The sequence below is a fragment of the Pinus tabuliformis genome, chromosome 1_2 (genome assembly GCF_031772625.1).
Source record: "Pinus tabuliformis cultivar Carrire ecotype Pingquan chromosome 1_2, CPIR1, whole genome shotgun sequence".
NCBI lineage: Eukaryota > Viridiplantae > Streptophyta > Pinopsida > Pinales > Pinaceae > Pinus > Pinus tabuliformis.
In genome coordinates, this window is record NC_142298.1 from 407759163 (window position 1) to 407831251 (window position 72089).

The following is a 72089-nucleotide window of genomic DNA, read 5'->3' on the forward strand; positions in this document are numbered from 1 at the left end:
TCACACATTAGACGATGAATTTGTTTCCTCCGACACTTTATATATTCTTTATTGATTTCTTTATATCACAACCATTTACAAATGAAGCAATCAAATCACATGTTTCAACAAAAAAGTATATAATACATGATGACAAGTAAAACACATGCAGTCAAAAATATGCGACACAACAACTTACTGAAAAAATACCACTTTGCACACAAATCTCCATTTACCTCATGTATTTCCCAATATCATGTATAACTTGTTTGACATTGTTGTCAATTTTTTCTAGGAGAGATAAAGGTAGAACATATTGTAACAAAAATAATGATCGACCATTATTTTTTCCCAAATTAGTAGAAAAAAAAACACTAATTAGAAATATGTTTCACCATTGTATAAAATATATATACACCAAAATAATTACCTTATTGAACATATGCCAATCATGACTTTTTACCCCACCTAATTCACCTTTCTTTGTTAAGATATTCTTTATGTTTGAAGAAAATCCAGTTGGAAATTTAATTTTTTTCAATAACATCTTTAACATCCTTGCTTTGTTTCTCTGTCAATAACCATGGAAGTGTGCTTATATTTTGGCCATCTCCATCGCTATTTGAATGAGTCATAGTTTGAATGCATGGTTGGCCTCCTTACTGTCATTACGAATCTTGACATTTTTTTCTTTATCACTCCTTCCATCTAAGATTCTACATAAGGTCTCTATTACATTCTTCTTTATGTGCATTGTATCAAAAAAATGAACAATTTATAGGTGTTCATATTAGGGGAGTCTATTTAATTGCTCGGGATAACTTTTCATTCCTCGTGGAAGTGCCCTGTTATTAATGCCTTGACAACCTACAATGTGAATCATAGTTGAAGATATTATAACAAAAATATAACCTGTCAATTAGTATAGTGAAGAAAGTGCCATAAAAATATAAAATAATCCAAACATATCATGTATATTGATAATGTTGACGGTTTTCAACCCACCAACATTCAAGGAGATCTCCCCAGTAAGAAGTCGCAACTATACCTCAAACTGTTTGGAGTAGGAGTCCCAGTAGTGGGTGGTAATGTAGTGCCTTGACCGCAGTAACGCGCATAGATAAGTATGATGACTTTATTTGAAAGCAAGTGTCTGACCTTGCAAAGAGTCAAGTGATATGCATGGGGGTTCTAACACATGGATGGGAAAAGGATGTAGGTCCCTTAGAATCCTATAATATTACGCAGCCTTAAATGAACACATGAGAAGAGTGACATCACAAGATGGAAAGTGGAATAGTCCACAAACCAAAGTGACAGGTTAATCCGATAACACGCCTTCAACCAGATTCATACAATTGCATACAAATTATTTCATAATAAAATGTGTAAGTTAAACAACATACATTTCTAAAGAAACCACAATAATCCAACTATAATAACAACATATGCATGAAAATGTGTTGGCTCAGTTATTATTATTATTATAAGTGAAAGTTCCATCCATACATGAACCATTAATAGCTACTAGCCCCAATAATGGAACATTACAATCACGAACACTTTGTCCTCCAAAGAAGTATACTCGCTCTATGTTGTGGAGAAGCCGAGGCTCGTTACAATACTCCCAAACCTTCTCTAAGCCTAAGCCTAGCAAAAATCTTGGCTCCCAAAAGCCTGTTCTATGAGTTATGAGGTTCTATTTATAATAAAGGGTGGGGTGACCCTTGACATTCCCATTTGTGACTCTTTGACTACCCTCATGAATCTTCAACTTATTTACAAATAACTCATTACATTACATAGTGACTATTCACATTCCACTAATGACACTTGGAATTTCACTTACAACATATTTACAAATAATATACATTTTCCACATGTACCCATGTGAGACAAAATAGGCTAGAGACAACCTAACAATACAAAACACTATGACTCAGAAGTTTGGGGAAAGACCAACTCGGCAACCTCCACTTGATGATTCTTAGTGACGTACTGGTACCAAGCCCAGTACTATGCTATGGTGTCCCCAAACTACTTGATAGCATATTTTTGATAGCGAAGTCTTGCATCCATAGCTTCTGGGTATATGGTACTGGAACCCTTGTCCAACTTGTCCTAAAGCATGCATGACATGGTCTTGACTACGACAAGACCACCAATTTACTTCTACATGTTTTCTGCGCTTAGCTCAAAGTCATCGATGGTGGCCTTTCCCCTTAGCTGCTCCAATTACCTGTCGACCTCTAGCCAGACTTGGTTCTTCTCGTTAGATTTGGTGAGGGAACTGATTGACAGGATCATGTGCATTCTTACCATGACCTCCATACTCTTATAAAACCATGCATATGAAGCATGTATGTTGGTGAAAAACAGGGCGAGCTTCTCATAGTTCTGATCAACATCCGGATTTGTGCTTTGTCTAGCTCTACCTACAACTTCATTGTCTTATGCGAGTAAAATGGGGCTCCCTTTTACCTCATCGTCCATTCCTACACATAGGAAATAGTAGCATGTATGTCCTTGAGAGTTTGGAAATGCTTTATGCTCCACTGTTGAAATCCATATAGATGGACAACCACCTTATGCATGGTGACAAATCCGGCATAGAGTTTCCACATGGTGTCCTCAAGAGTTGATACTTCAACAAGTATCACTTTCCTCATCTTTTCCATTGCAGATCCTATGGATTGTTCTGCCTTCTGCTTGGTCCCTTGCAAGTTCTTTGTAATCTGATCATCCTCTGCTAACAGGAACTTGACATTTGAGCTTGTGGCTTCTGCATAAGCCATAATGGCATCAGTTATGGAGACCGAAAGCTTTCTGGCATCTGACACTATCACCCTTTTCTTCATAAATACAAGTGATGCGTGATCATCTGGGAAATGATTTTTCCATGCCTGTACAATATTTTGTTGCAACTCGTCAAATGATAGATTGTACACATCCATCATTGAATCATCATCAAGGAGAACAACCTCTCGTTTCTCGCTCAGGACCAGTTCTGATACTGGAGGTGGTGGATATTGAGGTCCGACCTCGGGTTCTCTCGTCATGAGGTCCATATCTTGATCTTGTGGCTCATGTCCCAACTCCATGTCTGTTACTTCAACCATTTGTTCAATCTACTGAGCAAGATCATGATCCTACATTTGCTCAACCTCTTCTTCATTTGCTAGTTGTTTTGAAACCTCAACCTGTATGAGCGGAGTTTTCTCTGTCATCACTCCTTGCCCTTCTTCTTGTTCCTGTTTCTAATTCTATTCCCTCTCTCTCCTTCTTAGTTCTTGTTCATCTTCCAGATTCTTCTCCATTTCCTGCAACTTCCTTTCTACTTCCTCCAACCTTTTTTTTCCTCTCTTCCTTCACTCTACTCTCTTTATGCGTTATTGCCTCTTTTAGTCTGCTACCAAAGTTGATTTCTCAATGAGAGAATTTTCTTTGAACTTGTAGCTTTTCTCAGCCTCTGGGTTCTCAACAATTTTCCTCTTACCCTTGTCCTGCGCCAGTTTGTTGCTTATTATTGTTGTTGTCGTTGTTGCTTCATGCAGAGCATATTTCCATGTTGTGGCTATATTGATTGGTTCATTGAGCTTAGATTAGTTGTAACAATACCTCCAAAGGTCCTCCTCTACCCAATGACATGTCCCATGGATCAATGGCTAGTACACCTTCGTACAATTCTTCTTGCAAATACCGTGGGGATCATATGGATTGAAGTATTTGGTGCCGAACTCAAACATCGCTATCTCCTTAGGTTCGGCATCTGCATATTTCAAGCTCTTAATCTCGTATAATCTAATCTGCAAAGGAAGAGCAGGACATGGTTCCCTCTTCCTCCTATGCAGCCCTACAGATAACCCTGTGGAGATGTGATATGTGACCTCTTCCATGACCAACTTGTCTATGGCATACCTCATGCATAGTTCCTTGTCTTGTGTCAAGCTCATTAAAAAATGAAACAAGGTCCCCTGGAGAAAAGTTCCAATTCGAGTCTTTGATTAGATCTCGTAAAATCCCACTCGAGTCTTTCACTTGATCTCATAAACGAACCTTCATTCCATCCACCTGATAGCCATGAGTAGTCTACTCAGGTGAATGTAATGAAGCTTTGGGGGCATGCACCTAGTGGTAAAGTTAAGTTTCCCTGTAGGTTATGTGAAGGGAATCACCCCATTCACCGTTGTCCCTATCTAAACGAAGCCAAAAAGGTGTTGGATAACCAACCTGCTTCACCGCAACAACTTCCATATGGTTATAGGAGACTATCCCTTTCATCATGTTGGGGGCATGTAACCAATCTCAAGCATAGTTCTTCATTTCAAGCTTGTGTAAAAATGAAATTGAATCCCAGCATAGTTTTTCGTTTCAAGCTTGCGTAAACATGAAACTGAATTCAAGCATAGTTTGTTATGGTTCAAGCTCGTGTAAAAATGAACCCATCTCCATTTTAACCCTCGTGATTTCCATTCTATCATCCTCTTCCATCCGATGAGCCTTGGTTTTTCTCCTTCCATAGTCACTATCTGTTTAGCTGATCATATGCTTTCACTTGGTTGTTTTTTTCCTGAGGGACCACAACGATGAGTGGTTTTATTAGCCAACCTCTTGACCATTACATGTTTTGAGCAGTTCCACCATTTCCAGAACCAGTTTCTACCCTTTATACCACTCATTCCTCTAGGACGAGTCACCTTTAAGCCCTTTTCTGACTCGTAAAAGATGAAAAGATTTCCGAGTATTTTTCCCTTTTTGACTCATTAAAGAGAATAAAAATGGGGGGTCCGTGTTTAGCTCTTTTCCGACCCTTTAAAAATGAAAAGATGGTCGAGCCCTTATCGTTTTAGACTCGTTAATGGATGAAAAACGTCGTGTGCCCAATATAAATTTGCCCCTTTTTCGGGCTAGGAAGCACTATTTACGAAAAAGGTACTCCTTAGCTGAAATGGTCAAGCGGTTCTCTCAAATATTGTTTTCTACCTTTTCGAGCTCGAGAGACACAAACATATGAAAAGGGACCATATGGAGTTTTATTTTACATGTCTTTTTCAAAATCACTAAACATGAAATAGATACTGAGTTACACCTTTGTCAGACTTGTTAAACTATTAAACGACATCAGATTCGTCACCATGACGAACCGAGCTTCTCCTTCCTAGGGCTCGTTAAAATTTACTAGGTTGGATTTGTCCGAAGGACAATATTATATTACAAGCATATGCTATCCCCTTCAAGCTTGTGTTTCAAAAATAATTGGGGTACTCACCAGAAATGGTGGGGGAAAATTTGGAAGTATTCCGTCGGTTGTATTAATTATTACGGTAGCTTGTCGCTCTTGAACATCAACACTCTTTCTGCTTCGTGTCGGGTTGGGATATCCTCACTTTATCGTTGGCCTTCTGGGTTTTGGGTTATCCATTTTTCCTCATTCCATCTTATCCTTGCTACATTATCATGACCTTTGATCCCTTGGTACCAAAATGTTGCCAAACTCCGGAGTCGTGTCACCAATATGTTCAAGAGATTAATCCTTCTGCAGTTTGTATCCTTACACACCTTCCTCAGATTCTCTATCTCATCCACATTCATCTTGTTCCTTTGTCTCGCATCAATGATGTGGAAAACATTATGCCCCTCCTTTGACTGATCACTTCCTTTCGACTTCCGCTCATTATCCGGGAAGTTGATCTAGAGATTCCTTTCTGGTACCTTAGAGCTTTCATGCTTTAATGGCAAGTTCTTCGCATTTGATGACAGGCTTTCATTATTGGCCTTCGATCGAGTGATTTCATGGGTGTTCGACTTTAGATAATTCTTCACACTTCATGGATTATACTAGCAGTACCTTGAGAACCATTGACATTACTGGTGGTCTCTCTCGTGCTTGTTAACGGTTTACATCATTGACCGGTAGTCAAACAATTTTATAGTATTCTCTACTTCAACACATCTATTCTCATATTATAATTTGTACCTTGATCGTGTTGGGATTCAAGACCCTGGGCTTAGATTACACAGGTCTATGTTGTGCGAATTGGTTCATAATTGTATACATGACTCTTTTGATTGGATGGTTGCGTCCATACCACAGATCATTTATGTTTATCTTCTGGATGGTTGCACCCATGCCTTATGCACACATAATTCCTTCACTATGTACTTATGTATCAGAGATATCAGTTGTACTTGCATTTGCAGGTTCTCCACTATGGTGTTTTGTTTCAGTTATGGATTCGTAAAGCATTTCACCCCTCCCACTCTCTCGGCCTTCATGCTTTAGGGGGCATCTGTTACACAGTATTTTGTCACCGACCCTGCATTCCCTGATCCCGAACACTGTTGGTCTGTGTTATTGACATCTGCTTTGTGTCATGTTGCAAAATATGTGTCAGTGTCTTCCTTGTCATATCAGGAAGAATACCTCAGTTCATTACTCTTGGAGCAGGCCCTTTTTAACCTCTATTTTAGGTTGTCACGGGTCATCAGTTATTCCACCCACGAAGATGGCCAAGATTGAACTAAGCCTAGCGACGTCGTTGCCTTGTCCCTGTGTTTCACTCGCGACGAGATACTTTTGGCGAGTTTGTTTTTAACAAATTGCCAAAGCTTCTGAGTGGCGGTCCTAGGGTTGGTTTTTGGATCAGATGAGCTAGCTCTCTCCTTTGGGATGGTTATTACACCCTTTGTGCAACCTCCCAAAGGGATAAACTCTCTCTCCCATCTTTTATGGAGGCTCCTCCTCCTATAAATACCTCCTTCATAGTTGAGATCTGCTAGAGAGAGTGAAGAGAGGGAGAGAGTTTGAGTAGAGTTTGGAAGTAACTTGTAATGTAACTTAGCCTGGGATAGTTTTGTGTGGATTTGGCCTGATTGTATGAGTGTTCTAGCATCATAATTTTGAATTTTAGGTAGAAGAGAGAGTTATTCATTCTCTTGGGAGACAATTCATGAGTGAATGCTTGTGGAGACATGTTGACAAGACCCTTCAAGGAGACCTACAATGTCAAGGCATGGTTGTAAGTTTTACTTCAGTTCATATTAATACAAATCAATGGTTTATTTCCTATATATTATGTCAGATTGCATATTGATAGATTGAAGTTCCTTGACCCTTTAATTAGATTGTTTTTATTGTATTCTATTATGTTTGTTGTTGTTCTCTTTATGTTGTTTCAAGTACAAAAGTGATTAGAACGAAAGCTGGAGCAACACAATGAGAACTTTATCAAACGAGGATTTGAAGGTAGGCCTTCATGACATTAACTATCTAAGGCAATTTTCTTTGATAATGTTCTTGCTGTGATTAGACCCACTCTAGGGCTAGAGCAGTTGCCTCTGTCCACAGAGGGAACTTACCTACTTCACAAGTTGGTGACCATACTAGGGATCTGTGTCTTTTGTCTCTTTATTTGATTTTGCTTTGCTTGTTTATTGTCTCCTTTACTTTTTGGGAAGAATTATCCATATTGTGGGTTGTTTGACTACTCCTGGTAGCCTTCCCTCTATCATAAGTGATAGGCCTTTCCTCAGCTGAATTTTTAAAATTTTCCTTTGATTTGGGGTTGTCACATTTTATTTTATGACAGTCGCGACGATAGTCGCGTCTGCTCTATTTAATTAGTTGCGCTTTCTACTATTTGGCACGATTAAATCGCCTCACAGTCACGACAGGATTTGAGTTACACTTGGTATTGTTTCCTGGTGTACTTCTGCGATGACATCGCAAGTTGCTAGTTAAGGGGGTGTGACTCATCATTTTCGGTGCAGGTTGTCAGTTTGATGCTCGCGAAGATTCCTATAGGTTTTCATTTTGAATTTTTGTTTGTTGATTGGCCAGTGTGTCCTATCCTCCTGAGCTTGTCTTCTACCTATTTATTGTGTGTCAAATTGTTGTTTTCTAGAATATTTGACTCTTGGTTTCATTCCCTTGAGATTTCTCCTTTTGAACTATGTGACCTGTTCACTTTAGGGTTTCTTCAAGCATTAGCTTTTTCTTGGGTTGCTTGTTCATTTGGACCTTTAAGCTGTGTTTGAAGCGATCCCTTGCTTTGTTAGAGGCTTTTCCTTATTGACTGTTCTTTCATCTTCCTGATTGGTATGTGACGTTTGGTTATCAAAACTTTCAAGTCTTGTTTATTTGGTTTCCTTCCATCACTTTGGCATAGATCACATTGCTTCCCGGTTAGTTAGAAAGCTTTCAAGTTTTTGCAAAAAGAAACATATTCTTTGTTTTAAGTCTTTGATTAGTTTCTGAGTGGAATGTTTCTCTTTACTTATTGAATGATTTCATTTGAAAAGGACTTAAAACTAGCATTTTTTTGAGTTTTTCATTTGGTTGCTTGTCATCTATTTGAAAAAAACAAAATATCACATTCATTTTGCATTAGGAAATGAGAACAATATTTTGCATTAGTAAATTCTTGACATTTAGAAGTTGAAAAGCAAATGATGTATTTTTCATTTTCTTAATTAGACTGCATGCAAGTTAGTGAAAGATAGAAACATTTCTCTTTCCTCTTGATTGGTTTTCTTATGAAATAACGAAAAGTACCATTCTTGCATTTGCTTGCTTGTTGCTTTGATTGCTTTGAAGTGAACCTCTCACTTTTATTTAGTTATTTCTTCATTGAAAAGAAATGGTTTCTTTACTCATTTAGTTGCATTCTAGGAGTTTTTGAAGATACATTCGGTAGGGCCTTGAAACTGAGATCTAATTCAAGATAAACTGCTAAAATTTATCGAATTAATCTAAAAATATATTGGAACTTAATGCTCATCTTTCTAGAGGTATAGGCTAGAGACATGTTCCGGCATATTTAAACCTAGTGGCTATTGTTTTCACTAAGGTTGGGTGATTCCTCCTTTTGTGATTCGATAAGTGTTAGTACAGACTTGTGCTCCTTATACCGTCGCGTATATGATGGGAGACCCCACTAGGTTAAAAACATGTTATCCATAGGAAGCCAAGTTTGCCACCTTATGAATTGTAACACATCGAAAACAACATTCGGGGAGATTAGCTATCATACGGGAAGTCCTTGGTCATTTCTCTTTCATTTTACTACCAAGGTGTATATGCAGTTTTACGATTTGTCTAGTAAACCTTTTGCCTAGAGTTCCAGAGTAGTCATTTGATCTTTTTGACTCATTAAACTTAAAATATCATTTGAGCACTTGTCCTTTTGAGCTCATTTCCAATAGGAAGTGATAGAGTCACATTTCATCCTTTTCTCGACTCTTAAAACATGAAAAGGCAAAGTTTTGTTTTAGTGTCCTAAAATTAACTTCCCACGAAATATTCCTGGTAAAAGTTATCTTCCTTCTTTAGAGTCGATTCCAATGGAAACATTTCTGGAGTCCACCCGTCAAGGGTTCCCCTCGGAAGGGAATCCTAGTCCTTTTGCTTCTTTTGGAAATGCTGGTTCTCCTTAGATGGCAACGTTGTCCCTCCCTGGGTTAACCATTGGTTTACCTGTCTGGTTATTTTCGACCTCAGTGATCTCGAGTGTCCCAACTCCTGCCTCGCCATCTCCTTCATTCGAATCATGTCACAATGATTCTAAGGTTGACCTCTTGCCTTCTTCTCCTATTTCTTCACCTTCATCTTCTACTTCACCTAGTGAAAGTTTCAAATCTAGTAACCAGGAGGCTACGAAGAAGAAGAAGAAGAAAAAAAAGAAGAAGTCAGCTAAGAAAGAGGGTGATCGTGCGGTTGTTATGCCAAATGCACCTCCTATAGGCAAACCTTTTGTTCCTCCACGGAAGGTCAGATTCCTTTGCAAGATGTGTAAGGGTGACCATCTCCTCCGAGACTATCTTGCCATTCCCAGAGTCTTAAAGGTATGGTCTCAAAATTTGGATTGACCATCCCCATCAACCTCTGGAGATCATGTCAATGCTACACTCTTGGCTAGCAATGGTAAGAAGAAAGGGAAGATTAGATTCCCCTATAGGCTATGTGAAGGAGAGCATCTTCTTCACCTTTGTCCTCTTATGGATAAAGCTTCCAAAGTTTTGGAAAACCTTATAGCTCCTCAACCCCAACTCCCTGTTGGTTATCAGAGGCTTTCTTCTAACCCTCTCCCAATTGGTAAAGAGATTGACTTGGGTTCATCTCTTGCCCATCCTACTCTTCTTGAGTGAGACTCTTTTGTGTCTATTCCCAACTAAACATTGGTTGAAAAGAGTGTCAACTTGGCTCTGCCACCAGTTGCTCACTCTGTTCCGAAAAAGCATATTGATCTTACTGCTCATGTTCTTCTTGTCTCCTCATATTCTAATGAATCAAAGAGTGACCCTCCCATCCCAGTTGTTCAGGAGAGTCCTTCTTCTATTCCTACAAAGCATGGGGGCAATCATTTGATACCCCCACCAAGTAGTTATGTCGTCTCTTACGATTGGGTTCCATTGACTTCTTTCCGCCTCCCATCTTATGTGCCTTTCCAAATCACAGTACAAGCCTATAATATGGTAGTACTTGGAATTATATTAGATGAAGGTGCGTCTATTAGCATCATGTCTACTACTACATGGAAAGCTTTGGGTTCCCCATAGCTTGTGCCTGTCACTCAAAATTTGTTGGCTTTCAACAAAGGAACCAGTCAACCCTTATGGATCCTTCCTAAGTTCCATATTACTTTGGGAGGAAAGATCATCTATATAGATGTGATGGTAGTCCAAGGTCCGTTAGATTTAAATCTCCTCCTTGGACGCAGCTATGTGTATGTCATGGGAGCTCTTGTTTCTTCACTTTTCCATGTCGATTGTTTTCCGCATGAAGGAAGAATTGTGACTATTGATCAACTATCGTTCATTGGTCACCAGGTATCTCCTTTGCAACCATCGTCCCCTATCAGCTCTTGTTTGCAAGCAATACCTTCCCCGCCACAGGTCAATTATGTGGCTACCCATTCTGTCTCCGCATCTGCTGATGATTACACAGATGAGATTGTACATTATGTACTGGGATAATTGGAACCTAATTTGTCTATGGTACGAAATGACATGTATTCCTCCCAGAGCGTGGTTCTTCCATCTAGTAAGGATCTCTTGGGAGCCATGTTCTCATATGGTCCATGAACAGATGTTATGGGGATAGTTCTTGGTCTTGTGTCAACCTCATTAAAAAATGAAACAAGAGATGAGGAGAGTTTTTGGGCTTGTGTCAACCTCGTTAAAAATGAAACAAGGGGTGATCACGACAGTTCTTTTCTTGTGTCAACCTTGTTAAAAAATGAAACAATGGGTGATGAGGATAGTTCTTGGTCTTGTGTCAACCTCATTAAAAAATGAAACAAGAGATGATGAGAGTTCCTTGTCTTGTGTCAACCTCGTTAAAAAATGAAACAAGGGGTCATGAGGATAGTTCCTGGTCTTCTGTCAACCTCGTTACAAAATGAAACAAGGGGTGATGAGTACAGTTCTTTTCTTGTGTCAACCTCATTAAAAACATGAAACAAAGGCTATTAGCATAGTTCCTTGTCTTGTGTCAAGCTCGTTAAAAAATGAAACAAGGAATCTAAGCAAAGTTCCTTGTCTTGTGTCAATCTCATTAAAAAATGAAACAAGGTCCCCTGGAGCAAAGTTCCAATTTGAGTCTTTGATTAGATCTCGTAAAATCCCAGTAGAGTCTTTCACTTGATATCATAAACGAACCTTCATTCCATCCACCTGATAGCCACGAGTAGTCTACTTAGGTGAATGTAATGAATCTTGGGGACATGCACCTAGTGGTAAAGTTAAGTTTCCCTGTAGGTTATGTGAAAAGAATCACCTTGTTAGTGTTAGTCTTTGAAACCTTCCACTAGTGATCAAATATGCTCTTGCAAAGTGGTTTTAGGATGTCAAACTCAAATTTTGTCATTTTAGTGAGTTTTCAAGTAAAATTTGGTCACTAGGTATTAGGTCTAGGGTTTGTGTTCACTCCTTCTAATGTTTTCCAAATGTTGGTCCATGTCACCATTCAGCTGAGTGTACCATCATCCAAAGATTTTTCATCATCATTTCAGGTTCCAACAGGTCATTTTACACCTTTTTCGTGCTTCAGTTGTACTTGGGCAAGCCTCATTTCCCTCTCCTAGAGTTTTGAAGGTAATTTCTCTTGTATGGTCAAATCATCAACAAAGATTGCATCATGATGCTCATACACCTTCCCATATCCTTAATGTAACTTATTAAACACTTCCCATCACTAAGATCCCTCAAATTCCTCATTTTCCCACAAACCCTAGTTTCTTGCTACAATTTGACAATTTTCTAGGCTAGGCCTGTGTTTTGCCCTTTTGGACCCCTTCCCCTCACTCAATTTTTGAAATTCCACTTTTCCCTATTTCATAACATCCCTTCCTACTTCCAAAAATTTTCTCAAGAATTTAGAAGCCCCTTATCCCCTTCATTTCCCTTCATTTCTACAAAACCCTTGTTCCACACATCGGGGTGTGTTTTACTCAAATGATGTTTTTGAGCAAGAAAAAATGTATTTGGAAACACTGAGAGAGGTTTCTATCCAAAATAGTCCAAAGAAGAAAAACATCCTTCATTTTTTACATAGGTGTCATGGCTTAAGAGAAATGTAAAAAATACAGTTGCCTCAGGAGAATTGATGTACTTCTGGAGTGGCCTTGGAAAAATCAATATTTCTCCTAGCTTGGTTGGCCAAATGACTTGCTTGATGAGTCAAATGATAACTAGACACAAAGATATTTATAATGAGCTATCATGAGCTCAATTTGGAGTTGAGGAAGACCTTCAAAAGTTGACTATAACAACACTCTGCATTTAGGCAGCTTCATTTTGCACATTTTTACCAGTCTTGGGAGATTTGACTTTTGAAAGCCAAAATTACCTCAAAATTGGAAAATTCAATATGTTCTGGAAAGTAGACTCGATAAGCTTTCCAATGAGCTATCACATGATCAATTTGGACACCGGAAAGGCCTCCAAAAATGTCCTGCAAAAAGTGTTATGCACCTGTTAGCTGGTGCTACGCATAGAGCCGACGCTATGCACCTGGCACAGGTTTTACACTGAGTTTTGTTATGGCGCTACGCATACAAAGTGCGCTACACACCTGGGTGAGTGCACTACGCACCTGGAAGTTTGGCTACAAATTGTTGCAAATTTCACCATTTTGCCTCAAAACTTCAATTTCTCCCTCTAAACAAGTAAGTACATGAATCCTATCTTGTGTGTTAGGATTTGTTTACTAAGATTGGTGTTTTGTGTTCTTCAAACTGAAACCCTAGCTTCTAGGGTGAAACCCTAGTTTTCTTCATTGCACTATTGGTTTTATACCCTATCCCCTTAACCCTAATTCCCACATTATACATTTTCACTAAGCGCACTTCATTACAAACCCTATTCACATCACTAAAAACCTACCCACTCTCCCAAACCCTACACTACTTCCCAAACCCTACAAGCCCTACTCACATCATCAAACTCTACCCACTCTCCCTAAAACCCTACTCATCCCTAAACTCTGTTCAACATACATTTTCACACAAACCCTGCCCATTTCATTCCTTCACCTTATTTCTACACTATTATCCATAAAATATCCATATACAACCACATTTTTCAAAACCAAGGGAAAACAATGGAGATGGACAGTGAGTATGAAATGGAGGAAGAAACCCTTAGTGACAGTTCCATGGAAGGCCTTAAGGAGAAAAGAAAGAGCATGATAAACTCAAAATCTTGGCTAACGCCTCATTGGCTCATCAAAGCACCTAAAAAGGATCACTCATGCCAAATTTCAAGAAATTTGGAGCTTTTTTTGTCATTTTTGAATTTTTGAAGCAAAAAATAGGTTTTTTGCTTTTGTTGGGGGCATCCATTTGCAAAAAGGTTTGAATTTTTGGAATCAACATGAAAAGTTATGCATGCTTAGAAATGGCTGAGAAATTTTGACAATTTCTAGACCTCCAAAAGGGTCAAAAACACCCAAAAAGTGCCCTCTCTGCCACATTTTTGCCACACAGGAAGAAGTCTTGGGAGATTTCATTTTTGGAGGGGAAAATGGACTCCAAATCCAAAAATTCAAGTTGTCCCAGAAAGTAGACTCACCAAGCTTTCCAATGAGCTATTCTGCACCTGATTTGGACTTCGGGAAGCCTTCCAAAATTGGCTGGAAAAAGCGCTACACATAGGATCAGTGGCGCTACGCGTAGGAGAAAAATTTGCCAGTTTTGTCTGTTTGCTCATAATTTCGCCTAATTTTCCACCAGTTTGACTTTTTCTTCTCTCTTTGGTAAATTCATGATGTAATATGATGTAATTTGATGTACTATGATGTAAATATGATGAAATATGACTTGAGGAGGTAGATACATCAATTTAGAGTTGGTTTAAGGATGAATGAATCAGTTTCCATAGTTTTAGAGGCAAGTTGTTCCTGCCTATTTTCGAGTTCCTAGTTTAGATCTTGTTGAAACAACTCCTTGACTGATGGATTTGACCCCTGATGGCTAGCATAGGTGGTTTGATGCCTATATCTTTTACTTTCAGTCATTTGTCAAGGTTGGACTCTTGTGGATGCATTAAGCACTATTGTAAATCACTTTTGCAGTTTGGCAAGGAAATAAACCAGGGTTTTGCAGCATTTTGTGGGATTCTTGTGGCAAGGTGAATTGTATGATTTTCTCCTGTGCTATTTAGTTTATCATATGTTTATATGTACCATCATCTCTCTCTTTTTCTGCATAACTAAATGAATCAAGATTAAAGGGTGGAATTCAATGATGTTTCAGTGCTCTACCTTGGGGTTTATTTAGTTTTAAATGTTTTATATTGTTTGAAGAGGACTAATGACATTTGCATGTCCTCTCCAACTCCTCACCCATCTTTATAATCACCATTACACCTAATTCAAAGTGCTAAAACACTTGCCTACCTCGCCCCATAGAAACCTCTGCAAATCTATGTTGATTTCCCAGACCCAAAGCTGCCTTCCTCATCTGATCTCGCAAACAAACTTTAAAATAATTCAAAATTCCTCTGAGCAAAAAAATTAGTATTCATATCAGTCATCTCAAGCCTTACTTGCCATATTTTCTTTGAGATTTACAAGGAGAGAGCCCTCTCCCGACCTGGTAGGGATAACTACCAGGTTAAGCGTGGTTTGATGTTACCCTAGACCTTCCTTTCTTAGCCTGAGGTAGATTTAGGCCCTAACACACCCCATTCACCTTTGTCCCTATCTGGACGAAGCCAAAAATATGTTGGATAACCATCCCGATTCACCGTAGCGACTTCTGATGAGCCCCAAAAATGGACAATTATTTGGGCTCATTCAACCTCCTAATTTGACTTAATCCACCATTCTCATTAGTTTATTGCATGTTTTTGATTATATTTATGTTAATAGAGTGAATTTGGTTAGTCATTATGCCAACAAGTCTAATGGGTGCTTTGTGTAGCCTTTTTGGTCAATTTGGAGACAAAATTGAAGGTCTTAATGAGCACTTGGCAGCCAAATTCGTGGGAAGACAAGGGAGAGGATTTGTAGGAAGGTGTCCCCTTCATTTATGGGCCCTTACCTCGAATTCTCCACCATCAGCTCAGAGTTCAAGGGCCACCGAATCAATCAGCACAAGGGCAGCCAAGCAAGTCAAGTAGGACTGCTGTTAACTCCAAGTTTTGGGCAGCCGAGTCCCTAAAGTTTAGGAGGACTGTTGGGTCCTCAATTTGTATAAATAAGAAGGCTTAGGGCCTCATTTGGGTTAGCCAGTGGATGTTAGCTAGTTAGCCAGTAGATAGTAGCTAGTGGTTAGTCATTTTGCAGCCATTAGTTACCTAGTTTGTAGTTCGTTTTTTATGCAATAGATTAGCTTTGCTTTCAGCTCATTTTCAAGTCCTTCTTGTGGACAGTTTTGATGTAACTCTTCATTTCTTGATCAATAAAGATGAATCCAGCTGTGCACCAGCTCTAAATCTCTCTTGGGAGGCTGTAGCTCTTGGGGTTGGGCCCATCTCAAGCGCCCAGTACCTCCTTCGTTTATCTTTATGTGTTTGCTGCGTTCTTAAAATAAAATGTGCTATTTAGATTTAGATCTTGCTTCGTTATTTAGATTTCTTTTGATGGTTAAAGTAGTTGTTTATGTTTATAATATATTGGTAGGATAATAACAGGAAAAAGCTCCAAAAAAGGGTCAGCAAACACTTTTGGTTTCACTTCTTCCTTATTGGATCAAGGGATGGAGTTGAAGTAACCATGCTGTCCCAAACAAAAACACTTTCTTTGCTTCACCATGCAATCATTAGTGTTTGAATCTCGTTCGTAGAACTTGATATCAGTTTGGATGCATGCTTAGGTTTATGATCACTTAGTTTCATAGTTGTTTCACATGGTTTCAGTGCAAATAAACTTCTGTTCATTTCCTTTTGCTGTTAGGTCAGATTAGAGTGAAATAACTAGGTCATAGGTTTTATAACTAGATCTTTGTTTTCTTGCATGTCTTTGTTTGTTCAGTTTGAAAAACCACTTGCAGAGTACCTGTTATCCTTCCTTACCTGCCCATACTCCATCCAACCTACCTGCTTCATCCTTCACTTATAAACCTTACCTTACATTTGCCTCATCCGCTTACTTTGCCATGATTCTCATCTTCTTGTGCAACATCGCTTCATCCATCCTTGAACAAATCCAATCGCTCCTTAGCCTCATCAACCAAGTCCTAGACCTCTTCACACCCCTATTTCACCTCCATACTCATTCCTCCATCTTTTTCCCTCCATCCATGCTCCAAAATCCCATTTTGAAACATCCTGTAGAAGAATTACAGAACATCCTGTAGAAACCCCTTCAGACTTCCTGTAGAAGTTCATAAACACGGTTGCATGGCATCCAAACTTTGTGAAACTCTCGGAAAGAATGTTAGGGATCCCTTAGACCCTCTCTGTACCTTCCTGACCTCTTCCATGCATTTCTCCTCCTTGATCCACCTCTGCATAGTGAAAAGCCAGTTAAAAGCACATGCATGATAATTCTAATAACTTAATCAAAAATACAAAAAGACGTTTTCTTCAGATGGTGATAACTTAGACACATGCATTTTACCTTCCTAGAAGTAATGGCATCTCTTTTCGTAGTTTGCATTCTCTCCTTTGCATCAGTAGGACTAGCTGGTAGAATTAGGGTTTGCTAGGGTTTGCGTTTCTTTTTGGCTTTCAGTTTCTTTTCGCAATTAGATTAGCTTCTTTCGAGTTAGCTTTCATCCATCAATTAAAAAGCTTCTTCTAAGAGCTCATAGAAGTTGGCTTAAGCTCCTAGCGGACTTGTGCCAGCTGATCAAGTGACAGCTGCGGCAAGAGCTAGTACTTGTGCATACAACACCGTCGCTTCCAAGTTTGTTACGAACTACCGGGTTGATAAAATTAAAGAAGGGAGTTCCAGGAGTTGTAGCATTATTGCTACAATACTGGAGCCCACCATCTTTTTGGCGCCGTTGCCGGGGAAGCGTCAGAGTATTGGTGATTGTCGCTTTTCTTCTATTTTCCACTACGATCTTCTGCTAAGTAGTTTATTTCGTTTCCATTATGCAATTTCGTTTATGCAAAAGTAGATTAGCATTTCCCGCTTTCATAGATTAGCATTTCTCGCTTTCATAGATTAGCATTTCAATTCTGCAATTTCATTTCTGCAAGCGTAGATTAGCATTTCAATTATGCAAGCGTAGCCTAGCATTTCATTCCTGCAATTTCATTTGAGCAAAATAGATTAGTCCTTTCCTGCTTTCATTTCAATTCTGCATTTTTATTTTAGCAAGATAGTTAGTTGCAGTTCAATCTATTTCAGTTTTGCAGGTAGAAGTAGAAAAAAGCAAAAATCAACCAAAAATATTTCATTTCATGCATTGTAGGAGTAGAGGTAAGTTAGAAAAATGATTGCACAACAACCCCACTGCTTCACACAACCAACATTCTCTCTTCTTCGATGGCTATGATTGAAGAACCCCTGGGTGGACATCAAGACATATTTTAAGAACCTCTAGGGGAGAAGAAGAAGAAACCATTCCTCTGGAGCAAATGGCTACAAGCAGAAACGTTGGGAGCAGTCCCTTGTCCAAAGACGAATTTGAAGATCAGATAGAAGATTTCAAGAGTGATATGAGGCAGTTTCTTGCCATGCAATTGGATACCCTGTGGATCCAAAAGAAGCAAGAGGAAGCCAAGAGGGCTTTGGTCATTTTTTGTCCTAGGTGCACTAGAAAGAATCCTAGGAACAGATGTCCATTGTACTCCATAGAAGTGTGTTTTGTCTGTGAAGAATACCATCCTACAGATCAGTGCCCTTCCTTACCCAGAATCAAAGCTGCATATCAGAGAGCCAAAGGAGCCACTGGACCACTCTATCATATGAACCAAAGGAAGCTGCCTGGACCTAAATCTTACCAGCAGGAACTGCAAGGGACACCTGAGACCTATTATGACCCCTACCAAGCCACTTTCATGCCTTATTGGGGTCCCCCTGCTCATCCTTCCTGGTTTACACCTCCTCCTTGGTCATATTCTCCTTGTTCCTTCACAGATCCATATTATGCCCTACCAGTTGCTCATTCATTTCACTCTTATGCTCAACCACAGCCTCAGTGGAATGCACCTTATCAGGAGTGGAGGCCCCAGTACAACTCTCATCCTGCTCATTTTCCTCCACCACCTGCTCATCCACAACCATCGCCTCCTCCTCCACCAAGGCAACCCCAAATTCCTACCCAACCACAATGCCATCCATCTCCATCTCAATTTCACACCTCCACTGAACTACCCGTACCATTTCCAAAGCCATACAATGGAGTAGCTCAACCCAATTGCAAAGCTGAGGCACAACATGTGCAAATGACTCCTTTTGAGCTCAATGATGTTCACCAAAGCTCAGGAAGAGTGTTGCAAAACAGAGATTATATTGACAACATTGAAGGACCAAAGGAAAAAGAAGATTCCAAAGAGGAGATCAAAGAACCATGGGCTGCACTTGATGAAGAGAAGAGATCAGAATCAGAGATCGAGAGAGTTCCTTCATGGTTACCATCAAATCTTCCATGTATTCAAGAGAAAGATCAGCAAAAAGAGGAAGATGATAAAGTCATGTTAGAAGGTGACATGAAACATGATCCAGATCAGCAAAAGAACCAAGGATATCAGAGCTATATGGAGATATGGTTTCAGAAGGTGACTAAGTTGCAGCGGTACTCTCTTCCTCAGCTATGTTTGATCCCTTCAAAGTCAGATCATTTGGTCTCTAAAGTCCGGATAGTTGTCCAAGAATGAATTTCGAGCCTTCACATCATTTCTTCTCTAATCTCAATGTGCACATGGCTCCATTGGAAGTATTCTTATACTTGAAAATGATTTTGTTTTTCAAGTAGGGTAGGGTAGAAGAAAAGAAAAAAAAAAGAGAAAAAATGAAAATTAGAAGAAAATAAAAATATAAGTTGAAAACCTCCTCAGAGGCGCCTTAGATTGGCTCATTGATTGAAAACCTCCATGAGGCGGTCAATGGGTTGGAAAGAAGAGAAAATAAAAAGGCAATAAGATCTTTGGGTGAAAACCTCCCTGGGAGGCACCCAAGGCAGGCAATTAGGGTGAAAACCTCCATGAGGCGCCCTAGTTGTTTTTCAAAAAAAAAAAAGAGAAAAAGAAAAAGAAAAATAAAACTAATTCCATTGGCTAATTGCAGGTTGCAAGAAAGACGTTTCATGACAGGAGGAGCACTCAAATCAAGGTTAAAGGAATTTTTCTTGTGCCTTCTACAGGAAGCTCTGTATTTCTACAGGAAACATCATGTAGAACCTTTGGACGAACCAAATTCAAGTCTAAAATGGAATCTGATGGTGGGAATCTGTTGATTAGGCCTACAAGCAATTGTGTGTCCATCCCTTGCCTTTCTCCATCATATTTTTCACCTCATTGTGCTTCTCATTGTGCTTCTACAGGAACTTCCTGTAGAAATTGTGGGAAACTAGACATGGATTTCAAAAAGTGGTTTGGCGAACATTGTAGCTTCCTCAAGGGTTCAGAAGTCCTCATGCAATCTTCCAACTCCTCCTCCATCATCTCCATACCTGCATCACAGCGCAAGCTCAGTTTTTCCTTCCATGCAAACATTTGCAAAAAGGCTTGAGGCAAAAATCCATAGAACAAAATTTGTTTTTGCCATAACTTGAAAACCATGCATCCATTTGACAAACCGTTTTATGGGGAATTGTACAAGGGTGATGGCAACATGCTTGAGCAGTTTCAGCCAATTCCGTTGCACGGTTTCCAAGAAATCAACCTCCATCACCATTAGCGATTTTTGCATTTCCTCCATAACCGTGCATCCGTTTCAAAACCTGTTTCATGAGGATGTGCATATGAGTGATGGTAACCTACCCAAGCAGTTTCAGCCGATTCCGATGCACAGTTTCTGAGAAATCGATCTCTGAAATCTTCAGCCATTTTCCATTTTTCTCGAAATCCGTGCATCCATTGATCACGATTTTTCTATGGGAGATGCATCATGATGATAGAAACATGCTCAGAAAGTTTCAGATCAATCCGGTTTACCGTTTTGGAGCAATGGCGAAAACGAGTTCTGGTTCTGTGACATTGCAGCAGCAGCAACTTGAACGTGCAGATTTGAACGTGGAAACAAATGCATGCAGCTTAGATCTGGTCAGAGGACACCTGCACAAGGAAAATCAATCAAAAATCATTATCCAAGCCCTCATGCAACCAAAGGATCCAAGCATGAAGCAGCAGAACATGAGCATGCAGCAGCAAAAAGCTTCACAAGCAGCCGTTTGACTTCAGGTACGTGACTAAACCTTGTTCATCTATTGCATGAATCTAGTCTAAGCATTGCATGAACAAATGGAATGGTGAAATTAAGCCATGAATGTAGCAAGACACCCAGTTCTCTAGCACTCACGAGAAAGTCACGCAGCATGCATGGGTCAGTCATGCACGTGAAATTTAAAAAAACACGGATAGTGTGGGTAGTCTAAACTCTAGTGCAACTGATGGATGAGATTACAGGCAGAGAACACACAGTTAACCACTGCAGTTCATGATAGCACAACAGTTGCATGGGCCAGCACACGTCTTTGCCACCTCACTCCAAAACAATCACGCAGAAATTAATGAGCGCTCAGCTGAAATTCATAAACTGTTAGTCAACTTGCACTTGCATCATGTTAAACTGAAGTATACATCCTCTGCTTCCACAATCAGCTTAACCTATCATCCTTCGCTGATTTTTTTTGGCCTGTTCAAAATTCTTCCGCATACCAAGATCGTGCAGAGGCGCAGAGACATCCTATGGCATCCGGCTAGCATTCTACAGGAAGACGTTTTACAGGAAAATACAGCAGAGTCTTCCAGAGCAGAGAAGCCTGAGTTTTTCTTCATCAAGTTTGGAGCTTGAAGAAAGGTGAAAATAGCTGAGGTGGATCATGCTATTGATTTTATTGTTCGTTCACTTGCACGTGATATTGCAGAGGGTATGAAAGCCGTGGAATTGCTTTTAGAGCTTTCAAAGGATATGGCTGTGTGTGAACAGATTGGCAAGGTACAAGGTTGTATCCTCCTCCTTGTAACAATGTCAAATAGTGACAATCCCAAAGCTGCTAAGGATGCAAACAAAGTTCTGGAGAATCTCCCATACAGTGAGCATAATGTAGTGCAAATGGCACAGGCGAACTATTTCAAGCCTTTGATACAGAACCTGAGAGAAGGGTCTGACACAATGAAAATTGTTATGGCAAGTAAGTTGTCAGAGATAGGTTTAACAGATCAAAACAACGCTGCATTGCTCAAAGAGGGAGTTTTATTTCCACTTCTTGAAATGATTTCAAATGCTAATTTGAAGTCAAAATTAGCAGCCATTGGGGCACTTCAGAATCTTTCAAGTTTACCTGAGAATGCTTTACAAATGATCAAAGATGGGGTGGTCCGACCCATCTTGGACCTTCTATGCACACCACTGTCAACTGTATTGGATTTGAGAGAAAAAGCTGCTAATACCTATGCAAACCTTGCTATGTCTACAACATTGCCCCAAAGAACAAATGACACAACAACTGCATTATTGGAATCTGATGAGATCATATACCAGCTATTATCTTTAATAAATTTGACACCACCTTCAATACATGGAAGCATTGTTCGAGCATTCCATGCCATTTTTTGTGTACCAGTGGTTGTTGAGGGAAGGACAAATTTAAGAGAGGGAGGAGCAATTCAAGTATTGCTTCCCTTTTTGTGAAGCTACATACTCTGAAATGCGAGCTTATGTTGTGAAACTGTTGTTTATCTTGTCTCAAGATGGAGATAAAAGAAAATTAGCAGAACATCTTGGAGAAAAAATATATGAAATGTTTAGCAAAACTTTTTTCAACATCTTCAAATGAAGAAGAGAAAGCTGCCGCAGTCGGAAAGTATTGTCATGTTAGGAACATAAATTTGAATTAAAGTTAACTAATGGAAAAACAATGATTTTGCATGAAGTGAATCTACCATGAAACAAACTGGAAAGTTCTGGTGTTGTTCTGGTTAGATTTGTTTATTTCAATACTTTCCAAGGGGTTCACAAGGTCTTTTGCAATAGCCAGATTATTCCATGTGAAAGAATTCTTAAAAGTGTGATTCGGTATGAAGTTTTGCTCTACTCCTGGTTATACAGCAGCTTGAAACAAAACTTGGGAATTCTCATTTTTGGCCTGTTTTGAAGCAATTTCAGATTGAAGGGAAATGCTGATTCATAGCAGTGATATGTGAGCAAGTCATATTTTCTCTGCCCTTGATCTATCTTATGTTCTGTTCTGCTTCTGTTATCAATTCTTAGCAGAGTTCAAATCCAAGATTAAGAATGCCATTGGATTCAGTTAAAGGTCTGGAAACACTTTTTCCCATCCAGCTTTGGCATGCAATATCTATTCTCGGGCAGTTCATTGTACTTGTGTGCTTTTATAATACATTAGACTTGCCATTTGTGTTGGATTCGTCAGCTTTCAGGCAGCAGCACAGTTCAAGGAGAAGGCACCCCCAGCCAAGCAAGCAAAGTCAGAGAAAATTGGTTCTACAGGAAGTTAGCAGACTGTTTCTACAGGAAGCCAGCGAACTGTTTCTACAGGAAGTTTGAAAAGAGGGAAGCCAAAGGAGGAATCGGCCGAGATGTTAGCCAAAGAAGCCACCAGGGCCATCAAAGATGAGGAGAGAGATTGGTTGCTCAGAGGATGAGCAACACTTTCAGTAGGGGGTGATGATGAGCCCCAAAAATGGACAATTATTTGGGCTCATTCAACCTCCTAATTTGACTTAATCCACCATTCTCATTAGTTTATTGCATTTTTTTGATTATATTTATGTTAATAGAGTGAATTTGGTTAGTCATTATGCCAACAAGTCTAATGGGTGCTTTGTGTAGCCTTTTTGGTCAATTTGGAGACAAAATTGAAGGTCTTAATGAGCACTTGGCAGCCAAATTCGTGGGAAGACAAGGGAGAGGATTTGTAGGAAGGTGTCCCCTTCATTTATGGGCCCTTACCTCGAATTCTCCACCATCAGCTCGGAGTTCAAGGGCCACCGAATCAATCAGCACAAGGGCAGCCAAGCAAGTCAAGTAGGACTGCTGTTAACTCCAAGTTTTGGGCAGCCGAGTCCCTAAAGTTTAGGAGGACTGTTGGGTCCTCAATTTGTATAAATAAGAAGGCTTAGGGCCTCATTTGGGTTAGCCAGTGGATGTTAGCTAGTTAGCCAGTAGATAGTATCTAGTGGTTAGTCATTTTGCAGCCATTAGTTAGCTAGTTTGTAGTTCGATTTTTATGCAATAGATTAGCTTTGCTTTCAGCTCATTTTCAAGTCCTTCTTGTGGACAATTTTGATGTAAGTCTTCATTTCTTGATCAATAAAGATGAATCCAGCTTTGCACCAGCTCTAAATCTCTCTTGGGAGGCTGTAGCTCTTGGGGTTGGGCCCATCTCAAGCGCCCAGTACCTCCTTCGTTTATCTTTATGTGTTTGTTGCGTTCTTAAAATAAAATCTGCTATTTAGATTTAGATCTTGCTTCGTTATTTAGATTTCTTTTGATGGTTAAAGTAGCTGTTTATGTTTAGAATATATTGGTAGGATAATAATAGGAAAAATCTCCAAAAAAGGGTTAGCAAACGCTTTTGGTTTCACCTCTTCCTTATTGGATCAGGGGCTGGAGTTGAAGTAACCATGCTGTCCCAAACAAAAACACTTTCTTTGCTTCACCATGCAATCATTAGTGTTTGAATCTTGTTCGTAGAACTTGATATCAGTTTGGATGCATGCTTAGGTTTATGATCACTTAGTTTCATAGTTGTTTCACATGGTTTCACTGCAAATAAAATTCTGTTCATTTCCTTTTGTTGTTAGGTCAGATTAGAGTGAAATAACTAGGTCATAGGTTTTATAACTAGATCTTTGTTTTCTTGCATGTCTTTGTTTGTTCAGTTTGAAAAACCACTTGCAGAGTACCTGTTATCCTTCCTTACCTGCCCATACTCCATCCAACCTACCTGCTTCATCCTTCACTTATAAACCTTACCTTACATTTTCCTCATCCGCTTACTTTGCCATGATTCTCATCTTCTTGTGCAACATCGCTTCATCCATCCTTGAACAAATCCAATCGCTCCTTAGCCTCATCCACCAAGTCCTAGACCTCTTCACACCCCTATTTCACCTCCATACTCATTCCTCCATCTTTTTCCCTCCATCCATGCTCCAAAATCCCATTTCGAAACATCCTGTAGAAGAATTACAGAACATCATGTAGAAACCCCTGCAGACTTCCTGTAGAAGTTCATAAACACGGTTGCATGGCATCCAGACTTTGTGAAACTCTTGGAAAGAATGTTAGGGATCCCTTAGACCCTCTTTGTACCTTCCTGACCTCTTCCATGCATTTCTCCTCCTTGATCCACCTCTGCACAGTGAAAAGCCAGTTAAAAGCACATGCATGATAATTCTAATAACTTAATCAAAAATACAAAAAGACGTTTTCTTCAGATGGTGATAACTTAGACACATGCATTTTACCTTCCTAGAAGTAATGGCATCTCTTTTCGTAGTTTGCATTCTCTCCTTTGCATCAGTAGGACTAGCTGGTAGAATTAGGGTTTGCTAGGGTTTGCGTTTCTTTTTGGCTTTTAGTTTCTTTTCGCAATTAGATTAGCTTCTTTCGAGTTAGCTTTCATCCATCAATTAAAAAGCTTCTTCTAAGAGCTCATAGAAGTTGGCTTAAGCTCCTAGCGGACTTGTGCCAGCTGACCAAGTGACAGCTGCGGCAAGAGCTAGTACTTGTGCATACAGCACCGTCACTTCCAAGTTTGTTACGAACTACCGGGTTGATAAAATTAAAGAAGGGAGTTCCAGGAGTTGTAGCATTATTGCTACAATACTGGAGCCCACCAACTTCCATCTGGTTACAGGAGACTCTCCCTTTGATCATGTTGGGGGCATGTAAACCAATCTCAAGCATAGTTCTTCATTTCAAGCTTATGTAAAAATGAAACTGAATCCCAGAATAGTTTTTCATTTCAAGCTTGTGTAAACATGAAACTGAATTCAAGCATAGTTTGTTATGGTTCAAGATTGTGTAAAAATGAACCCATCTCCATTTTAACCCTCACGATTACCATTCTATTAACCTCTTCCATCCGATGAGCCTTGGTTTTTCTCCTTCCATCATCGCTATCTATTTGGCCGATCATATGCTTTCACTTGATTGTTTTTCCTTTGTTGAGGGACCGCAGTGATGAGAGGTTTTATTAGCCAGCCCCTTGACAATTACATGTTTTGAGCAGTTCCACCATTGCCGGAACCAGTTGCTACCCTTTATACCACTAGTTCCTCCCAGACGAGTCACCTTTAAGCCCTTTTTTGACTCGTAAAATATGAAAATATTTCCAAGTATTTTTCCCTTTTTGACTCGTTAAAGAGAATAAAAATGGGGGGTCCGCTTTCAACTCTTTTCTAACCCTTTAAAAACAAAAATATGGCCGAGCCCTTGTCATTTCGAACTCGTTAACGGATGTGAAACATCGTGCGCCCAGTATAAATTTACCCCTTTTTCGGGCTAGGAGGCACTATTTACAAAAAAGGTACTCCTTGGCTGAAATGGTCAAGTGGTTCTCTCAAGTATTGTTTTCTACCTTTTCGGGCTCGAGAGACACAAACGTACGAAAAGGGACCATGTGGAGTTTTCTTTTACGTGTCTTTTTCAAACTCTCTAAACATGAAACAGATACCGAGTTAAACCTTTGTCGGACTCGTTAAACTATTAAACGATATCGGATTCGTCAAAATGATGAACCGAGATTCTCCTTCCTAGGGCTCGTTAAAATTTACTAGGTCGTATTTGTCCAAAGGACAAACTTGTATTACAAGCATATGTTATTCCCTTCAAGCTTGCATTTCAAAAATAATTGGGGTACTTTCCAGAAATGGTGTAGGAAAATTTGGAAGTATTATGTCAGTTGTATTAATTATTACGGCAGCTTCTCGCTCTTAAACATCGACACTGTTTCTGCTTCGTGTCGGGTTGGGATATCCTCACTTTATTGTTGGCCTTCCAGGTTTTGGGTTATCCATTTTGCCTCATTCCATTTGATCCTTGCTGCATCATCATGACCTTTGATCCCTTGGTACCAAAATGTTGCCAAACTCCGAAGTCGTGTCACCGATATGTTCAAGAGCTTAATCCTTCTGTAGTTTGTATCCTTACACACCTTCCTCAGATTCTCTGTCTCATCCACATTCATCTTGTTCCTTTGTCTCATGTCGATGATGTGGGAAACATTATGGCCCTCCTTCGACCGATCGCTTCCTGTTGACTTCAGCTCATTATCCGGGAAGTTGATCTAGAGACTCCTTTCTAGTACCTTGGAGCTTGCATGATTTAATGGAAATTTCTTTGCATTCAACGATGGGATTTCATTATTGGCCTTCAATCGGGTGATTTCACAGGTGTTCGACTTTATATCATTCTTCACACTTCGTGGATTGTACTAGCAGTACCTTGAGAACCATTAACATTACTGGTGGTCTCTCTCGCGCTTGTTAACGGTTTACATCATTGACCGGTAATCAAGTTATTTTCTAGTATGCTCGACTTCAACACATCTATTTGCAAATTAGAATTTTTACCTTGATCAGGTTGGGATTCAAGACCCTAGGCTCAGATTACACAAGTCTAGGTTGCGCGGATTGGTTCATGATTGTATACATGACTCTTTTGATTGGATGGTTGCAACCATACCTGAGTATTTTATATGGTCCTTTTGATTGGATGGCTACATCCACACCACAGATCATTTATGTTTATCTTCTGGATGGTTGCGCCCATGACTTATGCACACATAATTCCTTTCACTATGTACTTATGTATTAGATATATCAGTTGCACTTGCATTTGCAGGTTCTCCGCGATGGTGTTTTGTTTTAGTTATGAATTTGTAAAGAATTTCACCCCTCCCACTCTCTCAGCCTTCATTCTTTAGGGGACATCTGTTACACAATATTTTGTCACTAACCCCGCATTCCCTGATCACAGACACTTTCGGTCCATATTATTGACATGCTTTGTGTCATGTTGCAAAATATGTGTCAGTGTCCTCCTTGTCATATCAGGAAGAATACCTCAATTCATTACTCTGGGAGTAGACCCATTTTAACCTCTGTTTTGGGTTGTCGCGGGTCATCAGTTATTCCACCCGTGAAGATGGCAAAGATTGAACTAATCCTAGAGATGTCGTCACCCTATCCCTATGTTTCACTTGCGATGAGCTACTTTTGGCGAGTTTGTTTTTTTAACAAATTGTCGAAGCTTCTGAGTGGCGGTCCTAGGGTTTGTTGTTGGATCAGATGAGCTCAACTCTCTCCTATGGGATGGTTGTTCAAACCTTTGTGCAACCTCCCAAAGGGATAAGCTCTTTCTCCCATCTTTTATGGAGGCTCCTCCTCCTATAAATACCTCCTTCATAACTGAGATCTGCTAGAGGGAGTGAAGAGAGGGAGAGAGTTTGAGTAGAGTTTGGAAGTAGCTTCTAATGTAACTTAGCCTGGGATATTTTTGTGTGGATTTGACCTGATTGTATGAGTGTTCTAGCATCATAATTTTGTCTTTTAGGTAAGAGAGAGAGTTATTCATCCTCTTGGAAGACAATTCATGAGTGAATGCTTGCGGAGACATGGTGACAGGACCCTTCAAGGAGACCTACAACATCAAGGTATGATTGTAAGTTTTACTTCAGTTCATATTAATACAAATCAACAGTTTATTTCCTATATCTTATTTCAAATTGCATATTGATAGCTTGAAGTTCCTTGACCCTTTAAGTAGATCATTTTTGTTGTATTCTATTATGCTTGTTGTTGTTTTCTCTATGTTGTTTCAAGTACAAAAGTGATTAGAACGAGAGCTCAAGTAACACAACGAGTACTTCATCAAATGAGGATTTGAAGGTAGGCATTCATGACATTAAATATCTAAGGGAATTTACTTTGATATTGTTCTTGCTGTGATTAGACCCACTCTAGGGCTAGAGGGGTTGCCTCTGTCCGCAGAGGGAACTTACCTGCTTCACAATGTTGTTCATTGATTGCACAAATTGCGAGGACAGAGAAGAATCCAAAATTGGCTAAGTGTGAGATCCATAAGATAAGAGGGTAAGAGTAAAAGAAAATACAAATCTTGAACATGATAACACACATGTATATGATCAATCATATGGAAAGAAGATAAACAAAACCTAAAATCAAAATGTATTCATTGAAATGATGATAAAACACTTGTCTCCAAATGTGACATTTAAGATATACCTTTACGAAACAAGTGTCTACTGCAAAGAGAAAGTGTGCAATGCCCCTGGGAATGTATCCAATGCATGACCCTATGATAGATAATACGCACTAATGCAAGAGAATGCATTATGAAGATATGCTAGAACTACCTTTCGCAAAGGACGACACTTCCCCTAACAAGAGACAACACTTTGGATTTCATCAAAAAGGAACTTGAAAACTTAGAGAACAAGTGCAAGATCACTAACAAATCAAAATGATAGTTCACATGATCAAAGGGAGGCTCCAAAATTTGAACGTAGGAAAAAATTGGAGGGTGTTGTAGCAGCGACAACAACTGGGTAGCAAGTACAATTCCTCAACATAATTTTATTCAACGCCCTGCACCTGGGTAGGAAGTACCTATTCCTAAACATAATTTTGTTCAATGCCCTATAATCAATAGACATCCACCAAGTCCCGTCTTTCTTGGGAACAATGATGATGGGTCACCCACATAGTGAGGTACTTGGTTGAATGACACCTTATTCTAGTAGTTGTTGCAATTGTTTCTTCACCTTTATTTCTTTTATAATGGAATGCCTATAGAGCCAAATGTTTCACAATGGGTAGTCCAACAATAGCTAGATCTTCAGCTCCACTTCTGTCTTGGATAATAATGCTTTTGTCTCTTGGAATACATCTAATATGCATGTAGTAACTCTTCCAATTTTTGTCTTTGTTTCTTAGTACATGCCTCTAGGGATGATTTTTCCCTCATTGACTCTTCTACAGATTGATTTTCTCTTAAAAAGAGTAAAACATACTTCTTACTAGAACTAATCAATTTCTTGACTTAGTTCGCACTTACAAGCGAATTTTGGACTTTCCCTTGTGTGCATTGATGGTGAAGTATTTTCCATACTTGATGAGGCAATATTGGTTGTTTATCTACATAAATATAACATCTTGCATGTATATATAGGGATTTCCAAATTCGACTCCACATACATCAAGGGTAACTGCATCTAGTTCTACTTCAACAATAAAATCAACACTAATAAAAAAACAAATTTTGCACTATTTGGTTACCTTTACTTCCATGTCATTATTACCCATCCTAATGGATATCAGCTTGGATGATCATGAAATTCCAATCCCAATTTTTTGAATAGCCCTGCTACCATGATATTTATTTGTGTTCCTGAGTTGAATAGAGCAATAATCTTTGTCTTCTTAACATGTATCTTTATATGGAAAAGTATAGTCTTTTGTTGTTTTCCTATTGTTGAAGGTTACTCAAATTCACCTCCTTCTACACTAATTTATAGGTAATATTCACATCCACGCCTGAGCTACTTTCAACCTAGTTGCTCGAAATAGTGGCCATAAGGTTCTTCTTCTTTACATCGTTTTTTTCTTCGGGTTAGGTTCTAGATGCAACTTTCATCACTTATCCTTTGTATGACCATGAATGTTAGAGTGGTTGTATTAGTTGTAGGGATATTTTCACTAGTGCGTTATGGCTATTGTCTTTTTAAATTTTCCCCTTTTCAATTTCTTCTTCCCCTCCTTAAAAGCATCTTGGTGCTCTTTCTATTTTGACAAACTTGATTTCCCTTTCTTTTGGCATATGGTCTCTAGGTATTGTTGTTGTACACAAGCCTCATCCACCGATATAGGTTTGAATAACATCACTTTCCTCCACATATGGTTTTTTAGACCTCAAATACTTGAGGAGTATGCATAGATTTTTTGTGGAGATGCCTAACATCATGTCCATATTTCTACATTAAGAGGTATACACTTATACACTTTTCCCCTACCTCTACGTAAAGTAATTCCATCAAATAAAATAGTCTTCTACATACCCGATAGGGTAAATTTGTGACTTTATGAGGGTTTTGAAATCCTCCCACTTAGTCACTAAAGTATATCTCTCCAGCCTCAATTTCTTTGTGTGGCTTTCCCACCAGAACAAGGCATCACCCACTAATTTTAGTCAAGCAAATGAAATCTTTTGTTCTTCCTCTATATGATGAAAAATAAAATAAACATATAATTGTTACAATAAATGATTTAGCTTCATATAATCAATATCACCTTGATATGGATTGATGTCGACCTTCACTTACATTTGTAATATGGACTGTGAATGGTTCATGGCACTCAAACTAGTTTTGTCATTTTCGATTTCTTTCTTAGATTCCCTCTCTAGTTCTTCCCAATCTATCAATTTCCCCTTCAATTTTACCTCCACATTAGAACCTTAATCTTATTTAAATATCCTAATCATATTTTTCATGGCCACCATTTGGAGGCTCACATTATGGTTTATATCTATGCCTTGTGCTTCTAGCCATGAAAACCTCTCTTCTACGGGATCATAATAAGGGTCATTGACATATTTGTCGACCATGGTTGGGGTTTTATGAATTTTGGCTTAGTTGATATGGATCCCCTGCAAATCCCAATAATATACCCAAAGAAACCTAATCTCATATAAATATTGTTTTTAAACTATCATGGACATTCCATTGAACAAATTTGCCACAATAGATCTGATAAAATTATACTTAAAAATCTAAAAAATTTACCATGAGGATTGTTTTTCCTTAGACCTTTGGATTCATTAGGTTATAGTTTCTTGCATACAATATATAAAATGTGAAAAATAAATAATAGGAAAAAATACAATCACTCACAACCATAAGAACACAAGATATACCCTGGGAAACCCTTTCGAGAGAAAACCCAGCTGGAAGGTGAGGTTTCTTGCTCTCTTTCTCTAAATGGAAAATGAATGCAATTAAAAATAAGTGAGGCATGTTGCTCATGGGCTTCTATAGTGCACAAATATGTTTTCTCTCTCCCCATCCACTCTTGGCTACTCTACTCATCTATGGAACAAAATTCACTCCAATCAAATTGAACCCCTTTCCTCCTAATGGCCTAGTTATAATGCAGTTTGATAGCCAACTTTTTGTTATGTTTGACTTCCTCAACTCTTAACAAGAGTTATAATATTAAATATTATAGAGTATTATTCATCATTACATGTTTCTAAAACATTTTCCATGAATAATGGGTGTTGACATAGGAATCCTCTCAAATTATGATGGTCAAAACTGGAAATTCAACTTCAAAGTGGCATAAATTTTGCATACTGACTCTGATTAAGGTGATTCTTTCATTGTTGGAAAGTTATTTGTATATTGAATAGCAAAAAAATATGTGGCACTTATGTGGAAAAATTTTACACTAAAAAAAACATCATTTAATCCCTCAAATTGCGCCTATAAGGTTTTAGACCCCAATTTTTTGAACTTGGTCCCTCCAATTAAAATGCTCGTGTGAGTTGAATTCTCCAAGTTTTCCACTTTGAAAGAATTGATATGGATGAAAAACAATATAATGATCCAATCTAGATCGTCTAATGTGACTCTTTGTTATCCACCACTTGAACGTAGTAGATTCCTAGTAAATAGGAAGTTGGTGATAATGAATTATGGCCATAGATATCTTCATATGGGATCATCTTGGTAGCTCCATGATAAGAATTATTAGACCACCATTCTACAAGGGGAATCATTGTTCTCATAAGTGTTATTTTTGAAGAAAAGCATCGCAAATAGGTTTTTAAGAACATGTTGACTCCCTCATTTTGACCATCTCTTTGGAGGTGATATCAACTACTAATGATTTTTTTGGCACCCTAAAGTTTAAAAAACTCTTGCTAAAATTTGTTGGTGAAGGTAGGGTCTTGATCCAAGACAATTGAACTAGGCATGCCATGTAACCTAAATAAATAATCCATGAAGAGTTGTGTGAATAAGAATAGGTTAAATGGGTGCAATAAGGCACAAAAATGAGCATATTTGGAAATAAAATTTACTACCACTATGATCATTGATTTTTTTCCCTCTCTTTAGAGTCCCACTATAAAATCCATATATGTGTTGAATCAATAGTGGTCGCTTGCATATATCATATTAACTATCTCACCCTTGTTTCTTTGGAAAGTGTCATAGGTTTCCAATTAATCCTTGATTTTATTTACATGCCTTCCCAAAAGAATGACCACTTTGTTCTTTAATAGGTTTTATGAAATCTAGAGTCGCCTAACATAGGTGATGAATCCAATTCCTCTAAGATCCTTCCTTTTAAGGTGGAATCATTTACTAGAACAACGCATTCTTCATACCACATTGTATTTTTATTCCATGTATATCATTTAGGATGGTGAGGATCTTTTCTAAGCCTTTAGATGAGTTTAATGATAGTATTATTTACCAATGATTCTTTATGGGCTTCCTTGAGCGAACTTGGAATGGGTAAATATAAGGAAAAGAAGGATCCATCCTTCTAAAATTTCCTAGACAAATCATTAGTCACAACATTTTATTTGCCCTTCTTATAGATAATCTCATAATTATACCCTAGCATCAGGGTGACCCACTTATGTTTCTCTAGTGATGAAAACACGTGTTTTATCATTTACTTCAAACAATTATGGTCATACTTGATCTAGAAATTCCAACCTATGAGATATGGATTCTAGGTATCCACTGCATGAAGGATGGCCATCATCTCTTTCTCATATTTCAATTTACCTAAATTTTAGTCACACAATTTCTAATTGGTGAAGGATAAGAGTTGACCTAATATTTATCCAAGGAATCACATTCTAGGACAAAAGTCTCAGGTACTAGCTTTAGTAATATCGAAATAGTGCACATGGAATCCTTTAAAGATGATAAGGTTTGATTAGTTACATCATTTCATACAAAGGCATTTTTTTTAGTCAATGATGTTAAAGGAATATCAATTTTTCCTTCGGTTTTTTTTTTACAAACCTCCTATAGTAACTTGTTATTCCTAAGAACCCATGCAAGCTCTTCAATATCTAGGGTTAGGACCACTTTTGCATAGGCAAAACTTTCTTTGGATATATTGATACTCCACTCTAACTAACAACATGGCCCAATGTTTGAACATCTAAAGCTCGAAAATAACATTTGGAGCATAGCATAGTTTCAGATCCTGCAAGAGTTGCATTAGAGAAATTTTGAGGTCTATCACGTTTTTTCATGTATTTCACATTTTTTCGCGTAGTAGGATCCATTGAAAGTATGCAATCTAGGTAATCCTTGGAGGAAAAATTAAATTTCTTATCCAATGATTTCTCCCACTCAAAATTTGAGTAAAATCGTAGGGAGATAAGTTGAAAATACGAGTTGAAAATTTAGTATTTTTAATTTTTAATTTTTTCATCTTTTTACCTTTTTACTCTAAAAATGGGGAATCATCCCCCATGGTTGACATCATCATATTTAATCTTATTGGTTATTATAAAGTTGATTTTTGTTGTACATTTTTGTTTTAAGGCCCAATTTTGACCTCAAAATTTCTCTAATGCAAGGCTCTATCAACATGTTCTATGAAAAAATCCCAAATTTGGTTGTAGATCAAGTTATAAATAAAGAATACAAGCATAGAAATATGTAGAAAGGGTAAAAATGAAAAAACCAATGAGGCTCTAGAAGTTGGATGTAGCATTGCAAAGGAAAAATAGTAATACTGAAATTTCATAATGACCCTCATGTATGTGGAAGGTTATCTTCATATTGTCTATTCTTTCATCGGTATTTGGTGGTACTGAGAAAATAGGTCAAATTTGGTGAAAAAATTGGCTCCATGAAATTCATCCAAGGTATAATCAATAACAAGGATGGGGAATTTTTCTTTGATGGTTATTAAGAGCCCTAAAATCAAAGATGAATGCACACATTACCTTCCTTCTTTAAAATGGTAATCTTTATTGATGAGTAGGGGCTGGAAATTGGATGTATGAATCAAAACTCCAATATTTCCTAAGTGAAATTTTTTATTTCATTATTATATGCAAATCGATGCCTATAATGACACACATTGGGTGGTAGACTACTAGGAATTAATGGAATACCATGGTCAAGATATCCTCATAAATGTGGTAACCTGTAGGGAATTTCAAATAACTCTTAATGTTTAGAGAGGACCAACTAGAAACTAAGGTGAATCCCATAAGGTTAGTGTCTACTACTTGTATGGAATTGAACCATGCAATAATTCCTAAGTCACCTTTATTTAATAACTTCTCCATACAATTAAAGGTGATAATTTCAAGGGAACCCAATGTAATCCTTTGATAGTATGTTTGTTCCCTTCCTTAGTGAATCTCATATACAAATCCTTGAAATTCATGGTGATAGGTCCTAAAGTGAGTAACCATTTTCCCCCAAGAACTACATCACAATGATTCGTTCAATAGAAAACATTTGGGTTTCTAGATTATAGTCACCCATTTGGAGCTTTGTGTTTTTACATAGGACACCACATTTCATCATACCAACATTGGAAATCATAATTTGAAAATTAGGTATAAGACATAACAATGGGTTTCCATGGCCATTCTCCTATCAATAAAGTTGTGTGTACTACCATTATCAATCAATAAAATAATTTTTTGATGCTTGATATAACCAATCAACTTCAATGTTTGTGGTATCAAGAAACCAGATAAGGGATGGATAGAAATTTGGGGTTCCGAATAAGGAGGTTGCAAAGTGTTTTATTTATCCACTAGATCGGTGGCATCATCCAAATATAGTTCAAGAGTCCCTTAAACAATATGTCTTTTGAGTGTTCCTCTAAGGATACGTCCATTTAAAATATTTTGTTTTCTTTAAATTTGTGCCCTCTGAAATAATTCATCACAAATATAGCAAAGTCATTAGGGGAATTTTGAGGTCTAAAATGGACCTCCTAAGAAAATGTACAACCAAAATGAAATTTATAAGAACAAATAGGATTCAAGATGATGATGTCGACCATGGGGGATGATTGACCATTTTTGGAGTAAAAAAGTAAAAAGTTTAAAAAATAATAAAACTACTTTTTCAACTCGAATTTTCAACTGATCTCCTTAAAGATTTCCTCAAATTTCATGTGGGAGTACTCGTTGAATGAAAAATTTGATTCCTCATCCAAGGAGTACCCATATTGCATACTTTTGATGGACCCTACTACACAAAAAATTAGAAATACATGAAAAAACATGATTGCAATAATGTTTTTTTCATGTATTTCTAATTTTTCGTGTATCAGGGTCCATAGAAAGTATGCAACATGGGTGCTCCTTGGATGAGGAATCAAATTTTGCATCCAACGAGTGTTGATGCTCAAAATTTGAGTAAACCCATAATGAGATAAGTTGAAAATACGAGCTAAAAAATAGTTTTTTGTTCTTTTTTCCCTCTAAAATTCGATGATGTAATCTAATATTATCTAAGTCACATGACACGAGGACACGAGACACGGGGGACACGTAAATACGAGTATTCAATACGAAACGCAGCGACTTGGAAACATGACACGGGGGACACGTTATATATATATATATATATATATATATATATACCGAAATATAGTTTTTTATCCATATTAAATTGCAAGGTGCAGCTTATCTAATCAAATTAAAATATAATTACTTCTCAAAGTTCATAGTTCACTTAAAAAAATAAATAGAATCAAAATTTACTATTTAGAAATTAGAATGTGATATGCTTGGTCTTGATTCTTGAATATTCAATGTTCATTGTTCATGTACACCTTACAAGCACATAAGAAAATAACTAAAGTCTAATCCTATTGATTTCCTCTGCTCCTCTTGTGAGAAAATGCCACAGCTTTCGCTTTCGCTCTAGATGTAGATGCTGGTGCTAGTGGAGTTGGCAATGGAGTTTACTATGCTCTAGAAGCTGAAGAACTAGAAGTAGGAGCTATAGGAGGTAGACCACGTCCTCTACTGGTGGCAGGGGTAGCCCGAGTAGGTGGTGTCACCTGGAAACATTACAATCTCCCAATCCTGAAATCCTGAAAAATTGATAAGTCTGCTGCATTTTGAATGAAATCTAAAATTCTACTTTCTCCATATGAAATCCAATGAGGCCGGAACCACTCTCAAACATCCTGAGTCATTTCATGGTAATGTTAAAAATTTAAGTAAAAGGATGAAAATGAAGATTAAGGAGAATGTCACTTTTACTTTAAGAATTTAACATTACCATGAATAGCATATCAATACTAGGGCCTAAACTTGATCATTAAGCTGCCCCACTCAAAAATTATTTATTCCTTTAAAAAAAAATTGCAGCTTATGCAACCAACATTTTCTATCAATGGAATACACGTTTTCTAGATGCCGGACACGACGAAAACCAGTGAATACGTTTTACATTTTACAGGACACGATGAAAAACGTTTTCGACACGTTTTAGGGCCGTTTTCGTGTCTGACACGTAAAATACGGGACACTAGACCTTGCAGGACGTGTCCTGTGACTTAGAATATTATTTTATTATTTCCACTATTATTTTATAATTTCCTTAGTAGGCCCATTTTAGACCTCAAAATTCCCCTAATTTTGGAGCTATTGGTATTCTACCATCTCTCCTTAAGATAAATTATGGATTCTCATTATTTGTGAGTTTAAGGGGTTAAGGCTAGTCACCAAAGGAAGGGCGGTGTAAGGAATGAACAAAATTCTCTCAGTTTACTCATTGATCACCATATTAGGTTCTTTATATCTTTCACAAGCTCCCAACCATGTATTTCAGTGTGCATCATGACTTATTCTCTAATTTTCTCCTTTATATCTCTAATGAAATATTCTTTAAAACATGAATTAGAGAGACCCTTCGTCTGGATTTTCAATTGCTCAAAGGTTCATATATAGTCAATAATTGTGCGTAGTTGGCATAATTTTGTTATTCATCCTAGATAGTGAGTGTCACATTCAAAATTATCATAAATGACCTACACAAACTAGGCCCAACTAATGTAGCCTCCATAAGCTTTCTTATACCATTGCAGGCACTACCAACATTTGCAATACATCTATAAATCCCCTTAATTTTAGTTTTTTTAGGTCATCAGTGATTCCATGGAGAGAGAAATAGTGTTCCATTTAGGTAACCCACTCTAAAGGATTGGACCCATCAAATTTGTTCATGTCAATTGTTGGAAAGTGTTGCCACAAATTGTGATCTTGAAAGTGTGGTTTGGGGTTATTTGAAACAAAAAAAGAGCATGTTCAAATATACCACGAATCATTATCATGTTAGGTCCATATAAAAAGGGTTACTTGAGAGGTTGACAAAAATAATCATAATGGAGTATGGAATATTTTGAGATAGGTCTCTCACAATGGTTTGTAGGACATTGGTAGGAGTATTACTTCCTATTGAATATTATTGCACTAGTAGAATTTCCAAATTCCTTTGGATGCAAAGATGTAGAATTTCGTTGTCTAACTATGAAGGATATAATTTTTAGGGTCTTAAAGATATAATAGTATTAAGTGCTACATCTATATGATATACCAAGGGGTTTCTTTATAGTAGTGCTTAGTTTAATATTTCACAACACCAACTAAGAATGGTACATCATACCCTTAATTATACTACCTGATACCCAAGTACATGATACCTCATGGCACTTGATCGATCTATGTTTATCATGGATCTACGTTGGTTCTATGTGTGTGTAGTCACACACACACCATTTGTCACCCCCAAGCTGCGCATGGAAGGAATTACACATCTCCTTCATCTTAAGAAACACAATAATAAAACATTTTAACCATAAGAATTCTTTTATTTTCACTTGTTTTATATAATTATATTCATTGAAATATTTTATTTATGAGACCCACATTGTCCACATTAAAATGTTTTTTTTTGTTAGAATTATTTTTAAATACATATCCCTCTCATATTAAAAAGTACAAAGCATATATTCATAGGATATAATCTCTCTCTCTCTCTCTCTCTCTCTCTCTCTCGCGCAATGTGTGTGTGTGTGTGTGTGTGTTCAATTTATTATTATTATTATTATTATTATTTTAAATGTTATATGTCAACTCCATATTAACCATTGAATTAATTACAAATCTTCCTCATATCTTGAATGGAATAATAAAACTCTCTCTCTATATATCTTTGTGTGTGTGTTGTGAAAAATGTCTCTTTGGCACTACATCAGCATCTCGAACTTCTCAACCACTGACAAGAAGTAACAGGAATCTTATCCCATAGTTTATAGCCGCTTGAGTAGGGGTTGAATCCACACCTAGAGTGGTGCAACTCAACCCTCTTGTTTGTCAAATATATTGCAGTTGACTAGGAAGAATCTTGCAGCTAGTAACCCTGACTAAGAAAAGAAAAAAAGACCTAACAACCCTAACCTTATGTTAAGAACAAAAATGAATATAATACAATAAATATTAAATGTATCATACCTCCTCCTACTTGAAAATAAAATAATGAAACACTTGAAATATCTATTAAAAAATGGAGGCAAGATATGCATATTAATAATTTCTTGTTTTCTTTAATTTTTGTTTGATGCACTCTTATCTTGACATTGAAATCTTAATCATTTGCATAATACACATCATTAATTTATAATGAATATTCATTAAAAAACAATTGAATATTGTGAAAAAACATTAATAATGTTGGTCCAACAAACTGGCCTTAATAAGGTTTAAAATATATATAGCATGTATAACTTGTGTAATTAACCCTTTTATTATATAGTTAAACTTTTGTATTTGTATTTATTTTAGAAAATAATAAATCTTAACAAGTTTGTCGGGTGTGTGTTATCATCTTTCCATGACTAGTCACATGTGTGGGGGGGTCATTGGGGGGCAATAAGCCCCCCTGTTTGTTGTACTAGGCACAGAAGGGGGGGCGGAAGGGGATTCTATAGGGGGGAGGTAGCCCACCTACATGGGGTCTGGGTTAGCACCCTAGATAAAATAAATAAATAAATAATATATATATATATATATATATATATATATATATATATATATACACCCTATAATAGATGGGGATACCTACCTATTGTTTTTTGCATGGGTTTTTCACATGGTTTTGGGCATGATGGTTTTCCGCCCGTGATATTTTGTAGATTTGATCAAGGGAACTACGGTTATGTTGTAATCGAGGGTTTATGAATGCTTCAGAATGTATATATATGTATTGTAACATTAAAAGGAACATAATGAAAAATCAATATGGTAGTCCCAGTTTTTGGATCCAGGGGAAAATATCTGTGTATTTGTTTTATGTTCTCGCCATTGTATATTTTTTGTTTTTTAAGAATTCATTTGCAAGTCATTTCTATACAGGGTTAAAACCTACAAAGTCAATAGAATATGTGATTAAGTTACAAAATAATAAGATTTATTAGTTAAAACATTAATACAACAATTAAGTATCAAGGCTCATTATAGCCAAGTAAACAATTCACATAAATTCAAATACTAGAAACTATTGAAGGGATATTTGACTAGCAAGGAAAAAAAATTATTGCATTTTCTCATCTAGGTACATCTCTGAAAGGTGGAATAAGCGTGAAAATGGGAAGGTGATGCACAATCATTTCAAATTGATCGACGGTGAACAAGAAGATCATATCTTTCATAATTGTCACGAGGTCAATACCAACTTTAATGGTAAAATAGTGAAATAAATGTAATGAAATGTATTAACATTTGCCCGCCTATAAACCAATGGAGTTTTGCAATCACGTTCCAGAGACACTTGAAAGAGGAAACCTGCAAACTGATAATGACATCACACAAGTAGAGGTCTATTTCATGAAGAAGGAAATGGGAATAAAAGAAAGGAACCTTACAATTGGCCATGCCCTCTGTTGTCCCTTAAGAAACCAATTTCTTGGCTGTGTAAAACTTTTTCTTAAGACATTAATGTTTATTGTTTATGTCACTTAGTTATATGTTGTATTCTCAATTGAAGGATCTGAAATACTTGGTTTTAAACCCTCAATACTTAGGTGATATGAAAGTCTCAGAATGCGATTTGATTGTTGAATATGAATGTTGAATGAAGAGTGCTTGGAGAAGTCAAAGACAATATGATGTTTTACACAGAAACTATTATCTGTGACACTTAGGGAAGTTGAAGACAATATGTTGTTTTACACAGAAACTATTATCTATAACTTAGAAGAATTGCAGAGGTAGTGGTTTTAAGTATAGGAGTGCTCTTTTAAGTAACTTTAGCTTTATTCACACAAGTAAACAAAGACCTGTAGCTTCATTACTATACTTAAAGGAAAGAAGACATATGATGACACATAACAGAGAAGTTACAAAATCATACCCAACAATGTGTGGAAAACTTCTGAATCTTTCATTAACCAACAGTTTATCAAAAATACAGTAGCCTAGTCTCCAGGTTCTTCAAAATTCGAACCCTTTCTCTGTAAATTTTCCTCTTTTTATACATTATGAGACAATTGGTAATCACCAAAACTGTCAAACTGCTTAACTATTTCCTAACTGTCTAAAGTAAAAGTTATTACAGAATATTACAATGGAGGGTAAAAGACACCTCATTCTCCTCAAGAAAACAAAATAACGAGAGGTAACAGAAATTAGAAGGTGATGGTTGTTCGTTGTTCGAATTTGTGGCTTGAGTATGTGGTCTGAGTGTTATTCTGCAAGTTGTAACCCTATAGATGTCCTGATGACAGTTAGACTATTTTAACACAGCAAACTGCAACTTTACAAGAACTCCGTGTGTGGATTTGTGAGTTATGGGCCCCAGTTCATTACATATCAGAATTGTTGTGATTGGCTAAAACACAAGGAAACACGACCAATCACCATCATCGGAAACCAAAGGAATTAAGCCCGAGTTCATTCCATATCGGGTCCACCTAAGCCATTAACCCACGTGCACATTTGAGCGCGATCACCGTCCAATCACCCATTCAATGGATGGTCCAATCCTTCGGAACTCAACGAGACTTTAAACCTATTGAAAAAAACCTTATCGCGTCTGCTTTTTCCACAAGCCTTTGACTTCCCCACGGACCCGATAGGAAACTAAACTGTGGTTAAAAGATTTCTCGGGTCCGAAATTTAAAATAAAACCCATTCACTTTTCAACTTGATATCCGTCGGATCTGTTGCCTTCAAGTGGACAACCTTGATTAACTAATGTTTTAACTCCATTTTATAATTTATCACATCCAATTTTGAATTAACCTTCACGCTTGTTAATTGCGCGATTATCGTCAGATTTGTTGCCTTCAAAGCTGACAGCTCAAATCTTCTTGCGGGTTTCTCACATTCAAAAGCCATTAATAATATAAAATAAGTCATTTCTTTCAAATTTTTGCATTTCCTCTTATTTCCGCTATAACACAATATTTGATTTTTTTCCATTTTTGCAATAAAACTGAAAATAAAATTAAAAGGACAATGGATGCTACAACATCTGGCTCCACCTGGGGATAGTGATTTTTCCACAGAAGCACTAAGAACCGCAGATCAGTGCCTTCACCTCGAGCATGGAGTCACATATTGCTTAGCCAATTTAAATTCTATGGAATTTGTACAATGAATTCACTCTGGTATCTACAATGACAGGATGCTTGTGCTTCAGAACTGAAAGTAATGTTTGAGGTATTGCCCATTGGCAGGCAGCTGTAAAGATTCACCACCTAGATTCTCCAGGAAGAATGTATTATTTGTCCTTTCTTCTAAAATTCTGAATGGGCCATACCCGAGAGGATCAAACTTCCCATGTTTACTCTTATCTTCTCTTCTAGTATCCCACCTTAATACCAGGTCTCCAACTTTAAAATCAATTTCTTTGGCCTTTTTGTCAAAAATACCCTCCATCTTTGATTGATACATAATTAAGTTGTCTCTTACCTTATCCCTGCTTTCACTTAATTCCACTACCTTATGCATCCTTCTTATCATAGCATTGGGTTCTTATTTTGCCTCCTGAATCATTGCAATCATAGGCTTCACAAGATGACTAGGGAATAGAGCTTGAGTTCCATACACTAATTCAAAAGGTGATTTTCCTGTAAACCTTCTTGTAGTCACTCTGACAGCCCATAGAGAAAACTTTAATTTAGAATCCCAGTCTTTCTTATTCTCTGCAATTGTTTTCTTAAGGATATTCATCAATGTTTTGTTAGTGGATTCAGCCAATCCATTTCCCTGTGGATGATAAGTTGTTGAATGAGATAAAATAACATTATACTTTTGACAAAAAGCAACAAACTTACTTGAACTGAAGACTTGAGCATTGTCTGTTATGATTTTGACAGGGCATCCAAATCTGCTGAAAATATTTTCCTCTAAGAACTTCATCACCACCTGGTCATTTTCCCTTTTAGTAGGTATAGCTTCTACCCACTTGGTGAAATAATCAGTAGTTGTAAGAACCCACTGGTGTTGTCCACTTGAAGATGGGTTAATTTCTCCAACAAAATATAGTCCCCATTGTCTGAAACGTTCTTCTATGAAGACTGGGATCAAAGGCAATGGAGCTAGCCTCTTCTTCTCACCAAAAAACTGACACTTCTGACAGCTTCTAACAAACTTATATGTATCACCAAATAGAGCATGCCAATAAAACCCTGCCTAGAGGATTTTATGTGCAGTAGCCTTCCAACTATAATTTCCACCACATAACTTCTCATGATAATCTTTAATGGTCTCTGTAAATTCATCCTTTGTTAAACATAACAATAAAATTCCCATAGGATCCTTCCAATACAATATGCCCTCAACAATCACATATGGTTGTGCTTTGATCTTTAATGCTCTATATTTTGTTCTATCCAAAGATTGAGGACAAGAGAGAAAACACAAATAATGGACTATGTGCTTGTACCATTTTGAACATAAAAACTTATACTTGATCTTCATACCTGGATTTGATTTTTCTTCACCTTCTTCAATTATCTCCTCATTTGCAGGTGTTATCAAGTTGATTCCCAATGCCTGAAAATTTGACTCTATCAACATATTTTCCAATCCCTGCCTTTTCACCAACTTTATGGGATTTACATCCAAGTCATATTCTTGGATCTTGGCTATACATTTCCCTCTTTTGCCTACCACATCACTCTGGACTAAGACATCCTTTATTGCAGCATTTGGCACATAAGCAATGATCTGTGACTTAGCACATAAGTCCTGAAGGAATTTAGGGCTTTTACCAAAGCATATACCTGTTTTTCAAGAATATTGTACTTTAATTCAACATCTCTGAGAATATTTCTAAAGAAAGCAATTGGTTGCTCCTTTTCTTCATCATTCTTCTGTAACAAAATAGTAGCTATTGAATTAGGTGATGCAAATGAAAAAACTTGAAAAGGCTTTTGATAATCAGGGCTAATTAAAATTGGAACTGGTTGTAATGCTTCTTTAATTTTGGAGAATGACTCTCTGACTTCCTTGGTCCAATGCACTTCATTCTCCTTCTTCGGCATATTAGTAATTTCTTTTACAATTTTAGCATAATTGGACACAAACCTCCTAAAAAAGTTTATCTTTCCCAAAAAAAATGAATGTCTTTCTTACTCCTGGGCAGGGGCATTTTCTGCACAGCTTGCACCCTTGTTGGATCTATCTTCACTCCATCTCTAGAAACAATGTGCCCCAACATTTTTCCCTCTTCTAGATCAAAAACAGACTTCTTAGGATTTAAGGAAAGCCCAAATTTTCTACATTTCTCAAAAGTATTTTTAAGATGGTCCAAATGCTCCTCATCAGAATTAGAGAAAACAGTGATGTCATCCAAGAATATCACTACAAACTTATCACCCACAAAAGAAATTTCCATAGCCCTATGAAATGTAGCACCTACATTCATCAACCCAAAAGGAATTTGAGCATACATAAAGGTTCCCAAAGGAGTTGTGAATACAGTCTTCTTCTGATCTTCTTTATCGACAGCCACCTGGTTATACCCAGAAAACCCATCCAGCATTGACATCCTGAATGATCATGTTACCTTCTGCAACACATGATACATTTTAGGTAACAGATAGTTATCTTTTAAGGAAGCCCTATTTAGATTTCTAAAGTCCACACGTAGCCTTATGTCTCCATTTTTCTTCCTTACAAGAACTAAATTGGCCACCCAGTCAGAGTACCTGAGTGGAATTATTATTTTGGCATCAAGCAACTTTTTGACTTCTTTCTCAATCAATGGTAAAAGCAGAGATTTTATCTGTCTAATTTTTTACTTAAATGGTTTAATCCCCTCTTTCAAGGGAATCTTGTGTTGAATAATACTTACAACATATGTTTTGAGATCCTCATAGGACCAAGAAAAAACATCAATATAGTCCTTGAAAAGCTTAATATATCTCTCCTTGTAATTAAGTGGAACTCCATTAAATAATTTGACTAACATAGGCTCCTTCTGAGTTCCAATATTGTGATCTTGAATCTGCTCATCCTATGGAGTTCTCTCTGAACTGATAGCTACATCATTGGAGTTGAAAAGTCTTTTAAGAGGGACAAGCCCCCTTAGCAGAATATTATCTTTCAATTGAATAATTTTTTGATTAACTATAGAATTTTTCAAACCACTTACTTCTGCTCCTTTTTCCGCTTCATCTTCATCTTGATCAATCTCTGTGCCCTAAAAATATTCAATCATAGTCAAGAATTCCTTAATCTGCTGATCATCTTCAAAAATCTACGAGTACTTTATATTATCAGGAACAGAAGGCCTATGCCTCATTTCAACCTCATATCTTAGCTTGGGATTAATAGGAGGCCTAAAAGTACTAGCAACCACAGCCAAAGAGTCTACTAATCTGTTTCCATCTCTTGGAATGAAGTGAATGTTGAAAGCTTCAAAGAATTTCTCAACCAAATCCCACACTTCATTTCTATATGCCCTAAGCCTAGGGTGTTTTGTTTGGCAGTGGTTCTTTATTTGCTTTATAATCAGCTCTGAATCTCCAAAAACAGAAATTGACTAGACTCCAATTTGTTTTGTTGTTTGCAGAGCAATGATCAAGTATTCATATTCTGCCACATTATTTGTTGCTTCGAACTCCAATTTAAAATAAAAATGGAATATATTACCTCCAGGTGTAATTAGAAGGAAACCAACACCTATTCCTTCTTTAGAATAGGCTCCATCAAAGGAGCACTTCCGCACCCCTTCTGTTTGCAGCTCTATATTTACACTGCTGAAGTAAGCTGCCTCTGATTATCTTTAGCCAATTCTACATTGTCATGCAGCACGAAGCAAGAAAATTCATCTTTCTCTTGGCTATATATAGGTGAATTACTTGCTCCATTTTTTGTGATTGTTTTTACAAATTTGGTTTCTCTGTACAACCTCCTTTCTTCTCCACCAAAAATTGGTTTGACAACATAAGTAAAATCCAGTTTCAAAACACCACGTAATTTAGCCCCCCATGACCTAGATAACAACATTCCAAACCTAGTAGGGATATCTTCTACCACTACATCCATTACCAAGCTTCTAGCTGGGATCTAGGCTAGTGACACCACCATATCTTTAATCACCCCCAGACACTTGACTTTATTTGAATCAAAAGAATACAGGTCTCTATAAGGTTTAGTAACTTGTAGGTTTAGTTGTTTCATCACTGATAATGGCATAAGGTTATGTGAAGCTCCTGAATCAAACATACAATTATACAAGAGGAAATCATGAATCAATAAAGAAATGTAGAAAGGGGGTGTTGAAGAATCTACCTCCTCCACATGTGGACCAAAAACCACTACTGGTTTATCATCTTGCAGATTCATAGTGTCATTTACATTCACATTCTCTATTAGATTGATAAAGTCAGCAATCTCTCTCTGATAAACTGGTGTTTTGACCAACTCTGTGATGAGCACTTGAATTTTGATTTTTTCTAATTCTTTAGTAAGACTAAACACATGAACATGTTTAGTATTCCTTTCATTTTCATCTTCACTTCTCTTCATCACTGAAACCTCTTGTGGAATGGAAACAAGCTTTTCTAAAGGAATTTTATCACTTTTTTCTTGAGAAGACTCACCTTGAAGTATTTGAGTCTTGCTACTTGTATTCTGATGTTGCTTTCCTTTATTCAATTGTCTTTCAAGATGTGGTTCTTATGGAGTCGCCTTTTGTAAGGGAGCTGGAACTTGCTACTCACCTTCATTTTCTTGACTTCTAGATATTTTCCTTGATCTCAAGTCATATTTATTATGTAATTCTTCCTGCATAAAATTAGAAAAATGTTTCCAATACTCATCAATTTCACTCTCATTATAAAGGGCATCTGTTTCAGCATATTCATATTCTTCTCCCTCAACGCCTAGTTCATCTTCATCTACTACATATAATGTGGAAATCTGATCATCATGGTCCCTGGAATGCTCTAGCACTTCATCAGGATCTGCCTCTAAGTAAAGTGGTGCTTGAACCTGATCTTGATCTTTTTTCTCCTTCTGCAAAATTTGCAGAGGTTGTCTTCTATACTGAGGATTAAAGTTTATGTTTTGTTGTGCTTGCCTCTGAGAATTCTTACTCTCCAACTCTAATCTAATCAATGTATTTGAAAAAAAATTTAATTACATTACTGATATCCTCTAATGTTTGACTTTGAGAGGATTCCACTTTAGCCTTTCCCTTATCTTGGATAAGCCGTGTCTTTGGTGCTTTACCTGCAGCCACCAGATTTACTTCTATCTATAAGGAATCAATTTATATTTGATCAAGGGTTGCAGATATTCTCTCCCTCAATGACTCAAAATCCCCTGCAAAAGTTATTTTTTCACCAGCAGGAGGGGGCTTAATCTGCACTGGAAGACCATTATACTATTTATTGAACCTTCTAATGAATTCAACAACACTTTCATCAGGTTTCTTCTTAATAGCATTGAACTCTATGAGTGAATACCATGGTCTCTTTTCTCTCCCCATCTCTGGGTGAAAAAGCGCTCCATCTCTTCCCATGTAGGAATAGAGTTATTAGGTTAAATTGTTTTCTTGCTTATCCATCCAGGTATTGCACAAAAAGTCTTAAAACAACATCCAGATGTTCAAAATTTAGATTTTCTGCAAAATTACAAAATACTGCTATATGATTCTCTGTTTTTTTTCATCCTCCCCTATGAAATGAGGATGAATCTTCAAGTATTCTTGTGGAATTTGATTCAACTGTTGTGGCAATTGAATAGGTGCATACCTATTCATCAAGAATGCAGGTGATGCCATGTTTGCTCTTGAATGTACTAAACCTTGATTACCAGCAAATGTGGAACCTGACTGAGGAGTAAATGGAGTATGAGAAGGTGATAATGTAGTTGTAGGTTCAGGTTGAATAACGATAGAAAACACTGAGAAAGAAACAGAGTTTAAATACTATTCTTGGCAGTTGGGCTCTTGAAATGAAGTGGATGTAAAAGGTGACTCTTGGTCAAATAAAGGTGAATGTTTGGATGAAAAATGAGTTGAACTATTGCCAAGTGCAGACAGTGTAGGACTTGGTGTAACTGGAGTTTTTGGCCTTCCAACCCTCTTGGAAATCAGCCTCTCAGGGTTTGAAAGGGCTTGAACTTTCTACTGTGAGGTATCTAACCTTGTATGGGGCTTTTTTGGAGCTAGAGTTATTATTTTTTGTTCAATACAGCCAAATATTTCCTCCTCACTGAACAACCAGAGGAAAATATTAAAAACCCAGGAAAAGTGTTCTTGTCTTCTCTCCCCGGTAATGACACCAATTAATGTTGTCCCTTAAGAAACCAATTTCTTGGCTGTGTAGAAATTGTGCTTAAGACATTAATGTTTATTGTTTATGTCACTTAGTTATATGTTGTATTCTCAATTGAAGGACCTGAAAGACCTGGTTTTAAACCCTCAATACTTAGGTGATATGAAAGTCTTAGAATGCCATTTGATTATTGAATATGAATGATGAATGAAGAATTCTTGGAGAAGTCAAAGACAATATGTTGTTTTACACAGAAACTATTATCTGTGACACTTAGGGAAGTTAAATACAATATGTTGTTTTACACAGAAACTACTATCTGTAACTTAGAAGAATTGCAGAGGTAGGGGTTTTAAGTATAGGAGTGCTCTTTTAAGGAACTTTAACTTTATTCACACAAGTAAACAAAGACCTACAACTTCATTACTATACTTAAAGGAAAGAAGACATATGATGACACATAACAGAGAAGTTACAAAATCATACCCAACAATGTGTGGAAAACTTCTGAATCTTTCATTAACCAACAATTTATCAAAAATAGAGTAGCCTAGTCTCCAGGTTCTTCAAAATTTGAACCCTTTCTTTGTAAATTTTCCTCTTTTTATACATTATGAGATAGTTGGTAATCACCAAAACTGTCAAACTACTTAACTATTTCCTAACTGTCTAAAGTAAAAGTTTCTCCTCAAGAAAACAAAATAACGAGAGGTAAAAAAAATTAGAAGGTGATGGTTGTTCGATGTTCGAATCTGTGGCTTGAGTATGTGGTCTAAGTGCTATTCTGCAAGTTGTAACCTTGTAGACGTCCTGATGACAGTTAGACTGTTTTAACATAGCAAACTGCAACTTTACAAGAACTCCATGTGTGGACTTGTGGGTTATGGGCCCCAGTTCATTACATATCAGAAGTGTTGTGATTGGACAAAACACAAGGAAACACGACCAATCACCATCGCTGGAAACCAAAGGAATGAAGCCCCAATTCATTACATATCGGGTCCACCTAAACCGTTAACCCATGTGCACATTTGAGCGTGATCACCGTCCGATCACCCATTTAATGGACGGTCCAATCCTTCGGAACTCAACGAGACTTTAAACCCATTGAACAAAACCTTATCGCGTTCGATTTTTCCACAAGCCTTTGACTTCCCCACGGACCCTGTTGAATTTTGGTATGTTCTATGCTTAGATCAGTTTACTTATCTTTCTTATTATTATCCACAGATTAGTAATCACATGTACATAAGTGAAGTGCAGATAGAACATTAAACGATCAACATAAAACAAGCCAAGACAAGAGACACAAGATGTGGCGGCTATCCAGGGACAAACCCCAATATGGGGAAACCCTTTGATCAAATCTTCTTTTATTTTCAATAATTCAGCAGAGCGAAATAGTAAAAAAGTCTGATTTATATCAGCAGTAGAAAACCCTAGATCAGTGGCATCAACATCATCAGAATTAGTGGCTTTAACATCGGCATCAACGGCATCAATATCATCGACAACATCATCATCAACATCACCGGCATTAGTATCAACGACATCAGCATCATCGACATCACTGGCATTAGCATCATCGTCATCAGCGACATCAGCATCATCGGAATCACCGACATCAACATCGTCGGCATCACCGGCATCAACATCATCGACATCACCAGCATCAACATCATTGGCATCAGCCCTAAACTAGGGCAGTTAATATCTTCCAAACCGGAGGTCAGATCACCTCGATTCCTGTGCCAAAAATTGCGGATTTCCAAGGAGAGTCAGCTTCAACTACTACGCAATCAATAGAGAGAGAATGTTGGTCAACACTGGTCAAATTTCCAATCTACAGTTTGTAAACCCTTAGAAAACTGCATCCTTCCTTCCCATGTGTGAGAGAGAGACTTATCTGCGTAGGAGAGAGAGAGAGAGAGAAAGACTCTTTTCTGCGCAGAAGAAAGAGAGATATGGATGAGATGTGTGTCCAAATGAGAAGGAGACATCCTGTCTTTATATGCAAACGTTGAATATGAATAGATGTGTCTGTTGGGCTTCTAAGCCTACATAATTTGTTGGCTTGATAATTTGTCCATAATCAAAATAAATTCATATCTCCATAAATACTTATAGGAATCGGATGATCTTTAGATCAATCCTACACCTCTCGATGAGAGGAATCTAGATAAAATATTATCAACCATGAATAAGGTGATCCTCATGGAGTTTGGCCCTAGTTGCCAAATTTAACACTCCCTCTCAACTAGGGAGAACTCCATCAGCAATTCGTCTGACCGTCGCTACTATTCATCCATCAAATGCACTGCCCTAAACAGCTTGACCCCTACTCTGGTCTGCCTTGCTATGCTTTGCTCTGCCTTCCTATGCTCTGTTATACCTTGCTATGCTATGTTCTACCTTGCTATGCTCTGCTCTGTTCCGCTCTACTCGAACTATGAAGAAGAAGAAGTGATCTAGGATGTATCATACCATCCTCCACTGACCCAAAGTTAGTCTCAGAGTGTGTACCATTGGTCCCAGACCAGTCCTCTACTGACTCGAAGTCAATGTCATAGTGGGTACCAATCTCACTTGTCCCAGACCAGTATCATTGATCCCAGATCAATGAAGGTCATCCTAGCATAGGTAGTACGGTAGATACAATGATGCATCCATCGGTACTACTACGGTCCCTATCCTCATTTACCTGCTCATTGATCAGATGAGAGGTACTTCCCATGAGTCCCAGGCTTCATGGGTAGGATGCCTCGACAGGAGAACTAATCATCCTATCCACAGGAGAGCGAATCATCCTATCCCATAAGAGAGTGAATCATCTTGTCCACAGGAGAGTGAATCATCCTGTCCATAGGAGAGCGAATCATCCTATCCACAGGAGAGCGAATCATCCTATCCACAGGAGAGCGAATCATCCTGTCCAGTGGATGCCATGGAGAACTAATCATCCTGGCCTACAGGAGAACGAATCATCCTATTCCACAAATGCCATGGAGAACACATCATCCAAGCACACAGGAGAACTAATCATCTTGTTCCATAGTCACCCGAGAATGAATAATCCTAGCGATAGTCACCACGGGGTGTCACAGGGGAAGGTTGAACCTTTTACCCTGTACAAAGTGCACCAACAGGGGATGGTGAGTCACCCTTTGGTCATATGTTGCTCCAAGAAGTACCCTACGCCCCCCTGGAGCTCCCAGAGCTTAGTACATCATACTTGACCCTCATCAGAGGGTCTTTGAACGACACCAAGTCATTCTCGAAAAGTCAGGAATTTGACCTTTCCTAGGGGCTTTGTCAGAATGTCGGCGACCTGTTCATCTGTACCGATATGTTGGAGCCTTATTGCTCCTTGTTGCACCATATCTCAAATATATTGGTACCTAATATCGATATGCTTGGAGTGATCATGAAATACATGATTTTCTAATAAACGGATCTCGCTCTGGTTGTCACATAGAATCACGGTGGTATCCAATGTAAATCCAATTAGCTCACTAAAAAGATTTCGCAACCAGACTGCCTCACAGGAGGCCATACTAGTAGCAATATACTCTACCTCGGTGGTGCTCAAAGCCACTGACTTCTGCTTCCTGCTCATCATGGATATCGAAGCATATCCAAAGAGAAACAACACCTGATTGCTCTTTCGATCCACCACGCTACCTGCCCAATCAGCATCAGTATACCCAAGTAGTCTCACATCTTCGGCAGTGTATCTTAACCCATAAGTAATTGTGCCACGAAGATGTCTCAATAGATTCTTGGCACCAATCCAATGTATGTGGTGAGGTTCAACCTTATGTTGACTCTACGTGTTGACTGCAAAGAATATATCTGGATGAGAGTTCACTAAGAACATTAATGCTCCAACGAGTTGACGATACTCGGTGGCATTTCGTAAAACAGGTCCAGATGCACTACTGCTTAACTTTTTGAAGTCAAGCTCCATCGGGGTAGTTACGGGCTTGCAGTCCACCATACCGAATCTTTCCAATATCATCACCACATACTTTCCTTGAGATAGGAAAATTTCCCCTAGCTTCTGCCAAACTTCAAGTCCTAGGAAATAGTGCATCAGTCCTAGGTCCTTCATTTCAAATTCAGAAGCCAACTCCCTCTTACATTTGTGAATGAGAGGGTATGCACCTGTTAGAAAGAGGTCGTCAACATACAACACCAGTATGAGAGGTTTCTCATCTTCAACCTTAAAGTAAAGGTTGGGATCGGCTTCACTCCTAGTGAATTCTAGCTTCATCAAGTAACTATCGATCCTCTCATACCATGCTCGGGGTGCTTGCTTCAGCCCATAGATGGCCTTCTTCAACCTTCACACATGAGATTTTCGATCATAAATCTCAAATCCTTCAGGTTGCTCCATGTAGACCTCTTATTTGATCGAACCATGCAAGAACGCAGTCTTAACATCCATTCGATGTAGTTTCCATCCTTGTGAAGCCGCAAGGGCTATGATCGAGTGGATGGTGGTATATCTGGAAACAGGTGCAAATATCTCATCATACTCTTTTTCTTTCAATTCCCTGGTGTCAGCTTCTTGAGAGCTCCTCATTGTAAGAAGATTTCTCACCTTGCTAAGAGCCATATCTTCGTCAAAGGTGACATCATGACTAATCATGACTTTCCTTTGATTGGCTACATAGATTCTATATCCCTTAGTATTTTCACTATAGCCCATGAAGATTCATTTCTTTCCAGATGCACCCAATTTATTCCTTTTCTCTTTCAACACATGAAAATATACAGGGCTTCCAAAAATTCTAAAATGAGATATATCAGATTTCTTACCAGTGAACATTTCTTCAAGAGTTTAGGAACCCAATGATTGATGAGGGCATTGGTTTTGTATATATACGGCAGTGTTTGTAGCTTCGGCGCATAGAAACTTCGTAAGTCTTTGATCATGAAGCATAGAACAGATAGCTTCCATAATCGTACGGTTCTTCCTTTCCGCCACACCATTCTATTCAGAAGCGTATGGTATAGTAGTCTCCCTTTTAATGCCAGCCTCTTTACAAAAGTCATGTAACTCATTAAATTCATATTCAGTTCCATTATCAGTCCTTAAGATCTTGATATTATTTTCGGTTTGATTCTCGATCAAGGCTTTGAAGTGTCGAAACTAGGAGAAGTCTTCATCCTTCTTTTTCAAGAAATATATCCAAGTCTTGCGAGAATAATCATCTGTAAAAGTGAGGTAATATGAATATCCTCCCAAGGAGTTCACAGGCATCATACCAGATATGCCTAAGTGAAATAACTGCAATATATCGGAGGTCTTGCTTTGGCTTGAGGGGAATGATCCTCTTTTTAGCTTTCCTTCACCACATCTAGGACATACACCTTCTTGCTCTATTCTGAACTCGGGCATCCCGATCACCATTTTTCTTACATCAGGTAGAGCTTTATAATGAAGGTGAGCAAACCTCTGATGCCATAGTTCGGACTTAAGAGATGTGTCACAAGACATGACACCTAGCAGACTTCCTTCGACCTGATATAATGAATCAACTCGAAACCCAAGAGTGAAGGTATATTTAATATTGTTTTTCCATACACATACCTTGCCATTAATGAAAGCCACCTTGTAGCCTTTGTCTTCCTTTGCCGAAATGGACACCAGGTTCTTTTTGAGATCAGGTACATATAATACATCCTGTAGGTGGATTGTATTACCTTGATTTAATTTAAGATAGACATTGCCTACACCTTTCATGGGATATTTCATATTCCAACGTTTCCTTGGATTTAGCCTCGGAATTGTTTCTTCTTTTAACATGAGAAGAAAAGTTAGCGGGATGACCTTTAAGTGTGGGCATTTCCTGTTCTTCCATCCTTGCCTCTTCTTGAGTGCATCTTGCCATTAATTCCTCAAATCTGGGAATTACATTATTGTTGAGAAGAGTAATCCTGAATATATACCATTCAGCTGGTAGTCCTCCAAGAGTTGTGAGTGACATTGCCCTGTCAGGAATTATTTCCCTAATAGATAGGAGATCGTTCTTGATCCTGGTGATTCTTAAGAAATATTCTTGCATATTTTAATCTTTACCCTTCTAATTTCCTTTAGCTTATTTCTAAGAAACGGAACTTGATTTGCATAACTAACCTTAAATAAACTCACCACTCTATCATAGATTTCCTTGGAGATGTTCAGCTCAGAAACATAGGCCACCAAGTGCTTGTCGATAGAGTCTCGGATGATCTTCTTTGCTTTCACTTCTCGAGATTTCCATTTGTTCCCGGCAGTAGCGGATGCATTTGATGGAAGCTCAACAATATTGCCTCTCACATGGTCCAATGCTTCTTGATCTTCTAAAGTCAGATCGAGAGACATATTCCATCCGTGATAGTCAGAATTCTCACGGAGCTTGTCTTCGGTGGGGAAGAGTGTTGAGGACCCCATAGTTCTTTTTAGATAGTCTTGCCAACCTTCTCTTCGGTGATTGCTCTTGCTCTTGCTTGGGCTTTGTCTTCACCTCAGCTCTGATACCATGTTGAATTATGGTATTTTCTATGCTTAAATCAGTTTACTTATCTTTCTTATTATTACCACAGATTAGCAATCACATGTACATAAGTAAAGTGCATATATAACATTAAATGATCAACAGAAAACAAGCCAAGACAAGAGGCACAAGATGTGGCGGCTAGCCAGGGACAAACCCCAATATGGGGAAACCCTTTGATCAAATCTTATTTTATCTTCAATAATTCAATAGAGAGAAATAGTACAAAAGTCTAATTTATATCAGCATCAACAAACCCTAGATCGTCGGCATCAGCATCATCGACATTAGCGACATCAGCATCATCGGCATCAACATCATCGGCATCAGCATCATCGGCATCAATATCATCGACATTAGCATCATCGGCATCATCGGCATCAGTATCATCGGCATCAGTATCATCGGCATCAACATCATCAGCATCACCTCCATTAGCATCATCGGCATCACCGCCATCACCGGCATCAGCATCATTGGTATCATTGGTATCACCGGCATCAGCATCATCGACATCAGTTGTAAACTAAGGCAGTCAATATCTTCCAAACCGGAGGTCAGATAACCTCCATTCTTGTGCCAAAAATTGCGGATTTCCAAGGAGAGTCAGCTTCACCTACTGCACAGTCAAGAGAGAGATAATGTTGGTCAACGTTGGTCAAAGTTCCAATCTGCAGTTTGTAAACCCTTAGAAAACTGCGTCCTTCCTTCCCATGTGTGAGAGAAAGACCTATTTGTGCAGGAGAGAGAGAAAGACTCTTTTCTGCGCAGAAGAGAGAGAGAGATGGATGAGAAGTGTGTCCAAATGAGGAGGAGACATCCTGTATTTATATGCAAACATTGGTGATGAATAGATGTGTCTGTTGGGCTTCGGAGCCTACATAAGTTGTTGGCTGACTTTGACAATTTGTCCATAATCAAAATAAATTCATATCTCCATAAATACTTATCGAGATCGGATGATCTTTAGATCAATCCTACACCTCTTGACGAGAGGAATATAAATAAAATATTATCAGCCATGAATAGGGTGATCCTCATGGAGTTTGGCCCTAGTTGCCAATTTTAACAGACCTGATAGGAAAATAAACTGCGGTTAAAAGATTTCTCAAGTCCGAAATTTAAAATAAAACTCATTCACTTTTCGATGCGATATCCGTCAAATTTGCTGCCTTCAAGCGGACGGCCCTGATTAACTAAGGTTTTAACTCCATTTTATTATTTATCGCATCTGATTTTGAATTAACCCTCGCGCTTGTTAACCATGCAATTACCGTCAGATCTGTTGCCTTCAAATCTGATGGCTCAGATCTTCTTGCGGGTTTCTCACATTCAAAAGCCATTAATAATATAAAATAAGTCATTTCTTTCAAATTTCTGCATTTCCTATTATTTCCGCTATAACACAATATCTGATTTTTTTTTCCATTTTTGCAATAAAACAAAAAATAAAATTAAAAGGACAATGGATGCTACAACACCCTCAACCAAAAAATGGGAAACATATGGGTATGAAAAGGAGGGCAATGTTTTGTTTGAAGTCGTTGCTTGATTTTATAAATCTCCTGAGGCAAATGAGTGCTTTAGATCCTCCTTGATTGGTTGTCGGATAAGTACTGAGCAGTTGGATTTGTTTCATGAGTTTGGAAATTGTTTTAATTTTCCTTTAACTCTACTTAATTTCTTCATAATTACACAAGTTATATATTAAATGGCATGTTTATCTTATAACAAAATGAACTTGAAATTATTTGTATGCCAACTCCAGGCAAGACAACTTCACCAACCCATACTATGTATAATGGATAATGTCCAATAGTCACTACTTCATGAACCTTTCCCTCCTCTAAAACCTTCTTTCATGACCATGATCGATTTTCCAAACTTCCAAGACAATATTTGGAGTTCGTACTATTTGCAGAAAAAGTTGTATCGTCAGTTCAAGTGGTGGCATCGACATACATGAAATTGTAAATTGTAGTTGGCTTGCAACATCTTGATTGAATAGGAGATAAATTACTTCTTAAAATCCTTTTGTGGTCTAGTTTATCTTTCCATCAGCGAATTTATTGTAGATATTAGCATCTGGCTTAGTTGATCCAAATTCTTAAGACTTGTATCGTATATTAATGCACTAATATATGAAATTTGTTTGTCATTTAATTATTCCAATATCATCCCCAATTCATGACATTGACCAAAACTTGCAAGAGCCATTCGAGTTGATTTTCTTATCGAGAGTTATGGTGCGTTCAAAAATAAACTTCATCACTTCTTGATCCATAAAATTTTGTGGATATTCCACTGGACAATTTGTCACAACAGATCTGATAATATTATATTAAAAATCTGAGATTCTACGCTATTACAATTTTATTACATTTCTAGATCTATAGATTTCCCGTAATTAGTGCATGCATGCAAAAGGAAATTATGTAGAAAATAGAGAATGGAAAAATAAAAGCTCACACACACACAGAAGACACAATATATGCTTTGGGAAACCCATTCAAGAGAAAACCCAACTGGAAGGTGAGGTCGCTTAGCTCTCTTTCTCTGTATGGAAATATGGTTGCAGGTACAAAGAAGTATGGATTGTGGTTCGTGGGCTGCTATAGTGCAAACATATTCTTTGTGTGTTCTACCTCCTATCCCTCTTGGCTATTTTTGCTCAGCTATGGAACAAATGCACTCGAAATAATGGAATGCCTCTTCCTCCTAGTGGCCTGGTTATAACAAAGCTCGATAGCCTACTAGTGGTTAATTTTGGCTACATCAAATCTTAACCATAGTTACAATATAGATGCTTCTATAGTATTTTACATCTAAATCATGTGGATATCCCATTTTTCCATGAATAATGTGGGCTGACACGACATTCTCCAAAATTATAGGTGTCAAAATAGGAAGGTCTACTTCTGAGTGGCATAACTTTTGCATACGGACTCTGATTGACGCGCTTGTTACATCATTGGAAATATATCTATGTGTAGAATAGCATGAAAATGTGTTTCATTAAAGTAGAAAAATTTTAACCTGTCGTATGATTCCTCAAAATGCTCCTGGAAGGTTCCAAACCTTGTTTTTGCCAAACTGGGTCCTACTGGTAAAAACGGTCCAGTGAGCTAATTCCTCCACTTTTTCCACTTTGAATGCATTGAGATGGATGAAAAACAATATAATGATCCAATATGGATCACTTCTGATCATTCATAGGAAATCGAGAGAAGAATAAAATAGTGCAATACAATAAAGAATATCAACTTGGATTAGAGTAGTGTAAATTTTTGTCCAATACAAATCCAAGGGACCCATCCAAATGGCAGAGAGACTGTGGTATGCTTGGTGGCCTTGGATACTCCATCATAGAACTTTTCAGGATAAAATTCCTTGGAAATGTATAAGACACCTTCGTTAATTCCTTTCTTGTATGCAATTCAACATTGCATCCAGGATATCATGTCTCAAAATCTTTGCTTCCCTTTATTTGAGACTTGTTGTGACCATATATTTCTTTAGCACCAGCAGTGTTAGAACTGCAAATAAAATTGATCTTAAGCCTTGGCAGCATCGGCTATGAGAAGCCCATATAGACTCGTAAATCATTGCATTCCGTGGTTTGCATGGTATGAATATGTGCCAAGAATGTCAGCCACGAATTTGTATACATAACTCTCTTCAGGATTGATTGTGCATTGTGTGGCTAACACAGTCCCATCCAACCAAGGTGTTCGTCGTTGTTAGATGCCATTCCAGTACCCATTCATTGGGATTCTTAACATTGGTTCATATGCGCTCAACATTCCCTTTTCTATGGGAATGTTTACAAACATGTGAAATTTGGAAGGATCGATTTGATCACAGCATATGATGGAGAAAATCGTTGTCAATGTTATTGACTCATGACTCATCTTTATCCACAAACTAGGCCTTTGATCAAGTTGCTTAATATATATCATCATTCTATTCATTTCCTCTTAAATAAACAGGTTCTCATCTCAGTGGGAAGAAATAGATTGAAATCTCCAATAATATCTACAATCTCACCAGAGGCTTTGTCAAATTAACTAGTATCACATCAAAGGATCGATAAGCACATGATAATAAAACTTAGTCTGGAGCTTTCAAACCTTACAAATAAAATATTTATATTTATTTTTGTGTGATGAAACAACATCCCACATGTTTTGTGAGGAGATATAGCATATTGTATATATATTATTGTTAGTGCCATTTCATTTAACGATGATAGTGCTATTAGTTTCTTTCTTGATTTGGATGTTTAAATAGCATGTGGGAGCACATTATTGTGATAACATAGTATATGTCCCTTCATTGTTTTGATATGTGAACTCCAACAATAATAACTCAACTTCGAGCATAATAGAAACTTATTATTCAATGGTCCACACCTACTTCAATAACAATGAATAGTGGGCAAAGGGGATCATAAAGAAAAGCTAATATGTGAACTCCAACAATAATAATTCAACTTCGAGCATGATATAAACTTCTTATTCAATGGTCCACACCTACTTCAATTACAATGAATAGTGGGCCAAGGGGCTTATAAATATCCTTAGGGTAGAATAATGGGCCAATGGGGATCATAAAGAGCCTTAGGGTAGAATAGTGGTCCAAGGGGATCATAAAGAGACTTAGGGTAGTGGAGGGAAGAATCAAAATAAAATATTTTGCATGACATAGGTTATGGAATTTAAAACTCAAACAAGTGGGGGGATATGTAGTATTTTCTTTAAAAGGAGTCAAGTTTCCCCTTTGGATTCAGGGTGAAGGGAGGGATTTTTTCACTTTTTTTTTTCGATTTCGTGAAGGCTCATGATGGACCATTTAGGTGATAAATATGATGTTAAGGATGGGAAGACACCCGCAATGGCTTGCAGAATTTTTTGAACTATTGATGTGCATCAACATGTATGACATTGGGGCCAAAGGCATTAGAGAAATTTTGAGGTCTTAAATGGGCCTCCTAAGGAATATTATAAAATAATAGTGGAAATAATAAAATAAGATTAGATTACCTCATCGAGTTTTGAAGGGAAAAAATAAAAAAAACTGCTTTTTCAACTCATATTTTCAACTTATGTCCCTATGATTTTACTCAAATTTCGAGGGGGAGCACAAATTGGATGCGGAATTTAATTTTTGATCCAAGGAGTACCCATGTTGCATACTATTGATGGATCCTACTAAGGAAAAATTTGAAATACATGAAAAAATGTGATTGCAATTATGTTTTTTCATGTAGTATGGTCCATTAAAAGTATGCGACATGGGTATCCCTTGGATGCAAAATTAAATTCTGCATCCAAGGAGTGCTCTCGCTTGAAATTTGAGTAAAATCGTAGGGAGATAAGTTGAAAATATGCGTTGAAAAAATAGTTTTATATTTTTTTTTTATATTTTTACCTTTTTACTCCAAAAATGGTGAGTCATACCACATGGTTGACATCATCATATTGAATCCTATTGGTCCTTATAAAACTTATTTTTGTTGTACATTTTTCTTTTATGCCTATTTTTTATCTCATCATTTCTCTAATGAGTGCAAAATGTGAACTCCACCTCTGTTTTCTTTTTTCTAGGCCATGGGTAATATAGGATTTGGTAAAGTTTATTGGTACGCCAAAAAAAATTATAGATCGAAAGTCTGAAATTTATTTGTCATGGTCCTTAGTCCTTGCATGTGCTATTGAATTTAGGGGATGACAGACCTGTAGTGGATGGTGCAAAGGCTAAGTTGGTGGATATCGAGTCATGTCCTAATAAATTTCAAGCTTTATGGGATCAGTCATATTTATTTCAAGGTATGTTTCCATATGGGCCTTGGGATTTTGTGGTGCATTCTAGTGAATTGGAATCTAATGACAATTTCTTAGCATTGGTTTCATAGTTGGTGGAGTTGTTAGAATCCTTCAGTGTTGGTGGTTTTCCTGAGACCATGGCATGTAAAGATTTCTCCACCCCACCCCCTACCCAAGTCAAGAATTTGGATTCACATTCTCCCCTTTGTTCTACTTCCCAGCTAAGAGTAGAAAGAAAGGAGGTTATGTCATTAGGGTTTAAGATTTTTGTAGAGTGGTCTAGGGGTTCCAGTCCTAGAATCAGAAAGAAGTGTGTTCTCATGCACCTATGTTCTATGAATATGGTCATGGGTAAGGACATAGCAATGTCAAAATTTCTCACAATCCATGTGAAAGCATTTGTAAGCCATTTCAATAGTAAGACGATAAAAGAGGGCTCCTTAGCCTCTTGGGTTGAGTAAATGTGGAAGTTGATTTTAGGGTATTCATCAGTTTTCCATGCTCTGGTAAGAGGGTGGTCATGCTTTAATTTTAGGTTTGAGGGTGATTGCAATTCTATCTTGGGAAAAAATTGGGGGCCTGTTGGATTGGTTTTACATAAGTAGACATTGGAATTTGACCCGATTGTTAGCTTTTGTAGCATCAGATGCATTATAGCCTTGAAAAAAAATTAGAGACGCTATAATATAGGAGATCTCCAAAACCCAGAAATCATTTCTGGAAAATCCGCCTAGAAATGAATTAATAAGATTATTAGCCATTTTTAAAATATTTCCTAAGTCTAAACTTAGGGAATATGGTTAATTAATCATAATTAATTAAGTTAGAGTGTGAAGGATCTAGAAACTCACACGGATCGACTTCAAGTTAATCCTAGCTATCGATTAAGATTTAATCTTGGTCGTTGGAGTCCCAACAAAGGATTATAAGAAGAAGTTGATGGGCACATGAAGAATACACTTGGGAAATTCGATTTCATCAGTAGATCAATTTCCATTGTAGCAGTAGTCAGTTTTCAGAGAGAGAGCTAGTGAGATCGAAGCAGTGAGATAAGTGCAGAGACAATGAAGTCGGAGGAATATTTCCATATCCAATGAGTGCATTTGTAGAGAAGCAGAGGAGCTACAGAGAGGCTGATGTTAGGGCACCGCAATAGCCACTAAATCCAGTTTCAATTCTACTGGGGAAAGGCGAGTTTCACTACCAGAAGTTGGATAGACATTCTGGAGGCTAGGAAAAAAAATTTCCCAGATAGCAACAGACCAAACGTCTTGAGTAGAAGCTGGTTCGAACTGAGTGTAAAAGGTACTGTGTTAGGGTGACGCATTGGTTGTGCAGAGCGAGTTTAGCAACTCAATTACATATGAGGTAAGAGCTCGGATTTGCCTGTGGAGTGAGGAATTTTCCTTAGTAGATTTTTCTTGCCAGTATTTCTCTGTAGGATTTCCAGTTTCAACATCCAGTTGTACTTAGATTATTTCATTGCTGCTTAATATTAAAACCCTCATCTACTGCATCGGTTTTCCCAAGTTGGGTTTTTCCGGGGACATTTGTCCAAAAATAATTGTGTTATTTTATGTGTGTGTGCTAGCATTTCTTCTAGCATTTACATTTTGTGGTTTTATTTGTGTAGGTTGCAGTGCGATTTATTCAGTATTTGTTGTAGCAAATAGTAAATAAATTGCTAAATTAAATTAACAATTAGGAGAATAATTTCTAGTTGCTACAATAGGGTTCCAGTTTTCGAATTTTCACATGGTATCAGAGCACAGTTGATCATCCTGAGAGCTCAGAGGTGAAGACACAAGGATTTTTGTTGTTCAGTGTGAATAGCATATCAAAACTCCTAGAGGCAACCCAATCACCTTGCAAGAAGGTTGAGTTACTTGAGGAGATTCGATTTTTCTGGGAGGGACAAAAAAATTCGATCTCTCCAAATCAAGTGATTCCAGAGGTAGAGGAAGAACCCTAGTATTTTCACAGAGCATATCTCTAGCTAGATGCAATGATTTTGTAGTAGTTTACTAGAGCAGAGCCAGTGTTAGTGGAAGGAACAAGAGCACACATTGAGGGAAAATTTTCCTAAGGGAAATTCTAGTCTCAAAAGGTTCATTTTTCCTTGCAGATCAATAGTCATTGTGAACATAGTTTCTCACTCCAGAAGGGAGTGTGAATAGCTAAGAAGCAGATGAGTAGAAGGGAAGAGGATAACTTCAACATTTGTTGAGATGGCCATTGTTGGGCTTCGTGATCAAGACAGGTTGGATGGAGCTTCCAACTATGCCATATGGAAGGCAAGGATGTCCTTCCTTCTAGATGAGTTTGGCCTGAAGATGTATATTGATGCAGTGGTAGCAGTACCCTAGGATGCAAACCAGTTGAAGGAGTACATAAAGGAGATGGCATGGGTGAAGATATTAATCCTCGATGGTGTCCGAGATCATGTTGTTTCTCACATAGCTGGAAAAAATATTGCCAAAGAGATGTGGGATATAGTTTCCACATTGAACCAGGGAACTTCCAAGCAGCAGAAGATGTACTTAGAGGAGAATTTGAGGCTCATCTGAATGCAGAAGGAGGAATACATAGAATCTTTCCTCGCCAAGATTCAGGAGGTTTGAGACCAGTTTTCAGTTGTTGGGGAAGCACCTCAACCCATAGAGCTAGTGTGATTGGCACTAAATAGTGTCTTCGAGGAATGGAAGGTATTCGTCCAAAGTATTTTGTGCAGAGATACCTTGCCAAGATGGGATAGGATGTGGGTGATACGATCTCTATTGACGAGTTCCATCAGTGGAAGCAGCGGATTGAAGCAGGTGAAGGAGGAGGAGAATGTGGCCCTCGAATTGAAGGGTCTCGTTTAGGGATAGGGGGAGTAGAGAAGAAATAATAAGGACATATCGAAGGTCTAGTGCTTTTGATATGGTGAGTTCAATAACTATAGTACCCAGTGTCCTCTCAGAAATAAGGACAAGGAGGAGAAGCGGGATTAGCAGGTAGCATCAATAGAGATCGATAGGCTTTCCTCCAGGTTGGAGGAAGACTTCTCCATATTTGCAGACATACCTCCAGGAGTGAGATGGGGAGATTTGGTGTTGTATCCCCAGAATGATACAGATGGGAAAGATCCTTGAGGAGGTCCACATCATGGATCAATACCTTGTTACAGGGGCCCACAATATTCAGTAGCAGGATGGATCAGTGGTAATAGATACAATTAGAGGCCGAGTGATAGTTGAATACTAGCAGTAGATAGATGCTATAGAATGCACTGTAGAGTTGGCAGCAGTGTAGTTGGCACAGAGTAGAGTCAGCAGTAGCACAAAGTCTTCATTAGATAGAGCAGTAGCTAGTAGCAGTCAGGACTCAGGAGACAGATGCATCATACTGAACACAATTGATTCAGTGTTTCAAATGCTTCTTAGTTGCAATTATTGTAGTTATAGCATCAACAAATGACATGGGTTTGGAGTGCAGATGCAATGTTGGTATTCGTTTAGCATGGTCAGTAGCATCACAGATGCAACACATATCAAAGTTTCGTAGTGGTTGGTGGGCAGCAGCATCTAGACATCAGTAGTGTGATAGGAGATGATGCAGAGACAGGGTGATGCTACAGGATGGGTAGTAGAGCACTAGAACACATTCCTATCTAAGAGTGAGTGTTAATTTTTGTAGCGTCGGATGTTTTCTAGCCTTGAAAAATTGTGGAGAGGCTAGATTGCAAGAGATCTCCAAAACCCATAAATCGTTTCTGGAAATTCTGCCTAGAAATGACTTAATTAGATTATTAGCCAGTTTTTAAATATTTCCTATGTCTAAACTTAGGGAATATGGCTAATTAATCAGAATTAATTAATTCAAGGTGTGAATGATCTATAAAATCACGCGAATCGACTTCAAGTTAATCCTATCCATCAATTAAGATTCCATCTTGGTTGTTGGATTCCCAATAGAGGATTATAAGAAAATTTGATGGGCACTTGGAGAAGACACTTGAGCAGATAGATTTCTAGAGTAGCAGTAGTCAGTTGCCAGAGAGTGAGCTAGTGAGTTCGAAGCAGTAAGAGAGCAGTAGAGACAGTGAAACCGAAGGAATATTTCCAAATCTCCTGGTGCATATGCATAGAGGCAGAGGAGCCACAAAGAGGCTGATGTTGGGGCAATGTAATAGCCTCTAGAGGCAATTTCGATTCTGCTAGGTAAAGATGACTTTCAGTGCCAGAAGCTAGGCAGAGGTTCCAGAGGCCAGGAGAAACATTTTCCCATACAGCAGCAGACCAGACGGCTTGAGAAGAAGTTGGTTCGAACTGAGTGTAGAAGGGACTGCGCTAGGGTGACGCAGTAGCTACACAGAGCCAGTTTGGATAGCTCACCTGGAGCTAAGGTCAAAGCCCGGATTTTCCTATGGATTAAGGAATTTTCCTCACTAGATTTTTCTTGCCAATATTTCTGTGTAGAATTGTCAGTTTTTGCATCCAGTTTTAATCAGATTATTTCACTACTGGTTAATATTAAAACACTCAATTGTTGCACCAGTTTTCCCAAGTTCGGTATTTCCAGGGACATTTTTCCAAAAATAACTATGTTGTTTTATTTGTGTGTGCTAGAATTTGTTCCAGCATTTATTCTTCCGCAATTTTATTTGTGTAGGTTGCAGTGTGATTTATTTAGTATTTTTTGTAGCAAACAATAAATAAATTGTTAAATTAAATTAAAATTTAGGAGAAATAATTTCCAGTTGTTGTAATAGGATTCTGGTTTTGGAATTTTCACATCGCTTAGGGAGTTGGTGATGGTGCTTAAACTGTGAGTTATCCTCAAGTATTCTACCATGTTTTTGGAATAAGGAGGCTTTGGTTGATATTGGGAATAAATTAGGGGCTTTCGTCAATTTGGAGCCAAATTGGGATTCAAAATTGGATAGCATATGGACCTGGATTCTAATAGAAGTGCACTTAAGGGATGGTTTGCTTGGTAATTTGGAGCTTGTTTTCGGTGATCATGTTTGAATCCAAAAAGTAGATTATTGGTGTTTTTCTTTTGATGCTTTTCCTAGCATGAGTTGGGACACTTGCATGCCCAACGGTAGTCACTCTTGTTTTATTTAGGGGTGCCACTCAAATATTTGGGTAGAGGTGGAAGAGGAGATGATATATATTTTCATGTGGAGGAACCTTTTGGATTCCCTATTTTAGATACAGATGCTAATGCTACCATGAAAAATACCTCACCATCTATCCTTTCTAATTTCCATGGGTTGGGAACTGAGGGTTCAGAAACATTTATTTTTGAGTTTGAGGTATTGTGAAAAATATACGATTATCTACTTGATACTCAAAAATTGAAATTATTTCCTCCTACTTTAAAATATGGAGCTCTTAAGTGGTTCATGGCTTTAGGAACACATTCTATTAGAATATGGGATGATATGAAAATAATATTCCTAGAAAAATATAAATATTATTGCATACACCTTGACTTTAAGGATGAAGTCTTTAAGATGGTTTAGAAAGAGGATGAAAACCTTGAATATTTGGTGGAAAGATTTGTCTACAATGTTAAAAGAGCTAAATTGCATAATTTAGATGAAGACACATTAAAAAATCTCTTGTTAAAAACCATAAGGGATGAATTGATTGATGTTCTCAATTTAATGGGCAAGAGAGATGTTTCTCAATTGTCATTTCAATAAATTTGTGAATTATGAAAACACATTATAAGAGGAAAGGAAAAGCATGATAAGAATCCAAGAGATATAGTCATGTCAAGAGTAAGACAATCTGCATCTAGAATAGTAAGTAGAGAAGAATTAGGAAATTTGCTTGAAAATTTTAAAACTAATATCCTTGGAAATATTAGTGAACAACTAGATACTTTAAGGATACAAAACAAGCAAAAATATAAGAATGCTATATTATATATTTTCTATCCTAGATGTAGTAAGAATCATGCTTTACGAGAATGTCCTCTTGACAATGTTTAAATATGTGTTATATGTGTAGAAATATATCACACAAAGGGGTGTCCTTCAATACCTATACTTAAGGTTTTTTTTCAAGAAAAAGTTGGAACAAGTCAAGATAAATCACTTTTCCATGTTTCTCCCAAGGGACCTTGGCAACCTTGAGAAGCATGTATGACACAAGATCTCAATGTACAATATCAATAATATGCACAACCGCAAAGAAATTGGAATACATTTATGCCTTGGAAAACCTAGCCACCTCAACCCAAAAACCCATCTTGATCACAAGGTTAGAAGAATTCTTATGGTAGGAAAATCATCAGTTTCCTCAATTTCAATAACCATACCCTCAATACCAACCTCAGTATTTCCTCCTCAGCCTTCACGACCCACTCAACCACAATTCCAACCCCAATTGACTTCAAGTCAACCACTTCCCTTACCATCCACTCCATTTCCCCAAAAATCTAATCAACTACTTGCTCAACCACTCCCAAATCTGAATAATAAAACCTCTCAACAACCCATCTATAATGTTGAGGATCAAAATTTTCAAGCTTGTATGATAGCTCCTCTAGGTCTAAATGATGTCCAACTTAGATCTGGTCGAGTCTTGCAAAAGAAATCACCACCAGTTGTCATCCAAGAATATAAGGAGGATAAAGTTCCTGAAAAAGAGGCATCTCTTGATCAAGAAAAGACTCCTCCAAAGGAAGATATTCCTACACAATTAGGTGATAAACCAAATAAAATAAAATCCTACAATTACTCTAGTAGAACAACCTTATATTTATTTACAATGTCCTCCTTTTCCTGAAAGGCTTCAAATTGATAAGGGAATAGAAAGGAAAATCATTTTACCTGACTATAATATGATAGATGAATTGAAAAAACATTTGCATCAAAATTATTTTACTTCAAGATATAAAGGAAATACCCATCTTTGCAAAAATAATAAAGGAGTTGTGCATTAAGAAACTAGGAAGAAAAAGAAAAGAAATTAAAAAGATTCAATTGGTAGAAAAAAATCCAAATATTATGATGGGGAATCCAATAGTGCAAAAATATTTAGATCCAGGTAGCTCTTCTATAAAAAATCACATCAATGCTATCGAAATTCCAAACACTCTGGTTGATTTAGGAGCAACCATTAATATAATGAGTAAACAAAGTATGGATCAATTGAAGCTCCCTAATCTTCAATACACCCTTATGTTATTACAATTGGTAGATAGATCCGTTATTAAACCCGATGGTATATTAGTTGATGTGTCAATATCTTTAGAGTCATGGGAATATCCCGTTGACTTTATGATTCTGAATACCAAAAATAATTTAGGAAGGAATCCATTAATCCTTAATAGACCTTAGTTAGTTATAGCTAATGCACTTATAAGTTATAGATCTTGGGATATGTATATCATTATGGCAGTCCCAATACGAAATTCACATTATATCCTCCACAATTTTCCACCAAAGAAAGACAAAATGTCATCCAATATGGTGCACCCTTCTCTTGGATAGAAGGAGAATTGTATCGAACATGACCTGATCTGATTATCCAAATATGTGTTTGAGAGGATGAAGTACCAAATATACTAAAATCTTGTCATGATGAACCATGTGGAGGACACTTTGTTGATAGAAGAACCACATACACAATACTTCTTTTGGGATATTACTGGCTTTCTCTTTTTAGAGATACCACAGAATATACGAAACGATGTGATAGCTGCCAAAGATTGGTAAGGCCCATTTAATTAGATGAGATGCCCCTACAGCCTCACGTACTCATAGAGACTTTTAAAAAATGGGCACTATATTTTGTTGGTCCAATTAATCCTCCATCCAAAAAAAAGAGGTATATTATTGTTTGTACAAATTATGTTACAAAATAGGTAGAAGCTAAGCCACTTACTTTTGCTACTAAAAATATTGTAGTTACATTTAATTTCAAGGATATTTTCACTCTTTTCAGTGTCCCAAGGGAAATTGTGACATATCAAGGTGCTCAATTCACATCTAAGTTGGTGCATAAAACTATGGAGCAATACAAAATCAAGCATTAGAAATCCACTCCATATAATCAACATGCTAATGGCAAGTGGAATCTACCAACAAAATACTTGAACCTGTACTGACCAAGACTATACATTTGCAGAAAAGAGATTGGGCATGAAGGCTTCTAGAGGAACTTTGGGCATACCACACCACATGGAGAAACACTACTGGACATACTCCCTATGAGCTTGTCTATGGGAAGCAAGTATTGCTTCCAATTGAATTCCAAGTGGAGACCTTTAAAACAACAACAAAGTTGGGGCTTGATATATATGAAGCTCAAAAACATAAATATGCAATCCGACAAGATTCCATACAACGAATAAACATAATCCAACAAAAAATAACAAAGTGGCATGACAAATTTATCAAAGTCAAGAAATTCAAGCTAGGAGATTGGGCTCTTCTTTTTGATTCTAGGTTTAAGTATTTTCAAGGAAAATTTCAAACACATTGGCTTGGTCCCTATGAAATATAAACTATTTTTGATAATGGGGTAGTTATAATCAATACTATTGATGAAGAAAATATCATCTTCCTTGTTAATAGGCATAGACTGAAATTATATCATAAGCCCTTGACAAGAGAAGAATTTGTTAAACATCTACAAGAAAATTCTAATCTAGAGTTGGTAAGGAAAGGGTATTCTCCTTCACTACCATCAAAGGAATTGTAATTTCATTTTCTAAAAAAAAAAAAAGATAAAAAAGAGAGAATAATAATAATAATAATAATAAGCATAAGCATGAAAACCAACATTGCTGGCATTCCTATGCAGAAAATCTTTGCTAAAAACCAAGGGACTTTTGGTAGGTTGGATTTTCAAAATTCCCTTTTCTTTTTCCCATTTTCCTTTGTTCCCCCTTCCTTCTTTGAAGTTCTAATAAATTTTCGAAGAATTTGTTTCTCTTTCAGAAAAAGAGAACTCTCAACATTCATCAACATCATCAAGAACAACTTTCAAGAAAACAATAAAGAAGCTGCAAAATCTCCAACATTCTGTAGCTAATTTTACATTCTACAACCAATGACAAACCTACAAGAATTTTTGACTAGCAAGCATTCACAAATCATCATGAACCCAAAAAGAAGGGAAAAGTAAGTACATCAAAGATATTCACATAGGATATTAAGACAATTTTCATTAAAGAAATTAATAGATCTATGAGTTTATCAAACCTTTATGAGACATATTTTTAAGTGATGTCCTAAATTATGACCTTACTCATAACCTTATCCCATAACTCATTTTCATATCCCATTCCATCACATCAAAAAACTCTTCCAACATATACAAATCATTTAAAATATCCTGAATTCTAATGGTCCTATAAAATCAGATCTATTGAATCGTGGGAGATCATTAATAAAAGAGGAACAATTCCATTGGAATTTGACCACTTCTTTTATGACCTATTTCACTCCAACTCTACCACCATCAAACTATTCCATTCCTACAATTCTCCATTTCATCTTTGTCAAAGGAGGAAGCTTGGGGGCATGACTTCTCTCCCACAATTGTTGTTATTGTCCAATATGAGATTGGTGGAATAGATTTCCATAGCACCTACCCATAAGTCATAGATCAATTATAGAAGGCTGCATGTCTTAAATTATTCGAAAATTTTGATGGTTGTGAAGCTCAAGTCACCAAAACATTTGCCAAAACGTTTCATTGAATGGAAGAGGAGATTGGGGATATAACATTGAAAAGAACAAAATCCTTCATAGAAGAGGCGACAAAGCTCCCAAGGTATGGTGAAAGTTAGTTTAAGAGTCAAAGACTTAAGGATGAGAAGTGGAAGACCTTCTTTCATAATCCAGGTATGGACACTTTAGCTTTCAAGAAAGGAATTACAGTCACAACACTTAAATCTAAATAGAGAAACTTATTATTAGTGCTTCAGAAATTTCTTATTTGTGAAGGTAGATTTGGAACCCTACTCTTTTACTGTGCTAGATTGTTAATGTAATTTATTATAGGGAAGAAACTAAATCTTCCATACTACTTGATGTGGAGTTTTAAAATATGGCTTTTAATATAAAAAGAGACTCTAGAAATATTGACATGGCTTTGTATCACCATGGATTGGTAAAAATTCTTGTTGAGGTACACTTGAATACCATCAGTGATAATTGGTAGGATTTTTTGGTTAGAAATCATTTCATAGAAGTTTTAGAAGAAGAAGAGCAGCCAAAGACCAAAAAAATCCGATGTAAGGTTTCCCAAAACCCTAACCCTGAGACTACAAAGAATAAATCCAAGGGTTTGTCAGATAATCAACTTGTAGAGAAAAAGATTCCACATGATGAAATACAAGATGATGTTCCCTTGAGTCATTTTTTGAAAGAAGTAAAAGAGAAAAATAATCAAGACAATGTTAGAAGAAATAAATCGAGTCAAGATGCAAAGGAACAAGAGGCAGTAAAGTAGAACCAAGGAAAAGTGCAGACACAAGAAAATAAAATAAAAACCATATCAAAATAAGCAGAGCTTGAAAAAAAGCTAAGGAGAAGCAAAAGGATTTCTAAGCATTCAATTGAGTAGAAAATTTAAGAGCTCCTAGAAATTGTTGATCTTGATGAAGGAGACAATGATGAGACAAAAGTAATAGCAAAACCTCCAAGTCTAAGAAGAAAGACTTTTGAGCTTGATATTGCTCAACAAAATATCTATGATTACTTGGAAGATCTAGAAAAAGGGCGCATAAAAAGGTAAATTCTCCTGTTGAAACTGAGTTTTATGAAGATCCTTGATTTGGATCATGGGGGGAGGCCCCTAAGATAAAAAAAAATTGAAATGGATCTTGGGGAGGGGGAATCTCCCAAGATCTGAAAATTGAAATGCTAGAAGAAAATAGGAGAACACACATTAAAAAAAATCACCAAGTTTTTTTTATTAAAATAGAGAATAACTATAAAAGCTACATTATGGTGGACAATATGTCCTTCTACAAAATGCAATTTGTTACTTATAGTATTTTTCTAGTTAAAATACCATAGGTAAATTCCATGGGTGGGTAGATACCATGGGTAATTAAATAGCATGGGTGGATCTCACTTACAATACCATGGGTGGATGCCACTTAAAATAGCATGAGTAAATTCCATGGGTGGATAAATACCTTGGGTAGATGAATACCATGGGTGGATGCCACTTACAATACCATGGGTATATTTGATGAGTGGATAAATAGAATGGGTCGATGAATACCATGTGTGGATGTGAATTTCCATTCAAATCATTTCTCCCTCCTTAAGAAGAAATGGTCCACATTGTGTGAAGTTCCCTCTTAAGAA

The 72089-nt window shown here is 37.4% G+C and overlaps 1 protein-coding gene across 1 annotated transcript; it reads left to right on the top strand.

The window, feature by feature from the left end:
* The first annotated feature begins 21466 nt into the window (after positions 1-21466).
* Positions 21467-22228, top strand: LOC149206067 (uncharacterized). Its single transcript, XM_089397581.1, has one exon. It carries the CDS (start codon positions 21467-21469, stop codon positions 22226-22228), a length of 762 nt encoding a protein of 253 aa, XP_089253707.1.
* The last annotated feature ends 49861 nt before the right edge of the window (positions 22229-72089 follow it).

What these genes read in the sequence shown, in the direction of transcription:
- LOC149206067 (XM_089397581.1), top strand. Translation starts at nt 21,467, where the DNA reads ATGAAAGCCGTGGAATTGCTTTTAGAGCTTTCAAAGGATATGGCTGTG.